The sequence below is a fragment of the Sander vitreus genome, chromosome 19, assembly GCF_031162955.1.
Source record: "Sander vitreus isolate 19-12246 chromosome 19, sanVit1, whole genome shotgun sequence".
In the NCBI taxonomy this organism is placed as follows: Eukaryota; Metazoa; Chordata; class Actinopteri; order Perciformes; family Percidae; genus Sander; species Sander vitreus.
Genome location: NC_135873.1, coordinates 4,774,424 through 4,846,512, shown reverse-complemented (window position 1 = coordinate 4,846,512; position 72,089 = coordinate 4,774,424). Strand labels below are relative to the sequence as shown.

The window sequence follows — 72,089 nt, the reverse complement described above, 5'->3', positions numbered from 1 at the left end:
GTGAACATTATTGAACAGTAATTGAACACATTTTTTTTTTTTTTAGCTTTTAACTAACTATCAATCTCCCTTTGTTATATTCTTATCTTTTACATGTTTTATTCTTCATACAGTACATGTTCTTGCTATTTCCTGCCTCTGTTGTTTGTTATTCATTTGATTGCTATCAGTAGTATTTCCACTTGTTTTAATTTGCCTTTTTTTATTTATTCTCTTGTTTCTTTACTTTATTGTAAAGCACATTTAGCTACACCCCCCTGTGTGAAAGGTTCTCTATAAATAAAGTTTTTTTTTAATCATAATTATTATTATTAAGCTATATGAGCATCTGCATTCATTATGTTTCTTTACTTATTTTGTATATTCAGGTTTTCCTTTAATTTGTGACTCCTGTGCATGTCACATGAGTCAAAATTAGGTTTGAAGGCTACAAGTTTTCTTTTCTTTATAAGCAAGTTGTTGAAACTGCTTTTAATTCAATAACAAAAAAAACACCTGATCTATAATGAAGTACCATCTTCCCATGATTAAAAAGACTAAAGTTGCATAGTCTGAGGCAGGAGTCAGTAATTCAGGCTCATGAATTGTCCTACACCAGTGATCTTGTTTGACTCACAAGAATACATTTGAGTCATCTGAAAATAAGAAAACACAATTTGTTACATCCCTGAAACCAAAATAAACTGTCTAAGTCATTGCTAACGAGAGAGACTCGGACTATTATTGCTCTGTGTAAGAGCAGCCATGACCACTTGTGGCTGCTGTTGACAGCATCTAGCTCAGACCTTTTTTTGTGGATTTGATAGACAACTTAAAGTCTCTTAAAGAATTTAGTTTTTTGTTATCTAAAGAAAAATCTACAATTTGACATGAGTTCTATCCTCGAGTCAAAACATCAATCAAACAAAATGAGTCTGAAAATTCTTTACAGTCTCACAGGTTGTTTTGTCTGTCACAGTTATAACTTTTTTGTCTGTTTTTAGTCCCTAAATATGCCAAATTTGACTCATCAAAATATCTGTTTACTGTTCTTCAACCTCAGGATTAAAAATATGATAATGAAAGTGGATACAGAGAATTGGCCTTTCACCTAGTAACACGCAGAAATGTACTCTTATTCTAATTTCACAGTAAAATATGGGTTAAATAAGTATTATTCATGATTTACCAAGTACAAAACTACTACTACATTTTGTCGACCCTTTTCCCTTGTATTCCTGTGAAATCTAAGTACTTATATAGGCCTATATCTGCTGTATTTTTTCACCAGCAAATTCTTTGGCTTATACTGTGCCTCTGGTGAGTCTGTCTGTGACTGATAACCACCAGATGGAGTCAGAGATTAATGTTGAACATGTCTACCATGCCTTTGTCAACATAACTATTTTGGTCTTCAATGAAACATCTTTAACACTAACAGCATAAAAACACAATATATTGGATATAGTGTGTCTCAATGCATGTCATCAAACAGTCATGCATGAAGTTCATGTTTGCCTCACTGATTTTTATTCTCGGAGAGCTTTTAAAGGCACAGGTTGCTGTTATTGATCGAAGAGGGCTCGGTAAACTCCTCTTCTTCTACGCTGGCCAAAGTGCTCACGCCAGACCTGCTTCTTCTTCAGCAGCTGCCCAACCCCCCCTCTGAATGACAGGAACAGTTACAGTTCGCAATAATATTGTTGTTTGTCTCTTTCTTTCTTTTTTCATTTCATGTTTACCTCTCTCTATCTGTTTAGTGTGGTTTTTGGGGTTTTGTTTGTTTGTAAGTTTATTTGATTAGGACAATGCACATTAATCAACATTTCTGTAAATGTGCCAGTGTTAGCCAGTCAGCTAATTTTCAACTGTAGTCCTAATTACCTAGCATGCACTTCTTGCTGTGAGGTAGAAGTGCTAACCACTGAGCCACCGCGCTTGCCTCAAGTACGGTACTTAAGTACAAATTTGAGGTACTTGTATTTACTTGAGTCTTTTCTTTTCATGTCACTTTCTACTTCTACTGCACTACATTTCAGAGAGAAATGTTGTACTTTTTACTCCACTACTTTAATCTGACTGCTTTAGTTACTAGTTACTTTACAAATTTAGATTGTTGGACACACAACACATTATAAAATACAATGTTTAATTATAAATTAAACTACCCAACAATATAACTTATAATATATAAGTACAGCTGAAATGATTAGCCAATTGAACACAGAACTGTTTCTAAAATGTGAGGATTTTACTGCATTGAGTACATTTACTTTTAATACTTTAAGTAAATTTTTTTGATGATACTTACATCATTTTACTTAAGTAACATTTTCATTGCAGAACTTTTACTTGTAACAGAGTATTTGTACAGTGTGGTATTAGTACTTTTACTTAAAGGATCTGAATACGTCTTACACCAGAAAGTAGGGGGGGGGGTAGTGAAGTTAAAGTGACAGAATAAAAGAAGAAACAAAGGGCGAGGGCAACATGTGATGGAAACACAAACCTTATCCTGGGCCAAGGAGGCACATGAACAAAGAAAGGGGTGGAAAAAAGGAAGATGGAGGTGAAAAAAGCCTTCCGACCGGTCCACATTACGGCATCATGTGCTACTTTCTTTCCTTCCTCCATACCTCCTCTTACAATGTCTCTCTGCTCCACAACATCTCCTGTCTGCTTCTTCTCTTTCTTCCTCTTTTTCTTTGTGTCCTCTTACAGTATATCTCATGCTCGCTTTCCTTTCCCCTCTTCCTCCTCCTCTCTTTTCTTGTTCTCCCTCCTCTCTTGACTCCCTCTCAGTGACCGCTGACCTCTGTGACATAGTTTTCCTAAAACTCGCCGGTCTGAAAACAGACGAGCAATGTGTTGGTTTGTGTTGGCTTTGCGAGGTCACATTCTTTCATACATGATGTGGGTTAAATATGATGCAGAGCAATATTGAGCCTTGATTTATACTGTACACTATTTATTGTTGCCATATTTGTTTTGGAATACATGAGGCTGGCCTATTTCATCAGATATTTGAAGCTTCTTTGGAAGGCAAAATATGGTTTAGTTGTTGCCCAATCAATGATGTGGTTGATTAGGTTAAACTTGGGTTAAAGTCACTGAGGTCCTTTGTATTGGAGGTAATGCGTATTTGGCAATGTGTTACTGTGTGTAACTTGCGTGTAACTTGATTGTAACAATTTTGTTAAAACAATAGAAGTAGAAATAGTCTTGTCCAGTCTTGATCGGTGACTACATCGACCTACTACAACTCCAGCATGTCAGAAGTTCTGGTTAACACAAGGAAACAAAACAGAACCGTTTTCTTTGGTGTAGTTGAACAAAAATGGTCACAAATGCCATATATGGTTAATAAAATGAAACAAATATGTTTAATATACTTTTTCAGGGTCCTGCTTTCCTTCACTTCCATGTGCACATTTTCTTTTGGTAACATTTACATAAAAAGTGTCTTCAGCCATGCTAGCGTTTTTGTGAGGCTTTGCTTACGTCAGCACGCTAACATGCTCACAATAACAATGCTAACATGCTGATGTTTAGCATTGTCACCATCCTAATTTAATGTGTTAGCATGCTAACATTTGTTATCGATCACTGAACACAAAGTGCAGCTGAGGCTAATGGGATTGTCATCAGTTTTGCAAGTATTTAGTCGTACACCAAAGTATTTGGTGAATTAAAATTGAGACCTGAAGCTGAAATTGCTAAAGGTAATGCTAATGGGAAACATACAGCCCCCATATACACTGCTAGACTCTGTTTGACTCCACCTGCAACGTTTGTTTCAAGAAATTAAGAGAAGACAATGATGAGGATAACAGTGCAACAACACAGCCATGATACAGCAGGTCAGTTCTGTTCTTGTAACTTGTTTATTGAAAAAGATGCAAAAGGTCGAATATGGTTAGTTGCAAAGGTTGTATGTTGTTTGACAGAGTAGGTTATTTCAGGTCATTATATAGACACAATAAGCACAGAACATTTCTCAAACAGTTTGTACAGCAATTTGCCAACTGCAAGAAATGTTCTTTAGCGTCTCTTTCTGTAACAGTCGCAATCATCTTGATGCATTTGCTTTCTTTCATCCCTCTATTCATCAGCTGCTTCATGACACCTTCAGGTGAAGCTCCCCACCCAGGAAGCCAAGGATGACCCCGACCTAAAAGGAGCCAAATCCTCATGAAATCTTCACCCAGAAGGTAAAGACACTCATATAATCTGGGCCCCTATGGATGCATGGCCCCATTGGATAAGTCCAGATAAGGGGAGCCCCAAACTCTGCAGGACAGGAGAGGCTGCTGAGGAGGAACAACACCCTCTGGCAGGTTGGAGGGGCCCCCGCAGATTGATGTGCGTGTGAAACCAGCCAAGTTGAATATTGCGCAGAGCCGGGTTTATTGTGCTGCAGATTCATGAAACTGTGCCTGCCTTGGGACTCTCATCTCAACATTCGGTAAATTTAACTCCCGTCAAAACAAAGTTAAAAGGCGAGCTTTAAAAGGGGGGCTGACAAGTTGCCCTTTTCACTTTCTTTAGAATAAGAAACTCTGTTAGGCAGCTCCTATAGTGACATACAATAACTCTATAGGGAGGAAGACCATATATACTATATACTGGTGTGTATTTACTATACTATACTTAAAGTACGTAACTGTAGCCTGTAATCAAATAGTCAATCTAGCCTTCTTTTCCACATTTTGACACAACGTGACTTAAAAACATTCATCTCAAACACACATTTGAATGCGTTCTTTTTAAAATTGGGGTGACTCCAATCGTAACACAGTAATCCCACTGAAACTCCTTTAAGATGTCTATATTAACCTCATTAAAAGTAGTACTGTGTAATAAAAGAACAGCAGTATTATCAGCAAAATGTATTCCAAGTATCAAAAAATGATTAATCAGAAGCAGAAGCACCTTTCAGATTAATACTTCTAAATATCACACTGTTGGATTGATATTATTGATGGAGGTGATGGTATGTATACCGTTGGGTTGGTTAATCTATAAAAATGCATCATATTTTATTTGGTGATCAAATGTTTTGCACAATAATCTGCAAAGTAATTAAGCTGTAAAACAAATGGAGTAAAACGTACAATATGGCAATATTATAGAATAGTATAGAATGGAAATTCTTAAGTAATGTACAAGAAATTAGCTACTTGAAAAAATTTATTTTTTCCCCACATCAGATGTGAAGGTAACACATTGCCACAGGGCCAGTGTTTCTTTATGATGCTTGTTACTTTGGTGAATTAATTCGTCCTGGTCATCCCGTGCAGGACCGTGTGTACTCGCCTATACACAGCCGTGTCCCCCTCCTTGCAGGCGGACATGGCACAGCCTCACAGAGATGCACCGACATTATCCATTCACTGCACACTGGCCAACGCAATACTGCAAGGAGCCAAGCGCTCAAGAAAAGTGCCCTGTTTTTTCCTCCCGTCTTTGATTTGTAAATACCTCCGTTTCAGTGCAACAACTTCCAGGCTTGTATCTTAGAACCATCAAACATTTACATGAGAAAGTTGACAAAGGCTGAAACAGCAGAGGAGGCCTTGCAACAAAGAGACCCATTTATAGAGTACAGTGAGGGAGAGACACGGAGAGGAAGGGTAGGAGGAGAAGCTGGGAGGAGAGTTGAATTCATGAATTAAAAATGTTGTGAAACAGCGGCTGTCTGAATACTTTTTGGGTTTATATACAGAGGCGTGCAGGGGGGTCCTGGAGGAGTGGACTTATTTAACTTCTCTCTGTCCGGACACACAGGGCTTCCTCTCAGCTTCACAAGCACGGAGAAAAGCAAACTGTGCTCATCTGATTACATAATGACCCAGTAACAGTGAGCCAGAACCGGTACTGCCAGTACCAGTGTGCCGGGAGACACTGACTGACCGCTGGTCAATCCTCACCAAGGCCTCTTTTTTTCTGATTTCATGCTATTTCCTAAGAGTTTTTTTCTTTTTATAAATATAGGATGGCAACGATGTAGAGGGAGACTGCAAAAGAAAACAAACAATGTGATGTGAAAGTCAGAGGTGATGTAAAACATGCTTGAGCTGTCAACAAGTGCGCGTCGTTCAAAACCGTAGCTTTCTCATCTTTTTTTCAAATTTTTTTTTTCCCTCTCCAAGACAGATTGTATGCTCTCTGTCTTCTTCACATGTCTGCTGGACAGTTAAATTAATTAAATCTTCAAGTTTCAAAGCTGAGGTCCAGAAAGGACAACAGAAAGGTAAGAGACACATACACATTTCAAAATCAGTCTTTAATCTTTGTATTTAGTAGCTTTTCTTCTTCTTCTTCTTACTAAAAGAATATGAAAACAATGTGTATATCTGACAGCTTATTTGACTTGTGCTTTAAAATGTACCTAACTGATAAATCCCTGTGATCTTCCTATAAGTACTACAGTACTAAGTGTGTCTGTCTTAGTAGACTTATTTAATCTTTTATGTTGTTATTTTTATAATCCTGAAATGTGACGTTCCTCTATTCACTTTCTTGAGTCCTTATCGCCTGTAAGTGTTATAATAATCAGAGGACACATGCTGTATATCCTTGAGCTGTTTGATGCAAGGCTTGAGATGAACATTCAAACAGGTGCTCAGTCTCACTGCATCTACTGTGTGTTGTGTTTACAGCGCGGAGGGATATTAGAAGTGTGTAACAATAGAGGATGGTCCTATCCACTATCAAATCTGTACCACAATGTCTGACTGCTACACATAATTATATGGGACTATATTATTACATTAGTATAATTAGTAGCAAAAAATCCATAAAATCCTACTAACATTTAATACTGTACTGGGTGCCTCAATGTTTTTCAGTCAAAGATAATTCAGTGTTAAATGAAACGTTTAGCTAACTCAGGTCTCCACATCCGGCACCTGTCCAGCAAGGATACCCATGATTAATAAATATGGTTTTATTAACAGTTTATGGTAACTATTTAGAAGCAAAACAGGGAAGAAAACATGTGGGCTTCTGCTGCACTTACGCGAAAAGTAGCTGTAATGCAATCGTAGATGCAGTAAAGTACTCATAGTAGCAGAAAATATTAGAGGGCTTGTACAAAACACAGTGGAAAGAACAGGTGTGATGGTGTTTTGGTTCCAAGTCTACAGAAAAGTCTTGGCTCGGAAACCTTCAGTCAAAATAAATCACATCTTCTCATTGAGGAATCCTCATCAGCTTCACAACAGTAGTAGACCAGTCAGATTTACAGCAGAGAGACAGCTCATTGGCTGCTACTGAGTCGGAAGAAGATGGTAAAAGTCAGTCCTTAATCACAGCCTACTGGCCCACGGCTGCTCTCCATTGTTTAATTGGTCACAATTCATTAACTGGTCACATTTACTTCATGTTGTTAAATTGCATGTTAAATAATGTTAACAGATGATGACAATACAAATGCACTGAATGTAGATGTAGCCTACATGAGAATTATGTATATAACGACTGTATTTTAGCAGAAATTATGGTTGCTTTGATTACAGTTTTTCTCTAAAATGGACTATAGGAGGAAGTTGAGATGTCGTACCCTTCATCCAAAGCGTTATCAGATGTTCAAATAGCATCTAAAACCCTTTGTCCTCATATAAACTGTGGTTTTTGGGCCACCAGGGGTCTTTACGGCAGCGTTTCTCAATTTCATTTTCAGCCAAGGACCCTATACAAAATAGAGAATACACCAAGGACCCCCCCTTGTGAATGTCTCTTGGAATAATTTCACGTAGCCTTTTTTTTTTTTACACTCAAGTCTTTTGTTAAAAAAAAAAAAAAAAGCAAACATTTGTGACTCTTCAAATTGAGTCATTTTGCATAAAGTGTTAATTTATGGGTCAAAAAAATTCTCCTACTTCTTAAAGGACAATTCCGGCGCAAAATGAACCTAGGGGTTAATAACATGTGTACCGAGTCGAACGTTGTCTGGGACATGTTTTCATGCTAATCGAATGCGTCTCAAACAAGCTACTGCAAATGGGTGGTTAGCTGCCGACGGTACCTTTCGGGGCAGATGGTAAATCACTATTTTCTACAACTAACAAGGCTCAAAATAGCATCACACTTCAACGGTAGCATAATGAGGGTCCCTACATGTAAACTGAAGCATTGAGAAATTTGTAAGTGTACAGACAGTTTATTAAAAAGATAGATTATAAAGACTGTAGTGTTCATGTTTACATGCGGGCGCCATCTTGGAAAACAGTCATGAGCAGTCGAACGACGAACGAACGTTTATCACGTTCGTGATAAAGTTAGAGACACATTCAATAACTATGAAAACATGTCCCAGAGAACGTTTGACTCGGTACACATATGTTATTAACCCGTAGGTTCATTTTGCGCCAGAATTGTCCTTTAAATTTAATAAACTATTTAAAAATTGGATTGGATTGGAACCTGGATTATCTGAAGAAAAAAAGATTGTCATAAAGCTGTAAAGAGGGCCATTTCTCTCAGCTTGTGAAAAATTGATGTTTTGGAGATACATGGATTTCACAAATTACACCAATTTTAGGTTTATGAAACCCTAGGCCTAACCAACACGTTCTCACTCCCATTGGTGCCTTTGGCGTTGTTATTGACGCAAAAGGTACACCTGACAGTGATGATCTATGTTTCTATATTGACCTTGACCAACAAGGAAGTGCTCCGATATCTGCTGCGTGTGATCAATATTATATAGTTGGGTAAAAAGTTGTATTTTCATTTATACTTATAAATCAGCTTCCAGACCAACAAAGCAAATGTCTATCGGTTTAGCGAATGTTTGCGGCAACTGCAAAATATGTTAATAACTTTAACAAAAAGTTATAACAATAATGCATAAAGATAAACATCAGTGTTCTTACCATACAAAAAATCAAGCTAATCTATTGTATAGCACGCTGTGTGAACCAATCAGGGCCGCAACTTTTTACTTGTATATAATAAAGACCGGGGGTGAAGAGACAAAACAGGAAAGGTCAACACAAAGCACTGCCAAAGAAGAGGCTCTCTCTTAATGAGACTGTCTGAAATCATTCCCTGTATATATAAAGACACATTGACACAATAGCAGCTCATTTGTATGGCGATGTGCAGTGCTTAGTTTGGCTCCAGTAAGCTTGTGGTTGGTAACGTCTTGTGTTGGCTGAGTAGATGCCTTCTTGGCATGGCCTGTGTTGATGTTAAGACAGTCCTTTCAGTCCGACGCAGAGGCTGCTGTGTTGTGGACAGTGGTCACAGCCATTCAACTTTGCTGCATTGAGTCTTTTCAGTGCAGTGTACTGGCTGCTTGGGGTTCTTTATGGCTGTGGACACTGGACAGGGGCACTGAGTGGAAGGGATTACTCTCTCCTCTGGAATACTAATGACCGTCTTTTGTCACCGATCTGTTTCCTCCACCTTCACTTCACATACCCCTTCTTCTCTCTCCATCACCATCCATTTCCCTCCCGCTTCCTCTTTCACTCCTTTTGTCACCCGATGCTCTCTCAATCCTCCCCTCAAAACCAATTATTCTCTCCCTTCTCCCCCCCCCCATCTCTGCCCCCTCACAATGTCAATGTCAAGCACTGCATACTCACACATGATCAAGCTCAGTCACAAGCACACACGCACGCGCACGCACACACACACACACACACACACACACACACACACACACACACACACACACACACACACACACACACACACACACACACACACACACACACACACACACACACACACACACACACACACACACACACACACACACACACGCACACACTTTAACCCTCCGTACCGTTCTCCTCTCCCCGCTTAACTTTCTCTCTCTTTCACTCACTCACTCACCCAGTCGTATTTTTCAATGGTGGCTTTTGTCCCTTTCATCTCCTTGAAAACAAAGGATTCTTGTGCACTCAGGACAGAGGGAAGGAGAGGGATGAAGAGCCGGACAGAGAGGAAGAGATCCCAACCTTAAGTGTGGAAAAAGTAATTTTACGTGAGAGGGAATCCATCATATTACTGTCAGTGAGACTGATACACTTCCCAATAACTTGCTATAACTTGCTTTGTACGTTTTAGACTAGTGACTGTAGATACTGTTAACGCATGATAAGAGTGGTGATATTCTGTATTTTTCTTTTCATCAAATAACCCCAGAAAAGACCAAAACCAACAATGAATTGAACCTTCTAACAAATATTGTCAGTCTCACTGTCTGTTACAGTAAAAACACATAAATGAAGCACACCCTTGCACTGGTTGACATGTTCCTTCATTACGATGAACCTACATTTCAAAATATGACTTCCTACGAAAAAAAGGGGTCTCTTGGCTTAACTTGCCCCCAGTAGTTAAGTTTAGCTGCTAAAGAGCCAGCTATTTCCCTCAGGAGCTAAACGGGAAGTGAATATTAGACTTCCATTCATCAGCTGGCCAGAAACACGACTCAATAAGAAATGCTAATGTTGCTCTGTGTCTGTTGGATGTGTCAATAGGCAACATGGTTGCCACAACAACATGATGAGGTGATAACATGTCAATGTTGTGTTTACACCTTGTTGTGCAGCCCCAAAGTGTCCAAAAAGATCAGTTAACACTACTTAACAGATTTATGTGCTACTGCTAGTTTCTATATTGTTGTGTGCATAGTCCGGACTTTGTAAACTAAACATTCCTTTGGACAATACAATGGTACTGTATTATGTTCTAACTGTTCAAAAGGTCTATATGTCCAACACACGAGTGTGTGTTTACTGTATGTGTAGGCAGGAGCTCCGCAGGGTTCAGAGTTCAGCTGGAGATAGACACGGCCAATCACATGTGCCTCCTCTTGACCCCGCCTCCCTCCCCTCTCTCCCCCTCCACATCTTAGTATTCAGAGCACAGACATCAACACAGATCTCTATTCATTCACTTAGTGTGAGCTCCAGCGTGGAGAGAGGAGAGAGAAGGGTCAGAAAGGACAGGAAAGGACAGAGCGTATCAGATCGTCGTATTTCTTAGGCTTTTGTTTGTGTTTTTTCTTCTTCTCGGTTTTGTTGTATTCGATACGGAAGGCAGAGGCAGTTTGAGACAAAAGGGCCATTTAGTGAACAGTGAGTGTGAGTGAGAGAGAAGGAAAGGAAAAGAAGGATGTGAAGGAACTGCAGCCCAGATGAGGGTAAAACTGTTAAGTGTGAACAGGGGACAACCTATACAGTCACAATAAGTGTCCATGGCACATAGGGTAGGGGTGGGGGATATCTCATTCTGTTAATAGAATGCTAACACTTTAAGACCCACAGACACTTGCTCTGTATAATATCTCATCCCATCACACCCACCATTGTCTGACATAGGCATTCACTTGAAACTTGTCAACAAGCATTTAACTTGCACTTAGCAGTCATAATTAGCATAAATATGTGGTCAGATATATTTGGACACCTGAACATAACATGCACGTTTCATTTATGAACATCTAATTCCAAAACCACATGCGTTAATATGCTGCAATGACATCCTCCACTTGTCAAGGAAGGTTTTTTACAAGATTTTGGAACTTGACTGCAAGGATTTGTTCCCATTCAGCCACAACATAGTCACTGAGGTCAGCCACTGATATTGGGTTATATGGCCAGTTCATCTCTGTTGGATGGGGGTTAACGTCAGGGCTCTGTGCACGCCAGTCAAGTTTTTACTCACTAAACTGGGAAAACAATTTCTTTATGAACCTTGCTTTGTGCACATATTATTGTATTATTGGGATTTCAATCTAAACTACACAAAAGTCAGCTTTTTGTACAGTTCTCCACAGCTGAACAACTCTCAAAACCTAGACCTGATTTTAACAATGCACATCTGCTTGTCACATCTGCTGCAAATGCTGCATGATTGAGTTCTTTATTCAAGTAAAAGCAGCCCAAAAAGTAAAGGTTAGAATATGAAAACAGCTTTCGGCAAAATAGAAGAGGGTGGCCCAGTAGAAGTCCTCAGTGTCCTTGATTCAAATTTAAAGACTCCTTGTCTTAATCTCTTTAATGTGGAATAACAGTCCCTATTAGTGTCTCCTCATCTTAATTCAGTAGCCGTCTTGTGCAACTGACACGTGAATGAGCCTCCACTATCACACTTTTAATGTGAAAGAGCAGCTGTGCCTTTATGTTGAAAGGAGGCTTTTATTTTGACAAGGCCAGCTGCCTCCATTGAAAGGAAAAAGGGGACTTGTCGTGGATAGCCACAACAGTGACCAGTTGAAAAATGTGCTTCAAATCCCCTTTTTATTCTTCTTATTCTCTCCATCGTCATCTCCCTCACCTCCCAAATGTTCCACCCTGCCATTTTTTTTAATTCATGTGGTTATTAAATGTCTTTTTTTCTCCTTTTTTCATACATCCTGCACCTGTTCATATGGACTCTCCTGCTGTTTGCTTGATCTTACTGCCCATACAAATATCCTTTTTTGCCCTTTTCATGTATACCCCCTTTACCTACTCTGCTTCTTCTCCTTACATCCTGTTGTCTCCAACCAACTGTAGTGCTCGCCATGACCTCAGCCACTCCACCCTCCTCTGAAGGCTCCTCCCCTCAGAAAGTATGCCACTCCCAGACGCAGACTGACATCACCAAGCCCCTGCTGGGCTCCCCAGCGGGGACCGGAGGTGCTGGTGCAGGTGGAGGAGGAGCACTAGCTGGAGGGCCCAATGCTCTGCGAAGGAGGCGCCGCGTCCTCTCCAAAGACGGGCGAAGCAATGTGCGCATTGAGCACATAAGTGGACGAGGGGCGCTCTACCTTCGCGACCTCTGGACCACTTTCCTGGACATGCAATGGCGCTACAAGTTCTTCCTTTTCTCTGCCACATTTGCTGGGACCTGGTTTGTGTTCGGAGTGTTTTGGTACCTGGTGGCATTGGTGCATGGAGATCTACTGGGTAAGGAGGAGGGATGTAGAATGGTGGAGATTCAGAGGAGAGAAGAAAGGAAACTAGGAGGATGAAGCCTAATGACTTTGGTGATCTCCTGACTTTTCCTTTTTTTCCCCTCCACTGTGTAGTTGACATTCATGGATTTAAAGGGGATATATCATGAAAAAGTCATTTTCGGTGCTTGTACACATACATTTGGGTAACTGTAGAGCCCAGGGCCGTCGGACTGGGGGTGGAAAATTGGTTTATATAGAGGGTTAATAAGCAAGTGATTCTCCAAGACTCTTTGTTCGTTCTCTCAGACTCTCAGGAAGAACTGAACCTTCTTTGCGCAAAGAATAAATACTTAAAAGACTTGCTTGAATGAAGTTTTATTTCAGATCTCACCTAGATATTAGAATTTCTACCACAGTACCCAGGGCCCTCATGTGAGGAGGGCCCAAAAAGATACTAGAATGAATAGCTGTGGATTGGGGAGGGGCCCATAGAGAATGCCTTTCTACAGGGCCCAGAATGTAGTGCTACGCCCCTGGTAGTGCCTACCAACCCACAAATTGTGAATAAGACAACCCAGTCAGCGGCCTAGATCAGAAAACGTTCATCAATCCATCCACTGAAGAACTACCTACTACTACTATCCCTCTCCTCTCTCTCTGTCACACGGGCAATAGACGCACAGAGCAGCCAATAGGAACGCCCCCTCTCTCTGAAATGACCTGTGATTGACCATCTAAAGCCTGACAACAGAGCCAAGAGGAGGTGCAGAAGTCTAGTTTTCCCTCAGACCACTTGAATTACAATATGCTGAAAGATTATTATGGAATTTTTTCACAACAAGGCCAAAAACAAAGTGCCTGCCACAGCTTTAAGTGAAACCTCAGGATAAATCATAGTTTGGTTATCCCTGATCCCTTTCATCCAGCGCCATTCATTCAGAGTGTTGACCAAACAGAGGAAAAATAGTAGGAGTTATTGGTATTGGCAACATCATCAGCCCTCCATACTGTATATATAAAAGTCATATAAACATCTTGCTTATTGTCCCTTTAACTGCGTACATCTGAATAAAATAAAAAGTCCATGTCCTCAGGCCTTCTGTGAAAAAATGACCTATGCAGTACAAATACAGTGCTTTTTTTGTGAATGTGTTAACAATGAAGAAAGACACACAGGCATACGGTTTTACATTGCAGAAAGGGCATGAGAAAGATCCGACAGAACATTAAGAGAGGGAACAAAATGTTCCTTGGTAATTTGTTTACACCCTCAAACCTAAGATCTTCTGTTCTTCTTCTCTTCCTCCAGAGTTTGACCCCCCCTCCAACCATACTCCATGTGTAATGGAGGTGAAGACCCTGACGGGAGCCTTCCTCTTCTCTCTGGAGTCTCAGACCACAATTGGCTATGGTTTCCGGTGCATCACCGAGGAGTGCCCTGCCGCCATTATCCTGCTCATCTTTCAGCTGGTCATCACCATGGTGATGGAGATTTTCATCACCGGCACTTTCCTTGCAAAGGTAGTCTGATGTAGTTTTTAGTTTGAAGTTTATTTCACCAAAGACATCTTATATGTTCTTCCTGTGATGTTGCAGTGCATGGCTGCTTCCTCAAACCCCCTCACCCTAATATGCCCTTCCTTTACCCCTTATATCAGTACAGCTGCCTATCAGTATTTGATTTAGCAATCAACTTATCAGTTATGCTTACAGATTGTCACCATGCCGAGTATTGCAACTCTTACCTGTCTTATCTAAAAGAAGGGTTATCTTTTCACTTACAGCCAAACAACCTTTCTTCTATTTATATGGCCCTGTAATTTCACTCTTCCATGTATTGTATATCTTACTGTATGTCAGGTTGTCTTAAACAGAGATATCAGAAGTCCTGTAGATGATTACTTAAGGTTATATGTGAAGAGTTTATAGTATGTATAAAAGGAATCATTATATATGATTTTTTTTCCAAGAATTTGACATGTTTTCCTGCTCTTTTAGGTCGCTCGTCCCAAGAAGAGAGGTGAGACAGTGAAGTTTAGTCAACATGCTGTTGTGGCAAATCATGAGGGCCGGCCCTGCCTCATGATCCGAGTGGCCAACATGCGCAAAAGCCTGCTGTTAGGATGCCAGGTATGCATGTTGCTTTTGTAAAAGTATTTACAAGCTAAAATACCTACAGTTTTTAATGCACCTGATGTTTGCTTTGTTATTGATTACACCTGCACAGCATTTGATTGGATGCAATGCCATGATAGATATATAAGCTTACCTGGAAGCCCATGAATTGAATAAAAAAAAAACTTTTATGACAACCATAAGCTCTAGTATAGTGCTTGCTCTATACTCTGACTGGTATGAAATGTAGTAAATTACACATTTAGTGACTGAGCACTTCATGCTCAAGGATAGATCACCTTTGATGAAGATATTGGCCGTTGCAGGTATTAAACCTGGGGCCTTTTGGTTACAGGATGCCTTCTGCAACCTCTTGGCTACATTTACTGACTCCATCTTGGCTCCCAGGTGACGGGGAAGTTGCTTCAGACGTCCCTGACAAAGGAGGGCGAGACTGTGAGGCTAGACCAGCGAAATGTGCCTTTCCAGGTGGACACGTCGAGCGACAGTCCCTTCCTCATCATCCCCCTGACTTTCTACCACATCATTGACGACAACAGCCCCCTAAGGGCCTGGGCAGTAAAAGGTAGGTCATGGCTCTAACGTCAAGTTATATGGCAGGTCTGATACACAAATATCAACAGGAAAACTACTTAAACTATTCCACTTACAGCCTACAGTATAACTGTTGTTTGACAGTTTAGTGTAACTCAGTTGAGGCTAAAGGACACTGTGTACATGGCATGGGCACTTACTTATTTTGGATTTTGCTTATATCATTTTTACAATTATAAGTCAACACAATGTACTTGGCTCAGAGGGGAGCTGTCCAAGAAAATTTCATAAGCATACAGTCATGTACTACCAGCAATCATTTAATTGCAAAAGGTGTAATGTGTTACATGAAATGGTTAATGTCTTTATTTGAAACCAAAGTATCATACGTCTCTTGAGAATAACTGTGTGTACATTCAGTATGTACGTATGTGTACAGTATGTAGGTGTATTGGTATTTACGGTCATGTGCTGCGTGCTTGGCTACCTCTTACAGTCCAGAGTGGGGCTGGTTTGGCACTGGAGGAGAGGGTTTCTCTGGCTGGAATGTGTGTGAGAGAGATCGGCAGAGACACCCCTCATTAGAGCACAATGCTGTACAGTCCGGGGTGCTGACACAAATCCCGCACAGATCCACTTACAGCAGCACAGACCTCTCAGCAATGGAAACAGTACTGACGGACTCTGATCACAGCTTTATTTACATTCACACTACTCATTTACTGTACATGGCTTATTTTCTTTGCCTCACTTGACACACTTGATTTTCTGATGTATTATTGTCCTTTCATTTCCTTATGTCCTGTAATTACTGCACCTTTATGCTTTGCCCTTTAACTTCAACTTTAATTTCTTTTAGTCATCATAACCTCCCCTTCATAATTTGTTCTAACTGTAGCCATATTTAAGGGATTGTGTTACAGCTTATATAATACTGTCCATACAGTAATACCTTTTCTAAGCACTGACTGTAACACAACTCTGTTGTTGTTGCTGTTATGTTTCATCTAGGTTGTTTCGTTGTTACATAAATCTGGACTAGCCAGACCCTCCTCTGGCAAAGCAAGACTACCCTTCCTCTAGTCTATATCCTTGACGTTCCACTTCTGGGATTGATACAGACAGCTAGCTAGACTATTTGTCCAATCTGAGTTTTCTGTAGCATGACTATAACAACTTTTAAACGTACACATGTTCCACCAAAACAAGTTCCTTCCGAGCCTATTTTGCAGCGGCACCGAGGCTTTTCTCCGGTGCTTAGCACCGCCCAAGACGATTGTAATTGGTTTAATGAAATGCCAATAAACCAGAGCATGTTTTGCTCCCATCCCTGAATACTATGTGCGCTTTGGAGGAGGGTCTGGCAAAGTAAGACTACCCTTCCTCTAACCCAGTTTGACCTGGGATAGGCTCCACAGCTCTCTGCGATGCTGGGCATGATAATTACATATACATCATGGATGGATGGATGTCCCTAATGGACATTTAAAAAAAGTTTGCACTTCTTACATTCATTATAACACTCATGACTGAGCATGCTTCTGTGCTCACTGGTTCTTTGAACAGAGCTTTAGAGCTGCTTGCAGAGCTTGCTTTATGTTCTCAGCATGTACTACATTTAAGCAGGGAACTGCTTTGATAGGAACATTGAAAAGTGGCTTCCAGTGCAACAGTGTGTGCCACTGTACCACACAAGGCTGATCAAGAAAATCTAAGTGTGTGCACACTGTTGCAAACTTCATCGTTGAAACTTTTTCATTTCCGAACTGAGAGATCTCTGTGTGGTTGATGATTAAAAAAAAATGCTTGTCGATTGAGAAAGGTGCAAAGGTGAGTCAGTTTAGCAGGTTTTTGGTCATAAACCACAGTACTGGAAAAAAAAAAAGTACCCGTTGGTGGCGCAACATGAAAAGTAAGACAGTCACCAAAGTTGTTACAATTCATCCCAAGGGGGAACGTGTATTTCCGTACCAAATTTCATGGCAACCCATGCAGCAGTAGCATCCCTGTTTATGATAACAAAGATGATTGGAAGTTCACCACATGAATGCAGATGGAGCCCTATGCACCGCCCACAATAAGCCAATATAAAGAATCCCTCAACCAAGTTTGTCGCAGTAAGTACAAGTGGTTGCGAAACCTGGTGTTTTTGCCTTGGTGGGGGCGGTACTGGGTCTGGGTTGGGGTAAGGACTGTTTAGACAGATGACAGAGTCTGCATTCTGAGTGAGGCCTGTTGATGCAGGTGTGTGCTTGTTTGAGTGCGTACGTCTTCTAATGTGTCCTTTGTGGGTTTGGGGTTGTGTGTTGGTGAATGACAAGTATATTCTGCATGTGTTTTTAAAATGTAATAAACATTTTTGATTGGAGATTTTTCCAACATGTGGCAGCTTTAAATTTGTTTGTTTGTTTAAAATTCAAAAATGAGTTCTGTGTGAGTCTGTGTGTTTGTGTGTGAGATCCGATGTTTTTGGAATCAGGCCGAGATTTTATGTTTTGGAAATTTCAGGATGTGCTAATGCGTGTGTGTGTGTGCGCGCATGTTTGTGTGAGTCTTTTACTGAATGAATACATGTGTAACCTATGGCTTGCATTCTTTTAAAGCAAGTGGGATTTGACCTCAAAATACAATGCAGGCTGAATGCGATAATTCAAACACATCATTGACAATGAGAAAATTAACAGAGCTCCATTGAGGCCAAATCAAATATGCCAAAACACTGCTACTTGATATTGCTGCTTAATGTATATTGACATTGTATCAAATAAATGTAATGTGTAATGTGAAAGGGTCAGTTGTAGGTACAACCCCCCGAAGAATTATCACCTGACTTTGCCACCCTCTGTGTGGCATTTCAGTTTATTTTAGCTCATTGTTATGGTTTTCTGAACCGCAAATGTGTTCTCATCAACCGTGTTTCCAGCTGTACCAGCCAGCTGTTATCAACGGAAAAGTTTAAACAAACCCAAACTACTAGCTGGTGAACTAAGTGGACCATGTAGCTGTTACATATACTTCCTTTAGGAGTTAGTGGAGACCAAAACAAACTAAAAGGAGTGGACTTAAATGTGTCAAGAGGGAGAACACAAGACTCAAAAGCAACTGTTACATGTTTGCCATAATACTTATAAGTTCATTATTCAGTATGAATTCCTCTTTCATTAAGTTATTTCTCCCTTTTTTGTCTCCTGTGATGGATAATCATCAGTTTTGTTTTTTCTGCAATACGTTTGTACTGTATTAAAACTGTATATATATTAGTATATTAAAACAACCCAATTCCCGCCTGGAAAGAAAGAAACTAATATAAGTACATATGGCTTGCTTTATAAAATTATTTTTTGTTTGTTTTGTTTGTTGTTTAACCGCCGGTCTCCTCTGTCCTCCAGGTGGTGGTTGGACAGACCCGGAGCTGGCTGACTTTGAGCTGCTGGTGATAATGAGCGCCACGGTTGAGCCGACCTCTGCTACCTGTCAGGTTCGAACATCCTACCTTCCGGACGAGATCCTCTGGGGCTACGAGTTTCCCCCCGTCGTCTCCCTGTCTCCCTCAGGGAAATATGTGGCCGATTTCGCCTTCTTCGACAAAGTGGCCAAAACCAAAACCCCGCCGCTCTTCAAGCAGGCCCTGCCACCGAGCCCGCCATCACAGGCATCCCGTCACCAAGGCGGCATGGAGGCCGGGACGGACCCAGAGAAGATGCAACTGGAGGAGAACTACAGGGGGGAACAGAAGGGGCGAGACAGGGGGCGCATCAGAGATAGCAGCCCACATAGTGTGCGTATTAGTAATGTCTGAGGGAAGAGAGAGATAGGAAGTGGTAATGGAAAGTTGATTTGAAACTGAGATCACATTGTCTGATAAAAACATCTCCTCCACAAAACACAGCGCCTACGCATAAACACCTTGAACAACGAGTCTGAAGATATCTGTGTCTGCAACCACCTTCAAAGGAAGCGAGTTACAAACCCAACATGTAGGCCTACAAATGTACAGCACAACATTAAGTCATCCATAGAGACATTTACTACTCTTATATTCATTTTTCTTTTCTTTTTTTGGAAAGGACTTGATTTACTGTAACTGGAGGATGCTTTAAACACTGCAAAATCCTTCATCTTATCAAGTCATTTCTGTTGATAATTTAGCACCGGACATAACTTTTGGGTTCATCAAAACAAATTTCACTTTCATTTTCTGCATTCTGGTGAATTTTTCTGCAACAATTTGTGCCTTTTCTGCATCAATTTATGGTGCAAATGCCTTCATTTGTATAAAGGAAATTATAGGTTTTAGGTTTGAGTTGCACTGGCCAGTTTTGATTATTGGGGGGTTGTAACTCTCTCATCCCCCTTATAAATTACGCCTATGAGTACCAGGGTTGTAGAATTTTTTTTATTAGATTTCAATAGAAATCAACTTATTTCAAGAATATTCTAGAAATGAGTATCTCTTCCTTGGACCAAGAAGGAATAGACCATTTCCCAGTTGTAAACATACAGTAAACATTCTAAATGTACACATGCTGATTTCCAGTTCCAGTGTATGTAATTGAAATCACAAGTTAAAGGTGCTCTAAGCGATGTCACACGTTTTTTTAGGCTACAATTTTTTTTTGTCACATACAGCAAACATTTCCTCTCTATCCGCAAGCTGACTGTCCCCTGAACACACTGTAAAAAAAACGCGGTCTCTGTAGACAGCCCAGGCTCCACAAACAAACAAAAACAAACTGCGCCAACCTGCACCACGAAACATAACAAACAAACAGTGTTCAGGATGAGGAGGAGGGAGGGGCGAGCTAGCCTCCGTTTTGTTTGAAAATACTTCGAACGTCAACAAGAAGTGACGTCACTCAACATCGCTTAGAGCACCTTTAACAAGGGTCCAAGCTGTTGCCTAGCAATGCAATTCCATTGAAAAGGTGAAACTTGATTTCAGAAACTAGAAAAAAGTGTATAATTCTATTTCTGTTATAAGAAATGAAGACCTCAACTACAGACAAATTGACTTGATTAGATGATTTTTGCAGGGTAGATAAACGTGTGATAAACGGTTGTTTATCACTGAATCACAGTACTGTTTTCCCTTTTTTAATTTAAAGTGCTCATAGTATGCTTTTTGGCTTTTTCCCCTTTCCTTTATTGTGTTATATATCTTTTTTTTGTGCATGTTATAGGTTTACAAAGTGAAAAAGCCCAAAGTCCACCCCAAAGGGACTTACCATCTCCAAAAGAAAACACTATTCACAAACTGCTCCAAACAGCTCTATTGTAGTCCAGCCTTTACTTCCATGACGAACGTGCGTCACTTTGTAATCCATGTTATAATGCTCGCCTAGCTACTAGCGTGGTACGCCCTCATACTCTGCTTCTGACTGGCTAGTAGTCCTTACCTAGCTACTGCGCATGTGCGACTCCCAACAAAGATGGAAGAGAAGTGTGATGCCTCACTCTGTAGCTAAAACAGAAAGCTCAACACACAGGGTGAAAAGAGGAGCTGCAGCAATGTGCAGTACAACAAAAATATGGTGTTTTTTGAAAATTAAACCATGTAAACCTATTCTGATATATCCTCTAAATACAATTATGAACCTGAAAATGAGCATAATATGAGCACTTTAACAAAATACCTGCAAAAAGGTGGCGAAAATACTGGAACCATATTATTTTTTTAACAAAGGATTTAAAGGAATGTATTATATTTTATGTACCCAATAGTTTCTAACAACATTGCTACTTGTTGCACCTGGAAATATTGTGTTTTTGATATAAATGTATTTTCTTGTTTATTGGGGTAAATATGTTTAGTAAAATTACTAAAAGCACTTTAACTTGAAAGAAAAGTGGCATTTCTAAGGGGAATAACTGAACTAATTGATACTTAATGCACTGTAATAAATAAATGGTTATGTTTGGGGTTTGTGAATGTGTTTTTATGCTTGAAAATGGGTAATTTTGTAAATGTATGAACCTTTCTTAAATGTCATGCACAGTATGTGTTTGTTAATTTACCTCTGTACAGTGTATACAAATATTTTTCATATCATTATGTCCTGACATTTGACACACAACTCTGCATTTTCAATATATTGTCAATGTTATTTCTGTAAATGCCATCTTTTATTCTACATTGAAATGGTGAAAGATGCATCAAAATGAAATCAAATTATGGTACTTGTTCAAGGGGACTAGTTGAATTCCTTGGTGACAAAATATGAGACATATCAGAAATGGTTTTACAAAAAGATAACGATTGCTAGGAACGTTTTCTATTCTTTTCGGCCAACTAAACATTAAATCAGTATAATATGATCTGTTTTAAATGTGTACTCTTGATAGAGATTCAAATCAAATCCTCTGCTGCTCCAGACAAGCCCAATGAAAAATACAACTGAAAATATTTTAATATCAGTGTCTGGTGAGAGGTTGTGCTTGTTTATACTGTAAAGCCTACTGTATACTGTATATGGGTGACTCACATTGGTCTAACTTTTTAAGTAAACACTTTTAAGTGTCTGTTTTAATAAATGTATTATTACAACATGTCTATACGTGTGTGCATAAAAACAAAAATGATTCCTGTTTGAATTGCCTCCATAGGCGATTATACATTATCAAAGATAAAAGGTCCAAAACATCACTAACATGTTTATTCATCATCATCACATTTTACATGTTGATGGTGACTTATAAATACTGGAGTATTTCATTGTATGAAGCTTTTTAATTGCATTAATTTCACTTGATTTTTTAAATTAAGATTTACTAATATTCAGAGGAGCAGTACTTCCAGCAGTTAGTACAACAAACACCCAGCCTACAAAGAAACTTGATTGGACAAACCTGTAAATCCCTGGCTCCTTTGACCAATTAAAGCATCAATACGCAGTGGTGACACATTATTTCAGGATGGTGGTATGAAAATGATTTTATAACATCACTTTACTACTGAATATCACTATATTAAAAAAGCTTGTTTTATCATAGCAATAAACTACATAAATTCCATCAATATTACTCTAAATTTGAGTTTTTAGCACTAGCTTAAGCTAAGGCACAAAACATTAGTTTAATGTTAGGTGAAAGCTATGTAGGCTAAGCTACTCGCTATTACTAGCTAACAGGTAAAATTACTAGCGTTATATTGCAGATAATGTATCACAGGGATTAATTGTAGCATATGAGAAATGTTTATGCCAGAATGTATTTCGAATCCTATTTTGTTAAAAGTTTATTGATATTTTGTATCAATATTATTTATTTTAAATGAGTATTGTGTCAGTTAGCCTATGTAAAAACTAAAAGAAGATCCAGCTATAAGTGAATGTGTCTGAATTTAATTTGTGCAGTAATGTTTGTTAGCAGTTATAATAGTTGTAATACTTTCACTTTTGTTAACTCTGTGGTTGCTACCATGAGTGACAAACGTAAAAGCCCCTATTATTCTAGTCTAAACTCAGTCCATGGCATCATAGACACGGCCTAGGGTGGTTGGGTGCAGAGTTTATTATTTATAAAAATACAAAGTAAGTACGTCATGGTCATTTGGTCACCCCCTTGCCATGGCATTGTAGTGACCAAGTTACTGTCCCTCATCTTATAGTATTACCATGGTGCATTTTTCTTTCAGGTTAAAAGTGTATCTGTAAATTCCATGAGTTCAACAAATGACACTCTTTTAGATTCAAGTAGATTGACCCACTTAATTTGAAAACCGGCTCCATTTCCTGCACATACCAAACAAAAACCCTACAGTTACGTTGTTTGTACAGTACAATGCTTTTAAAACCCAACCAAACCTACAGGTAATATGCTCACATCAACACACACACACACACACACACACACACACACACACACACACACACACACACACACACACACACACACACACACACACACACACACACACACACACACAGATAATTAATACAATTGTTAGGACAAATAGAAAACATCTCAGCTTCTTTGATCACAGTATAAGAGAGTGATGGTGAAATAGCAGGAGAAAGACTGAAGAAAAATCTTCAATCTGTAATGTTCAAATCCAGCTGTGCTGATCATTTAACCATGACACCAGACATCTGAGAAGTGATGCATGGAAGAGTTTTGGTTTCAACATCATACATGAATATTTGTGGCTGAAGGTAGGGTTGTATGCTGAGTTTGTAAAATAAGATAGGGTAACATTACTGCAACCAAAAAAATCTTTTTTTACCCAATATCTTGTATCTCAAATGAGGGATGGTGGATAAAGAGCAACGTTAATTTTACAGTGTACTTTGGGATTAGGCTATGTGGGTTGCATTCAAATTAAATTAAACAAATTATGTTTTAGTTTTCTCTCACTGGAACATGTTTTTTTAAAGGTGACAGCTGCACTTCCTGCCCTTTGAAGAATAGCTTATATCTACCCTACAAAACTGTTTCCTGTTTAACAATTTTACATGCGCTAAACATACATAGCAAAGCATTTTGAGCAGATTGAAAATGCTTCTTCTTCTGAGTTGTTGGATTATTGCAGGTAAGACAAATACAAATTGTATTGCCATTTTCATGTATATGTCCAAAACAGTTAATCTGTTTTTAAACTATTTTATAAGGTTTCATTAAGAAACAGGCTGTAACACTATATTTAATTCAGTGAAGTCCTTTGTTTTCTTAATGCAGTAGGTGTTTCTAATTTACTGCAGAAAATGTATTCATTTTGGAGTTTTGACGAAGTTACAAAGCTGCTTTTGGGTGTTTAAATGTATTAATTCAGCCTTTGTGCTCCTGGTTCTTGTACAGTATTACAAAAACATTTTTTTTTGCTTTCTAAGATCTTTTTTTTTTTTTTATTGACATTTTACTCCTAAAAGTGCTCACAAGAATACTGTAGGAGCCTTACAGTGTTCCCTACAACATAACCTTTAGCTGCATGACATACATTACACTTGGTTGATTATAATGTTAATAATTTAGCAGAAAATTTGCAGCATCTTTACTACAGCTTTATTACAGGTCAGTTTGCATTTGCCATTAGTTGGAAGAAGGCAAAACTGACCTAACATCATGCATGATGCATTTAACTTTTTTAAAGTAATATGCTGTAATGTAAGGCAAGCCAGCTTTATTTGTATAGCACATTTCAGCACAAGGCAATTCAAAGTGCTTTACATTAAACATTAAAGAGCAGTTAAAAACAGTAAAACAATATAAAACAGAAATAGAATAAGACAAGAATAAAAGTTACAGTGCAGTATAAGAAACAATTAGTTAACCCAAGCTGCATCAAAGAGAAAAGTCTTCAGCCTTGATTGAAAAAGAACAGAGAGTTGCAGCGGACCTGCAGTTTTCAGGGAGTTTGTTCTAGATATGTGGAACATAAAAAACGAAAAGGTCTGGATGGTTCATAGTGTAGTAGCAGATCAGAAATGTATTTTGACCCTAAACCATTCAGTGCTTCATAAACCAACATAATTATTTTGAAAGCAATTCTTTGAGGGACAGGAATTCAGAGTAAAGACTTCAGAACTGGAGTCTACTTTCTTGAGGACTCGAGCAGCAGCCTTCTGAATCAGCTGCAGCTGTCTGATTGATTTTAGGAAGACCTGTAAAGACACTGTTACAGTAGTCTAATCTACTGAAGATAAAAACATGGACAAGTTTTTCCAAATCCTGCTGAGACATACTGTAAGTCCTTTAACTCTTGATATATTCTCAAGGTGATAGTATGCTGACTTTGTATTTGTCTTAATGTGGCTGTTGAAATTCAGGTCTGAGTCCATGACTACACAAAGATTTCTGGCTTTGTCTGTTGTTTTTAACATTGCCAATTGAAGCTGAGCGCTGACTTTTAACCCTTTGGCTCCAAAAACAACCACCTCAGTTTTGTCTTCATTTAATTTAAGACAGTTCTGGCACATCCACTTGTTGATTCGTTCAATGCAGTGTTTCTATTAGACCATAGTCCCCTGGTGATATGTTCATGTGAATGTGTGTGTCTGCAGCATAACTATAGTAATTCATTTTGTTGTTTTATATAATCTGTATAATCTCTAATGTATTTTAAAACAATTTATTTATTTCCTGTCAGGGATTACAGCAGAGGACCCACCAATGAGGCACTACAGAGTGAAAAATGGCTCCTTATGTTTAAAAGTTGGAGGATCGCCACCATTTCAAGACGTCAAGTGGAGTTTTAATAATAAACTAATTGTTTTCAAAGAAAACGTCACGCCTAATTACAAAGGCAAAGTGGATTATAATTCAAGTGACCACTCCTTGTGTATCAACAAACTCACTGAGACAGACAGTGGCGACTATAAAATGTCATATGTCATTTTAGGCTCTGATTCTCATGTTGTAGAATCAGGTGAAATTCACAGACTAATTGTTGAAGGTAAGTTCTAAATACTACTTTGTCTTTAGCCAGTGTATGGGTCTTATTTGTTTGCAGATTTCTTCATCCAAGATTAGTATGGAAGTCCTAACGATGTGTATAGTTCTGAGATTTCCTCAAACCTTTCAAGACATCAACAAAATTATAAATGCAACACTTTTGTTTTTGCCCCCATTTTTTATGAGCTGAACTCAAAGATCTAAGACTTTTTCTATGTACACAAAAGAACTATTTCTCTCAAATATTGTTCACAAATCTGTCTAAATCTGTGTTAGTGAGCACTTCTCCTTTGCCGAGAAAATCCATCCACCTCACAGGTGTGCAGTGTTGGGCAAGTTACTTTTAAAAAGTAATTAGTTACAGTTACTTCTTCCAAAAAGTAACTAAATTAGTTATTCAGTTACAAATTATGAAAGTAACTAGTTACTTCAGAAAGTAACTATTGCGTTACTTTCAAGTACATTTTTAAATGCTCAAATGTGACCCCACCTCCACCCCTCTTTAATGGAACTTAAAATACATGTGCATGTTCAATTATTTATGATAAATCTTAATATTATAATGAAATGGACACTTAATACAATACATTATTAACAGAAACAATGTACACAAATCTAAACTATTTTAATGTTGCTGTGGGACAAAGTGAGACTAGCCTCCAATCAAATGCCATGTATGTAGATATTATATTTATATAGTGGATCGATACAAATAACAACACAACACCTCAACAGGCCACAACTGGGCAAAATTAAATTATGCTTGTTAAGCACTATCCCAAAAATAAATAACAAATATATACACTCATTATTGTGCAAAGTGGCCTAATCTTTATACTTGTGCGCTGGTGTGTGTGTCAAGCCGGTGTGTGTGTGTGTGTGTGTGTGTGTGTGTGTGTGTGTGTGTGTGTGTGTGTGTGTGAGTGAGTGTGTGGGGAGTAGGTGATAGAGCAAGGGATAAGTGAGAGAGTGACGGCGATTAGCTTTCGAGTGGCGACTCTGGAGTCATATAGTGAGAGAAACAAAGTGTCTCCCCTGTTCTTTCTGACCACGGTGGACAATCTGTAGCAGGAAAAGTTAACCCTCTCCTTGATTTCGCCATACCTGTCTCTCTCTCGTTGACTGACTCGCTTGTGTTGTTCGTTGTGTGTCTGACTATGCGTGCTTTCGAACACCCGCCCAACTCTACCTCTGATTGGCTCACCATGACATTTTACTCAACCTCAGCCAATCGTCAGCATTTATGCGCTTGCGTCATGCACTGCCCACTAACCAAGGAAGAACAGTAAAAAAAAAAGTATTTGCCTCTCGACTCGGCGATCTAGTTGGTCTGATGAAAAAAACAGCTTCAAATATAGTAACGCCGCATTTTTTGGCAGTAACGGTAACAACGTTATTAAGATGGGAAGAGTAATTAATTTGATTACTTGATACTGAAAAAAGTAACGCCGTTATTTATAACGCCGTTATTCCCATCACTGCAGGTGTGGCATATCAAGATGCTGATTAGACAGCATGATTATTGCACAGGTGTGCCTTAGGCTGGCCACAATAAAAGGCCACTCTAAAATGTGCAGTTTTACTGTATTGGGGAGGTCCGGGGGGGTCTGAAAACCAGTCAGTGTAAAAAAAAAAAAAAAAAGTTGCTGGATATTGGCAGGACCTGGAACACGCTGTTGTATACGCCGATCTAGAGCATCCCAAACATGCTCAAAGGGTGACATGTCCGGTGAGTATGCTGGCCATGCAAGAACTGGGATGTTTTCAGCTTCCAGGAATTGTGTACAGATCCTTGCAACATGGGGCCGTGCATTATCATGCTGCAACAAGAGGTGATGGTCGTGGATGAATGGCATAGCAATGGGCCTCAGGATCTCGTCATGGTATCTCTGCATTCAAAATGCCATCAATAAAATGCACCTGTGTTCGTTGTCCATAACATAACATACGCCTGCCCATACCACAACCCCACCACCACCATGGGTCACTCGATCCACAACGTTGACATCAGCAAACCTCTCACCCACATGAAGCCATACACGCTGTCTGCCATCTGCCCTGTACAGTGTAAACCGGGATTCATCCGTGAAGAGAACACCTCTCCAAAGTGCCAGACGCCATCGACTGTGAGCATTTGCCCACTCAAGTCGGTTACGACGACGAACAGTCAGGTCGAGACCCCGATGAGGACGACGAGCATGCAGATGAGCTTCCCTGAGATGGTTTCAGACAGTTTGTGCAGAAATTCTTTTGGTTATGCAAACCGATTGATGCAGCAGCTGTCCGGGTGGCTGGTCTCAGACGATCTTGGAGGTGAAGATGCTGGATGTTGAGGTCCTGGGCTGGTATGGTTACATGTGGTCTGCGGTTGTGAGGCCAGTTGGATGTACTGCCAAATTCTCTGAAACTCCTTTGGAGACGGCTTATGGTAGAGAAATGAACATTCAATTCACGGGCAATAGCTCTGGTGGACATTCCTGCAGTCAGCATGCCAATTGCACGCTCCCTCAAAACTTGCGACATCTGTGGCATTCTGCTGTGTGATAAAACTGCACATTTTAGAGAGGCCTGCAACTTTTTTTTTTTTTTTTACTGACTGGTTTTCAGACCCCCCCCGGACACCCCCAATACAGTAAAGTAGAAGTGGAAGTAGAAGTAGAATGGCCTTTTATTGTGGCCAGCCTAAGGCACACCTGTGCAATAATCATGCTGTCTAAACAGCATCTTGATATGCCACACCTGTGAGGTGGATGGATTTTCTCGGCAAAGGAGAAGTGCTCACTAACAGATTTAGACACATTTCTGAACAATATTTGAGAGAAATAGTTCTTTTGTGTACATAGAAAAAGTCTTAGATCTTTGAGTTCAGCTCATAAAAAATGGGGGCAAAAACAAAAGTGTTGCGTTTATAATTTTGTTGAGTGTATGTATCAACCACCTCTTTAAACGCATATACTTCTTTTCATTGTGACTTCAAAAAAAGTCTACTGTCTAGTTTACCAATAAGAATCACATGAAGATCCAAGTAAAATACACTGTAAGGATTTAAGATTGTTGGCCTCCTGTAGCCTTTGTACATCCCTGTTTATTGTCATATTAGTATTTCATACAATATGTGAAAAGTTGTTATTTAAGCTCTTATAGTTTCCTCTGATCTCAGTTTTGAGGGTTTTGTGGAGCATGCTGTGTAAAGAGCATGTGGCCCCAACAATACATTTGGTGTCATCAGCGCTGATGTAGTATAGGCAAATACTGAGGTACTTTAAGGGGAAAACCGTGGACAGTAAGTAAATTATTATGAAAAAAACTCCCAATGCAGTTATACATGCAAATATAGTGGATGCAAATGTGCAATTCCTGTGTGAAATAAGTTGTGATTCTTACTAGTTGCCGATAGAGTGTGCCAACAAATAACCTACACTAATGCCCTTATTTAATCTGCTTGGGCGGGTTTTGCAGATACTATTCTCAGACCTGTCATGAGGATGTCAGGACTGCACTCCAACCTGTCTGCTGGATTATGCAACATCACAGTCAACTGCTCCATCCAGGATGACTGGGCATCGTCTGTCTGTGATGAAAACAGTTGCAGAACTGAACAGAATCAGAGATCATTATTTAGGAAGGTCAACATCACCATCTTCACTGACAACACATCTATTATCTGCAGTGGCAACAACCACGTCAGCACAAACAATGTTTCTAAAAGCATAGAGGCAATGTGTAAGTGTTATGTGATTTATTTATATATTGGTCACTCAGTTACAGTTACTTTAAATTCAGTAATATTCATTTTTTTTCTTTCGTGGTCATTTTTAGGCCACCACCTCATCATTTTAATAATTAAGTTGTTCCGGGTTCTATCTGCTAAAATGTGTTTCCATGTCTTTCCAGGCTTTAGAGTATCTAACCCTGAGTATGAAGAGGCACCAGAACAACCCGCTATGATTGTAATAGTAGTTATTGTGTGTCTATCCCTCTGTGCATTTGCCGTGTGTGTCACTAAGGGCATTTTTTCAACAGAATATAATCATCAGGTAAGCTGGATTTACAAAGCAATATTTTAAATTGATCTTTGTGATACCACTGAGGATTTAAAATAAGAAAATTTTGACAAGATGGTGTATTCCTTATTTAATGAAATGTTTCAGGTGATTACAACTATAACAAGTCTACAACATGTGAAATTGAATTTTACTTTAATGCTAGGTGTCTTGTCATAGACTGTGACTTCCTTTTTAAAAAAAAGACCGAAAACATATTTTACTGCATTATTTGTAGACGGAGACATCTACTGCTCCGATAATACAAAGCCAGCAAGTGGAGGCACAATCTGTGCCTAGAGTCTCTACCTCTTCTTCCAGTCAAGCTGAGGCCAGTTATGAAAATGTGGATGCCACACAGCCCTGCCAGACCAGCAGCCCAACCATCAGCCCAAGAGATGAGTTGGGGCCCAAGCAAAGTCAGAAAGTAGATACTGTCTACAGCTTTCTACAGGTACCAAACGTGACTTCCTCTCTAGGCAAGAGTGACAGTAGTAAAGGACCCATGAAGGTACAAGAGGCATCGACTTCACAGGATGAGGCACAGCACTCATCACTCACAGCGCAAATTGACACAGTCTACAGTGTGTTGCAAAAGCCAAAAAATCTAAAGTCACAGCACCACCAATAGGTCAAACAAGATATTCAGAAGCCAGAGAGATGACATAATGAGAAAGAAGCCTGTTAGACTCTGTAAAAGCCAGGATGATCATATGGACATTCATGCAGTATTAACTTGAAACTGGAGGACACATCTTTATGGATTATGCATGTAATTATTATTATTTTTTTTTTTACAGTGTTTTTGTATTGTGATATTAGTTTTCTTTCAGAAGAGTGTATTTTCAAAAACGTGGCAATTATCTGTATTTTCTTAAATGATACAATTTATTCACTTTCTGCTATTTATGTGCTGTGTTTATCGCAAGCAGATTAACCAAATCAACTTAAAAAAAAAATTGAAAAATAATGGAATTTCTATCATGCTTGCAGTTAGCAACTGAACTAAATTGAACTTGTCCACCCACCACTATAACAACATGTACAGTACTGTCGTCAATTGCAGCAGCAGTAAGCTGCATACTGTCAGATGAACAATGAGAAGTTTGTCACAAATATTTCAAACTCAACCAGGATTTAATGAAAATATTTCACATTAGTAGTATCATTACTGGCTGCTTGCAGTGCAAACCAAGCATTAAAGTCTGGTTATGAAAGCAGAACATGTCCTTGTATTTCAAATAAATATTCCAATATGGCATTCATACAAAGCAGTGAACCAGAGCTTAATGGGTCATTAAAATCTAAAATTGGTCACTCTTTCCTTAAAACCAATTTGAACTTGGTGAAGTGTCTGTAGAGACTAGTGATCAGTGTAATATGCTTCTTTGAATGGTGGATCTCTAAAGGGCTTAAGTTGAATGTACAGTACAGGATTTCTATATTGTTCATGGGTCGACACATACACAGCAATAAAGGTGGATGAGGAGACAAGAATTGCACTCACTACAGATATCTTAAGTGTGTTTGATTTGTAGATGAGGATGTTTAATTGAGAATGTTTTATTGTTTGACTTGTTAGACCCCAGTCATGGTGCAGAAAAAATAGAAATGTCCATAAATGACCACAAGGTGGTGTCAAACTACCCTAATTTATACCTACACAACACAAGTACTCTTTCAGTCTGGGACTACGGCCACTGCAGTTGTGTCCCAGAGTGCCATATAAAGGTGACTCATGAGCCACATTGTCTAAAAGCTTTAGTTCTTCATAACTTTTTTAACTTTTGAATTCCTCATATTTTTAGGCTTTTTTGACAGATAAAAATATTATCCTGTTTTGCTCAATTGCTGGTGTTCAGTTCCTGGTTCATTTTCTTTTTCTTGTTATCACAGCAACACATGGTTTATGTGTTAAGAGGAACTGGAAAGTTTTTTTCCACCCATGTTGAGAACTATTGGCATTGCTTGTTCCTTCTCAGGCTCTAGTTTCAAAGTCATCTTTATAGCACAATTGAACATGCAGCGTTATATTTCAGTTTTTTGTTCATTTGATTTCCCCTTTTTGCACTTAGTATCTGAAGTTTTTGTAGCAACAAACTACAGTGCAAATTGTGCCTGTTTGGAACAGGCCAATAGCTTGGTCTGTGGTCCTGCTGCTCTTAACTTTCTCCAGAACCATTGTACCCCAAAATGACTTACAGAAGGACCTTAAAGCACTTCATATGCAAAACCACACAGACGAAAAGGTGGAAGGCAATGCAAATAAATTGAGTTTTTGTTGAACTTCATTTTAGTGTTGTCTTTTTCGTCAACGATACATGTTGATATCGCCACAGTCAGTGTTTAATGCCGGCGGTGCTGTCTCGTCTCGTCATTATTATTGTTAACAAATTTAACATTTCAGCAGAGGTGTTTATTTCCAAACAGGCTTAGTGGCTTGAAGGTTAATTTGAAAGTATGGATTTGATTTGCGGGGGTATTTTGCCGACAGTATTCTTATTAGTGTTATAAGTTAGCAGCACAGTTAAACAAGTGGTGAATTAACAGCTCACAGCAACTTAATAAGATATAGTGTCTGGCTTTCGTTTGTGTGGTGTCTACTGCAGGGTGTCTGCTGCCTGTTCTGCCAATCGCTGCCTTTCCATTTGGTAAATGGATATATACTCTAAACACACATTGTATGGCAACTGTGTAGTTTGTTTTTGAGGCCAGTTTAAAAGTAGAAACATATTGAAATCACTGTAGAGCACTTGCTGCTGTAAGAAATAAATTGTGTGTTGCACTTTATTTCTATCTTCCTAGCCCTTGTCACATGACCAATTAATATTTCCACATATCCAATATTTTGCATATAGAAAATGTGTATTTTATTTGGATATACAATTTGCTGAAAAATAAAAGTTAAATTAATAATGAATGTGATGTGTTTTATTTAGCATTGTGTGTTGTTGTTTTTTTTGGGCATTTTTAGGCCTTTATTAATATAGGACAGCTGAAGACATGAAAGAGGAGAGAGAGGGGGAATGACAGCAAAGGGCCGTGAGATATTTCAAAGACAGACAGACACACACACACACACACACACACACACACACACACACACACACACACACACACACACACACACACACACAGATATTCCGATTTATTAGAGATGTTAACTCCATTTTACAGTTTTGCAGCCCACAGGCCACATAAAGTCTTAAGAAATGAAAACAGAAAAAATGCTAAACTTATTAAAATTGAAGTTGTTTGTTGTGATTTTGTTTTAGATCCATAACGAGTGGTAGATGACAACATTTAAAACTACACAACTACTATTGTGTTCAGATATTGTTATCATTTTTAATCACCTAATTTTCAATATTGCAATAACTATGCTGATTTATTTTGCGCCAAGATAAAAAATTAAGTAAGGCAAAGAAAAAATACAATGCTTACTTCTCACTTGCTTTTGTGAGTCCAATCATGCAGACAGTTTGTCATTTCCTGTGTCTGGGGTTGCAACCAAACTTTAAACAAGGTGACAACATCTACATATTCTATACTGAGGTTATGGGATGCGTTTCACTGGTACTGCAGCTTCATTTTGTAATGTGAATTGGGAACATGGGGCATATTTTCTTACAAAAAAGAAAATGCTCCCTTAGCTTGGGGCTAAGTTTAGTGTGAAAAGCGCTTATATTACACTGGATCTACTATATCTACTATATATATTTTCATTTCCACGAGTGCTCTCTTGTATTCTAAGCTACTATAACATCACCACAATTGTTGTTGCTCTATTAAGTAATCAGAATGTAAATGGCCTGTAGTTTTTATAGCGCTTTTCTAGTCTCAACGACTACTCAAAGCGCTTTTACATAGTACAGGTACCATTCACCATTCACACACACATTTATACACTAGTGGCTGAGGCTGCCGTACAAGGTGCCACCTGCTCATCAGACAATAAACATTCATGCATATTCACACACCGATGGCGCAGCATCAGTAGAAATTTGGGGTTCAGTGTCAAAACCTACACAATATAATCATACATGTGTAAATATATATACACACACAACACAAACCTCATCACAGTACTGTCAGTCTATGCACAACATACACTAAATTAACACACAATAAAATGTTAGCTATGTATATGGTGATATGATTAAATTAAATGGTCTCATATTTAATGGATGTGCAATAATTACTTGTTTATACCAATTTCTATTGAACATGTTTTAGGTACCAGGCACAAACTTTTGCACAAGAGTTTAGGCTAATATGTATTTGCAGTGGACAGGAAGTATAACTATGTCAAAGTATTCTGTGGTCAAAACTGCTGTAGCTGCTTGAGCTTTGTGTGAAAGGGAAGTATTATTATTATTACTTTCTGTTGCATTACTATACAAGGTAGCAGAGCAGCAGAGCGACGGTGTTGGTGCTGGATGTGAACATGAGACACACTGTGCTCTGTGTGCTGGGGTTATTCTGTGAGTACATCAGTGACTTTCTCTGTTTAAATAATAGTCACCATTGATAACACTTGTTAAATACCTGAGGTTATCATGTATTTGATAGTTTCTGTCACTTTGATGTCTGATGAGATTTCAAACTTAATTTTAGCGCTCCTCTACTGTGGACATGCTCAAGGTAATTGTATAATTTTATTTCTTTTTATATATTCACTCATGACAAATCACCAACTGCATCACTTTTCACCATATCCTCTTTCTGTGTTCTGTTTTGTAAGTGTATGATAAATACATTGAATAAAAAGAAAATACTTTTTACTTTGTATCTTGTGTTGGTTTCTAGATGCTGTGTTGACCATTGAACCAAACTGGTCCACTTTATTTACCGGAGAGTCTGTTACCTTCATATGTGACATGAGGGAAGGAGAAGACACCGACTGGTATTACTCAATCTTGATGGATGGTCGAGTATTCCTCTCCTTCAACTCAAATAAGAGACATACTTTACAACCACTAGTTACAGGTGACAGTGGTGTATACCAGTGCATTGGTGATCACATCTGGTCACGTTTTAGAAAAGAAAGTAATAAAGTCTCTCTAACTGTATCAGGTAAGTTTTACCACTATGACTAACTTCACGACTTATTTATTAAGAGCCTTGTTGATATGATCACCCTGTTTGGCAAAGTGATAATATATAATGTATGCATGTTGTTAATCTAGTGTAAAAACTAACAGACCTCAAAGTTTGACCACTGATGCTGTGTATGAAGCTGTGTAACTGTAATCCTGTACTTTGTGTAAATGACCAATGATCATAATCATGAGAACTAAAATAAGAAGAAAGATGGGCAGGGTTCAGCTGCTCACATCATGTAATGATAATGATGATATCAAATCAAAATATATTGAAAACATTAATCGCTGATACTTTTTAAACATTTGTTTACTATAGGTTAATTTAATTGAGCTCATTTAGTAAAACAAGGTATGACCTTTGTTACAGACAAAGATGTGATCCTGGAAACTCCTGCATCCACTTTGTTTGAAGGAGAATCAGTGACTCTGCGCTGTAGACATCGTACTCAGACAGAGGAGAAGAATGCTGTCTTCTACAAAGACGGATCTCCTATTCAAATAGACACAAACCATCAGTCACTGATAATATCAAAAAACACAGTTCAAGTAAAATCAGATGGGAGCTCTTACACGTGTAAATTTGAAGACGAAGAATCTGAACCAATAAAACTGAAAATGGAACATAAGTAGTTTTTTATACTAAGGCAGGCATTCCAAGAGTGAAGCAAAGTGATGATTTCTCTGCATTATCGTAGAGACACTGAAAACTTAACAAAGAGAAAAAAGAGAAGGCTGAGTTTAAATTATCATTAAAAGTGTCTTGGTTCTGACTTGTTTCCATGTTAGGTTAATTTTACCAACAACTTCAGTGGTTAATAAGTGTGATAACCTAGTTGTTATTGATATCCATCAGTTTACTATACCACACAAGTGATTAAATATTTTCTGTATTATTTCCTACAATTAGTTGTAGCACCACCAAGGATGCTGGATGAAAATGTATTATTCATTTGAATTATCTTTCAAACTGGACTAGATCACAGGGACAATAATTACTACTTTTTATGTCTTTGTTCTAAATGAAACAGCCCAACCAAAGGCCCAACTGAGCAAAGTTTTCAGCAGGGGGCAGTGTGACCCTGACCTGCTCTGTGAACCCATCATCATCATCATCATCATCATCATCATCATCATCTGGTTGGAAATACTTCTTGTACAGAGGAGAGAAAACCTCTGAACCCCTGACCTCACAAGATGCTGTTCTTCTCTCAAATGAAACAATCAGTGTCTCAGTAGGAGGAGTCTACTGGTGCAGAGGAGGAAGAGGAGAGCCTGTTTACTACACAGACTACAGCAATCCCATTAATGTCATCAAAAAAACGTGAGTTTGGCATCAGTCTTTTTAACTGAATAAAAAAAAATTGTATTCATAATTATTAGATTGATTACAATAAATAGTGTTTTGATTTAGATTTAATGTTTTGTCATTTTTTTATCCTTACTGGAAATCCATGACCACAAACAGTTCCAAACAAGGCTGTTGTGACTCTGCAACCAAACTGGTCTGAAATATACAGAGGAGAGAAGATCACTCTCAGATGTGACATTGAGGATAGAGGAGACACTGAGTGGACATATGAATGGACAACACCCAGCTCAAACAGATTTCTAACAGACAACACATACATTATTGTCAGTGCTACTGAGTCCCACAGTGGACAATACCGTTGTATGGGTAGAAGAGACACCTATACCTCAACAGAGTGGAGTGAAGCCATCACATTGAAAGTCTTGTGTAAGTTGGACCATCTTTCATACACCTTAAAAATGTTTTCCAACACCTTTTTCTTCAACTTTATTATTATATTATTTATAACAATTATGTATCTCCACGCAGTAAGACATTCTAATTATTTTTTTTTATTAGCAGAGATATGTACAGGAATGAAGAAAGAAAATCAAGTAACTAACAGGGTGTAATGATGGTGCAGTTTAACACTGCTCCAGCACAGGAAGAAAGTTCTGGGTGTGAACCTAGTTAACTTGCAGGTTAATTGGTAGTTAGGTAAATTAAGATTAGTCACCTAACTGGCTGGTCTACATTGCCTGTTGGTGTGAATAGTAGTCTGTGTTATGTGTTAACCCTGTGATAGACTGGCTCCCTGTCCAGGGTCTACCCTGCTCTCCTCCAATATGAGCTAGGATCAGCTTCAGCTCCATGTGACCCTGCAAAGGATAAGTAGGTACAGATGATAGACAACACCCAGCTCAAACAAACATTTAAAGCTAAATGAACACCATATTACATTTGCTGATGCCTCCCACAGTGGGACCTACAGGTGTAAGGGTAGAATGAAAAGTGCACAGCAGTCTTCAACAGAGTGGAGTGATCCCATTACATTGACAGTATCAAACAGTAAGTGACATCACATTTATTTAAAAGTGAATATTAAATAATTCATGTTCAGGTTGTTTGTTTGTTGTTTTGATGTTTTTCGTAAATATTTAAGTTTGTATTTACCAATTTCAAAGGATGCTTTTGATCCACTTTCATAACATGTTTTCATTCTGTTAAATCTCTTACCAACAGATAAACCTCAGCCTGTCCTCACTGTGTCTCCATCATGGCTGAGTCCTGGAGCCTCAGTAACTCTGAACTGCAGTGTTAAAGATCCATCTGCAGGATGGAGGTTCTACTGGTATAAGGCTGTTCCTGATCTGTCAGACATCTCCTACAGCTATGATCTGCTACCTGGCAGCACCAATGGGACTGAATAAAACATCACATTTTATAATCACTGTGTAAAATATACAAGCGTTACAAATAGAAAAACAAAGTGTGATCCATTCTCATCATTCTACATCCACTCATCCTGAAGTTGTGCAGCAGCTGATCTCTGACTGAAAACTCATATTCTTGTGTTTTACAGATGAAGATATTATCCTGGTGAGCCCCGTCCGTCCTGTGACTGAGGGAGATTTTGTTACTCTTAGCTGCAAATCGAGAAGACAAATTATTTCCTCGAATGTTTTATTCTATCGAAATGGTGAAGTCATTCAAAATGACACCAGAAGGGAGCTAACATCTCTGCAGTGTCAAAGTCAGATGAAGGTCTCTACAAGTGTCGACACTCAGGAACAGTGTCCACACAGAGCTGGATGTCAGTTAAAGGTGAGTTAGAAAACAAATGCTGCTTTTCTTTCATGTAAACCATGTTTCTCTTTTTCGTCATGTGTATACGTTCATGTTTATACCTCTGGATTTGTATGTGTATGTCGTGTTTGTTTAAAAGTCTATTAACAGTTATTATTTATTATAGCACTGTCCAGGCCTGAAAGCTCTTCATTTCCTGTGCTGTTGATTATTGGGCTGGTTTGTGGAATCATACTTGTTATTCTTCTGCTTCTATTGTGTCGCCTCAGACTGTCCAAAGGTGAGACATTTTTTCTTCTATTAGATGTTTTAAGCTTTAATTATTCAAATTCACAGATGTATTCTGATCTCATGACATAGAATGTCTGTATAACAATTTACAATACAAAACCATGTAACGACAAATGTCTTTTTCACAGATTCATGCTTTAACAGGTTGGTACAACACCTTCTCATTTTGAACATGGCAGCAAATACATTCCATGTTCCTTTTTTAAATGTGTTTGCTACATGTTGTAGGCCCATCCAGACTGAGAGCACCAATCGGGGCTCCGCCACTAGTGACGTGGTCAACCAGAATGAGGATCAACGTAATGTATATTCCACTCTTCTCCATGGTAAGCACACATTTTGACACCTTTAAAGATACATTTAAATAATCAAAGGACGTTTAAAGAGTACCATGTGATTCAAATGGTTAACTTGACCTTGACTTGATTTTCACGGCTCTGTAGGTGATGCTTGTCTCTATGAAACAATCAAATGCTCTGAAGACAATACAAATGGTACAGTATATGCAATTTTACTATGCAAAAATGCCCTATCCTTTCTTTAACATAAGTCAGGATGTCCAGCTACCACAAGTCTTCAAACTTCATATTGTTCTATTCTTGTTTTCCTTGACAAACATGCAACATCTGCATGATTTAAGAGGACTGATTAAGAGTGATTTATATAAAATCCTGTAACTAAAGAATATGTATATTTCAGGTTCAGCTGAATCCCAGGATGTCACCTTGTCTTTGATTGAACTTAAAAGCATTGGAATGAGCGGTGAGTACTTCAAATACATGCAACAAATACATATTAACAGTTAAGAGATGTTTTGACCTGAAAAAGCTTCAAAAAAGGTATTGATTTATTCATGTCCTTTTTATCTGATCATCTTAACAGGGAAGCAACATGAACCAAAGGAGAGCTCTATTTACTCTGATGTGAAGTTATAAACTGCAAGTAGAGTTAACATTAACAACAGTCAAGCTTAAAGTTTGTATTCAAATGTGTCATATCATTACACCATAAGTAATTATGAGTCAGCACTTCAATTAATCTCAATTAGTCACCTTGGGTAGCTACTACATATTATTTACCACTGAGCATCACCAGAGTTGCAAATTGTCAAATCCCTCACCAATGTAGGGCCTTTCAGACTTTTTGTGTATTTATTCCGCTTGTGGGTAGGGCCTATATTAGTGTTTTTCATATACAGTATGTGATTGTTATATTGTTATTGTATGTTGTGCCTTGTTTATATATATTTAAATCTCACATATTCAGATTTAAATGTATATATATCTATATCTATATATATATATACACATACATACATACATACATATGATGTAGTCTCACATTTTTTTTACTCTAGTCATGCTGTTGCATACCGTACATAGAAATCCCCTTTCCATTTTCTCCATTTTGTATAACACAACAGAGGTGGTACCATTATAAATAGTTGAACATTTGTATTATATATATATATAAAAAAAATTCTGCCAATTTGTCCCTTATCTGAAAGTATAGTTCCATATAAAGACGTCTGTCTGTTTATATTACACAGTATGATATACAATGTTTCATTAACAATTAACTGTAACTGAATCACAGAATCCACAGATTCTGGCCCAGACCAAACTCTCAAAAAAAGACAAGACAAAAGGTTTTCTTTCAGATCTATAAAGAGAACTTTATCGACAAAGAAAAGTGGTTAACAGCATTTCATTAAGTTATTGTTATTATGTTATTGTGTGCACCTCTGCTGTCCTATTATTAAACATGCTTGGAATTTTTGTACAGTTAATTTATGATATAAAGGAATAGCATACGATATACAAGACTATTGAGGCATATTCCTACTTAGTTTTTCATACACTGCATTATTATTATTTCAATTATTTTAAATTCAGTCAGTTTGTCATTTGTATTTGTAGTAATTTGTAGAAAACAGCAACAGTTTGATACAGTACATTTAAGCTTTAGCAACCAGAGTCTGCATCTTTTTTCAATGTCACTTGAGAAAGATCCAGCATGATCAACAATTAACTTAATATGTGTAATGATCTGCTGTTAAACCACATATCCTATGGCATGTACACGTTTTCCTCTGTCTAAAAAAATGTATTGATAGCTACTGTATTTCATTTTCACCTAAAAGGATTTAAATCTTTTGTGTTCTTAAAATCTTTATTTTTAGCATTTTTGCATCAATAAACTTTTTTTTCAGCAGTAAGACGTCAGCTGTGTTTTTTACTTTCTTGACTGGACAGCTAAACTGGATAAACACATCCCTCAGTATTCTCTCTGATACGACCAAGTTTGGCAGAAGTGAACTGAGACCTTTGCTCTGGAAAGACATGTTGCTGTTGTATTCCATTCATTCAAACTTCATTGATCGCTATTGTATTGGTAGTAAAGGGAGATGTCAGAAACAGAACAAGCACAAACAAAATCTGAGGAGATCAAGACAAAATCTGACATTGCCAGACCTATCTCCACAGTGCTGTGTCAGCACTGGAGTGTAGTCTGGCTACACCGCTTATCTATTCTGGGATAGGTGGAAAAAAGCTCTGGCTTGTTGGTAGTTCTTTAAGCGATAAGCCCTGGATGCGGTGACACTGGTTTGCTGCACCCAGCAAACAGGAAACAAAGTGTTGTATGGGTTTAATAGTTTCATAAACGTTGATATTAAATTATGAAAAATTATTTTGAGTAGATTAAAAATGCTTCTTGTTCTTTTTTGCGATATTGCAGATTTGATGCATACAAATTGTAATAGCATTTGAAAATGAAACTATTTACACAAGGTTTGATAAAAACAGGCTGTAATCATGTCATCTTCCATATGAAGTAGGTGTTTTTAAGTTAGGAAACGTATAGATTTTTGAGTTGTTATCAAGTTATGAAGCTGATTTTAGGTGATTAAATGTATTAATTCAGCATTTGTGCTCCTGGTTCTCATGAACTATTATCTAAGATCATTTCATTTCTTCTACTGACATTTTACTCCTAATTTAGCCTTACAGTGTTCCCTACAACATAACCTTTAGCAGGGCCGGATTGGGACTCATTTTCAGCCCTGGAGTTTCATGCCTTAGACCGGCCCACTTTAGTTCACGACTGACTATATTAAAATAATGTAATTAAAACCTCAGAATATAAGTCTGCAATAGGCGCACTGTTCTCTACAGCCTTGTAATTCATTGTATTTTTTGAAAAATATCATCATTTCCAATTCAGTGCAAAAACAGTAGCCTAAGTTTTGCTTCACAGTGAAGATTTATTAGAACAGTAAATAACAGGACAGTATCAGAATCTATTTTTCTTTAAGAATTAGTATTCATAAATATCTAAACATTGAAATGAAGAAAAAAAATCTAACAAAAAAACAAATATATAAAACAAAATAAAAAAATAAAGATTAAAATAAAATGAAAATTTCCAAATGGAAAAATATGCAGGCTTAATTCATATTACTTTTATCCTATTCCCTTTCAATCGTGGGCTTTGTATATTCACTATCGTTTGATTAAAAACATAATGGGTCACTAGTAACACTTGGGCATAGAAAGTTGTTATATTGTAACTAATGTGATCACTTACTTAGTATTTTTGTCTCGTTTCCAGTCCAAATATCTAAAAAAAAAATCTTACATCAAGATGCATTTACTAAACAAGTATGAAAAAACACCTCAAAATTAAGTGATGTTTTGCTTAAAACAAGCTACATTATCTGCCAATGGGGTAAGAAAAATAATTGTTTTAGATTTAGCTTGTATTAAGCAACAACAAAAAAACAAAATCACTTAATTTTTAGTTTTTTTTTTCAGAAAACAAGACATAATTTCTTATGCCATTTCACTTGTCTACTAAATGTATCTTGAATGAAGAATATTTTGATATTTGAACTGGAAACAAGTAAGATACTAAGTAAGAAAAGCATTTTTTTTCAGTGATAATGTTTGCTTATTCACACACTATGGTACAACAGCAGCTTACCTGTGTCTTTCACAGTGAGAGCATTAGGCTCTGTTTCTGACACTAAATGACATTTTTTACATTTATTTCTCACCACAAATATACCCTTTTTTACAAAACTTTCAAATCAAGTCAAGTCTGTTTCATTAATGTATTGCTGAATCATCAGGTATCATTAATCATCTCAGGGCATTTTTCATTGAGCAGGGCTCTTCATTACTATTAGTTCTTCTGAATGACAATCCTACCTGACCCATTCTGGTGTGTTGGGCTCATGAGTGGAGCTTGGTAACGTTACTGGGCCTTGCTCTTCACTGTTAGCAGCAAACCGGACTAGAGGCGGCTGCTGCTGAAGAGGTACAAGAAAAGGTTTGATACATGAACGGTGGTTTGCAGACAACGTTGTTTTGCATGGTCGCTAGCATCTTGCACTGCTCCTAACTACCTTAACGTTATATAGCTTACTTAACGGCCTCGTCGTCTTCATAAATGTGCTCAGCTTAGAACAGTTTGGCCGCGTCAGTTTCCAAAAGCTTTCTTCTTTTTTTTATTCTGGCCTTTTCAGCGCCGCCTTTGCGCTTCCTGTCATCCATTTTTATCTGACTTTTTTTTATTTTGAGCAACTTGCAAGGTGCCGTGTCGGGGGCGGGGCCAAGGGAGTCAAACGATAATCACGTCATCATTAACCTGCAGGCTGCACTCTGCGAGAAAATATTAAATAAAAAAAGAGTGGGGCTGCGGTAAAATAATAAATAAAAAGAGTGGGACTGCGGTAAAATAATAAATAAAAAGAGTGGGACTGCGGTAAAATAATAAATAAAAAAGATGGGATTGCGGTAAAATAATAAATAAAAAGTGGGGCTGCTGTGAGTGCAGGCAGCCTAGGGACAGCATCCATATTTCAACCCAGTGCCATGACAACAACGGCCCTCGCGGCCAAAAAAAACAGACCGGCCCACCGGGAATTTTCCCAGTGCTCCCGATTAGCCAATCCGGGCCTGACCTTTAGCTACAAGACATACATTACAATGAATGGTAGATTAAAAATGTTGATCATTTAGAACTTTTTAGTAAAGTACTAGTGTTTTATTACAGGTCAGTTAGCATTTGCCATTAGTTGGAAGAAGGCAAATCTGACCTAACATCATGCATGATTCATTTAACTTTTTTTAAGGTATAATAAGCTGTAATGTATTTGAAGACGATTTCTTTAATGATATGTGTTTCAACAGACTGGCGTGATCCCATTGAATTGACAGTATCGAACAGTGAGTGGCATCACATGTATTTAAAAGTGAATATTAAATAGTTTGTTTTAGTTCATATGTTAATAAACATTCATGTTTTCATTCACCAGTTTCACAGGATGCTTTTCATCCACTATCATAACATGTTTTCATTCTGTGAAATCACTTTCCAACAGATAAACCTCAGCCTGTCCTCACTGTGGCTACGTTTACACGTGGCCGACTATTTTCATAAAAGGACATTTCAACCACTACGCTTTTCAAAAATAACATTGTGCGCAGCTGTCAGTTTTCAGAAAAGTGTTCGCTTTACACGTACTCCATGTATATGCCGCCAAGAGCATGCCAAACTGTAGGTGGCAGTGTAACGAGAAGCTCAAGCCCCCACGTTAGCCAATCAGAATCAACAACAGCGAATCACTTCCTCTCTCTTCTCTTCCTCACTTCCTCGGCTGCTTAACCCTCCGTTTGTCTCAGTTTACATGCAACGCGCAAACGAAGATTTCTCCACTCTGGCAGGAATTCTCCGTTTGCGTGTAAACGAAGGGCACAAACGAAGGGAAATGTCTCCGTTTTTCAAAATAACCACGTACGTGTAAACAGGGCCCTGTGTCTCCATCATGGCTGAGTCCTGGAGCCTCAGTAACTCTGAGCTGCAGTGTTAAAGATCCATCTGCAGGATGGAGGTTCTACTGGTATAAGGCTGTTCCTGATCTGTCAGACATCTCCTACAGCTATGATCTGCTACCTGGCAGCACCAACGGGACTGAACAGGATTCCTACATCGTTGATGGACAGACACACACAGCAGGATATACACATGTCAGGGATTACAGTTTACAGGTCTTCTTGGTCTGCAGATTTCTTTATCCAAGATTAGTATGGGAGTCCTAAAGATGTGTATGGTTCTTCATCTTGCAGTATTTATCTTAAGACCGGCTCTGAGATTTCCTCAAACCTTTCATGACATCAACATGATATATTTATCAACCACCTCTTTAAATGCATATACTTCTTTTTCATTGTGACTTCAAAAAAGTCTTCTGTCTAGTTTACCAATAAAAATGACATGAAGATCCAAGTAAAATACACTGTAGGGATTTAAGATTGTTGGCCTCCTGTAGCCTTTGTACATCCCTGTTTATTGTCATATTAGTATTTCATACAATATGTGAAAAAGTTGTTATTTAAGATCTTATAGTTTCCTCTGATCTCAGTTTTGAGAGTTTTGTGGCTTATCTGTTAAATGTCTAATTAAGAGCATGTGGCCCCATTTCCTTATGTCACCATCTGTCGTTTTCAAAACATTCTGTTATAGAAATTGTGCTTTTATTGCTCTAATCTATTATGGATCCTTGGCACTTGACTAAATTTCTACCACTTATTAATATTAATGTATATATCCTGTACACAGGAAATTTTCTCTCTTTTCTGTTTATGAACACATCCGCGCTCTGGCGTGAATGTGGTGATGACATTTTCATTTTTCTTGTTATCACAGCAACACATGGTTTATGTGTTAAGAGGAACTGGAAAGTTTTTTTCGACCCATGCTGAGAACTATTGGCATTGCTTGTTCCTTCTCAGGCTCTAGTTTCAAAGTCATCTTTATAGCACAATTGAACATGCAGCGTTATATTTCAGTTTTTCTGTTCATTTGATTTCCCCTTTTTGCACTTAGTATCTGAAGTTTTTGTAGCAACAAACTACAGTGCAAATTGTGCCTGTTTGGAACAGGCCAATAGCTTGGTCTGTGGTCCTGCTGCTCTTAACTTTCTCCAGAACCATTGTACCCCAAAATGACTTACAGAAGGACCTTAAAGCACTTCATATGCAAAAACCACACAGACGAAAAGGTGGAAGGCAATGCAAATAAATTGAGTTTTTTGTTGAACTTCATTTTAGTGTTGTCTTTTTTCGTCAACGATACATGTTGATATCGCCACAGTCAGTGTTTAATGCCGGCGGTGCTGTCTCGTCTCGTCATTATTATTGTTAACAAATTTAACATTTCAGCAGAGGTGTTTATTTCCAAACAGGCTTAGTGGCTTGAAGGTTAATTTGAAAGTATGGATTTGATTTGCGGGGGGTATTTTGCCGACAGTATTCTTATTAGTGTTATAAGTTAGCAGCACAGTTAAACAAGTGGTGAATTAACAGCTACAGCAACTTAATAAGATATAGTGTCTGGCTTTCGTTTGTGTGGTGTCTACTGCAGGGTGTCTGCTGCCTGTTCTGCCAATCGCTGCCTTTCCATTTGGTAAATGGATATATACTCTAAACACACATTGTATGGCAACTGTGTAGTTTGTTTTTGAGGCCAGTTTAAAAGTAGAAACATATTGAAATCACTGTAGAGCACTTGCTGCTGTAAGAAATAAATTGTGTGTTGCACTTTATTTCTATCTTCCTAGCCCTTGTCACATGACCAATTAATATTTCCACATATCCAATATTTTGCATATAGAAAATGTGTATTTTATTTGGATATACAATTTGCTGAAAAATAAAAGTTAAATTAATAATGAATGTGATGTGTTTTATTTAGCATTGTGTGTTGTTTTTTTTGGGCATTTTTAGGCCTTTATTAATATAGGACAGCTGAAGACATGAAAGAGGAGAGAGAGGGGGAATGACAGCAAAGGGCCGTGAGATATTTCAAAGACAGACAGACACGCACACACACACACACACACACACACACACACACACACACACACACACACACACACACACACAGATATTCCGATTTATTAGAGATGTTAACTCCATTTTACAGTTTTGCAGCCCACAGGCCACATAAAGTCTTAAGAAATGAAAACAGAAAAAATGCTAAACTTATTAAAATTGAAGTTGTTTGTTGTGATTTTATTTTTAGATCCATAACGAGTGGTAGATGACAACATTTAAAACTACACAACTACTATTGTGTTCAGATATTGTTATCATTTTTAATCACCTAATTTTCAATATTGCAATAACTATGCTGATTTATTTTGCGCCAAGATAAAAAACTTAAGTAAGGCAAAGAAAAAAATACAATGCTTACTTCTCGCTTGCTTTTGTGAGTCCAATCATGCAGACAGTTTGTCATTTCCTGTGTCTGGGGTTGCAACCAAACTTTAAACAAGGTGACAACATCTACATATTCTATACTGAGGTTATGGGATGCGTTTCACTGGTACTGCAGCTTCATTTTGTAATGTGAATTGGGAACATGGGGCATATTTTCTTACAAAAAAGAAAATGCTCCCTTAGCTTGGGGCTAAGTTTAGTGTGAAAAAGCGCTTATATTACACTGGATCTACTATATCTACTATATATATTTTCATTTCCACGAGTGCTCTCTTGTATTCTAAGCTACTATAACATCACCACAATTGTTGTTGCTCTATTAAGTAATCAGAATGTAAATGGCCTGTATTTTTATAGCGCTTTTCTAGTCTCAACGACTACTCAAAGCGCTTTTACATAGTACAGGTACCATTCACCATTCACACACACATTTATACACTAGTGGCTGAGGCTGCCGTACAAGGTGCCACCTGCTCATCAGACAATAAACATTCATGCATATTCACACACCGATGGCGCAGCATCAGTAGAAATTTGGGGTTCAGTGTCAAAACCTACACAATATAATCATACATGTGTAAATATATATACACACACAACACAAACCTCATCACAGTACTGTCAGTCTATGCACAACATACACTAAATTAACACACAATAAAATGTTAGCTATGTATATGGTGATATGATTAAATTAAATGGTCTCATATTTAATGGATGTGCAATAATTACTTGTTTATACCAATTTCTATTGAACATGTTTTAGGTACCAGGCACAAACTTTTGCACAAGAGTTTAGGTTAATATGTATTTGCAGTGGACAGGAAGTATAACTATGTCAAAGTATTCTGTGGTCAAAACTGCTGTAGCTGCCTGAGCTTTGTGTGAAAGGGAAGTATTATTAGACAGGCTTTACTGAGTATGAAATATAACTTCTCTCTTTCTGTTGCATTACTATACAAGGTAGCAGAGCAGCAGAGCGACGGTGTCGGTGCTGGATGTGAACATGAGACACACTGTGCTCTGTGTGCTGGGGTTATTCTGTGAGTACATCAGTGACTTTCTCTGTTTAAATCATAGTCACCATTGATAACACTTGTTAAATACCTGAGGTTATTATGTATTTGATAGTTTCTGTCAGTTTGATGTCTGATGAGATTTCAAACTTAATTTTAGCGCTCCTCTACTGTGGACATGCTCAAGGTAATTGTATAATTTCATTTCTTTTTATATATTCACTCATGACAAATCACCAACTGCATCACTTTTCACCACATCCTCTTTCTGTGTTCTGTTTTGTCAGTGTATGATAAATACATTGAATAAAAAGAAAATACTTTTTACTCTGTATCTTGTGTTGGTTTCTAGATGCTGTGTTGACCATTGAACCAAACTGGTCCACTTTATTTACCGGAGAGTCTGTTACCTTCATATGTGACATGAGGGAAGGAGAAGACACCGACTGGTATTACTCAATCTTGATGGATGGTCGAGTATTCCTCTCCTTCAACTCAAATAAGAGACATACTTTACAACCACTAGTTACAGGTGACAGTGGTGTATACCAGTGCATTGGTGATCACATCTGGTCACGTTTTAGAAAAAGAAAGTAATAAAGTCTCTCTAACTGTATCAGGTAAGTTTTACCACTATGACTAACTTCACGACTTATTTATTAAGAGCCTTGTTGATATGATCACCCTGTTTGGCAAAGTGATAATATATAATGTATACATGTTGTTAATCTAGTGTAAAAACTAAGAGACCTCAAAGTTTGACCACTGATGCTGTGTATGAAGCTGTGTAACTGTAATCCTGTACTTTTGTGTAAATGACCAATGATCACATAATCATGAGAACTAAAATAAGAAGAAAAGATGGGCAGGGTTCAGCTGCTCACATCATGTAATGATAATGATGATATCAAATCAAAATATATTGAAAACATTAATCGCTGATACTTTTTTTAAACATTTGTTTACTATAGGTTAATTTAATTGAGCTCATTTAGTAAAACAAGGTATGACCTTTGTTACAGACAAAGATGTGATCCTGGAAACTCCTGCATCCACTTTGTTTGAAGGAGAATCAGTGACTCTGCGCTGTAGACATCGTACTCAGACAGAGGAGAAGAATGCTGTCTTCTACAAAGACGGATCTCCTATTCAAATAGACACAAAACCATCAGTCACTGATAATATCAAAAAAACACAGTTCAAGTAAAATCAGATGGGAGCTCTTACACGTGTAAATTTGAAGACGAAGAATCTGAACCAATAAAACTGAAAATGGAACGTAAGTAGTTTTTATACTAAGGCAGGCATTCCAAGAGTGAAGCAAAGTGATGATTTCTCTGCATTATCGTAGAGACACTGAAAACTTAACAAAGAGAAAAAGAGAAGGCTGAGTTTAAATTATCATTAAAAGTGTCTTGGTTCTGACTTGTTTCCATGTTAGGTTAATTTTACCAACAACTTCAGTGGTTAATAAGTGTGATAACCTAGTTGTTATTGATATCCATCAGTTTACTATACCACACAAGTGATTAAATATTTTCTGTATTATTTCCTACAATTAGTTGTAGCACCACCAAGGATGCTGGATGAAAATGTATTATTCATTTGAATTATCTTTCAAACTGGACTAGATCACAGGGACAATAATTACTACTTTTTATGTCTTTGTTCTAAATGAAACAGCCCAACCAAAGGCCCAACTGAGCAAAGTTTCAGCAGGGGGCAGTGTGACCCTGACCTGCTCTGTGAACCCGTTATCATCATCATCATCATCATCATCATCATCATCATCTGGTTGGAAATACTTCTGGTACAGAGGAGAGAAAACCTCTGAACCCCTGACCTCACAAGATGCTGTTCTTCTCTCAAATGAAACAATCAGTGTCTCAGTAGGAGGAGTCTACTGGTGCAGAGGAGGAAGAGGAGAGCCTGTTTACTACACAGAGTACAGCGATCCCATTAATGTCATCAAAAAACGTGAGTTTGGCATCAGTCTTTTTAACTGAATAAAAAAAACAATTTTGCATTCATAATTATTAGATTGATTACAATAAATAGTGTTTTGATTTAGATTTAATGTTTTGTCATTTTTTTATCCTTACTGGAAATTCATGACCACAAACAGTTCCAAACAAGGCTGTTGTGACTCTGCAACCAAACTGGTCTGAAATATACAGAGGAGAGAAGATCACTCTCAGATGTGACATTGAGGATAGAGGAGACACTGAGTGGACATATGAATGGAGAACACCCAGCTCAAACAGATTTCCAACAGGCAACGCATACATTATTATCAGTGCTACTGAGTCCCACAGTGGACAATACCGTTGTATGGGTAGAAGAGACACCTATACCTCAACAGAGTGGAGTGAAGCCATCACATTGAAAGTCTTGTGTAAGTTGGACCATCTTTCATACACCTTAAAAATGTTTTCCAACACCTTTTTCTTCAAGTTTATTATTATATTATTTATAACAATTATGTATCTCCACGCAGTAAGACATTGTAATTTTTTTTTTTTTATTAGCAGAGATATGTACAGGAATGAAGAAAGAAAATCAAGTAACTAACAGGGTGTAATGATGGTGCAGTTTAACACTGCTCCAGCACAGGAAGAAAGTTCTGGGTGTGAACCTAGTTAACTTGCAGGTTAATTGGTAGTTAGGTAAATTAAGATTAGTCACCTAATTGGCTGGTCTACATTGCCTGTTGGTGTGAATAGTAGTCTGTGTTATGTGTTAACCCTGTGATAGACTGGCTCCCTGTCCAGGGTCTACCCTTGCTCTCCTCCAATATGAGCTAGGATCAGCTTCAGCTCCATGTGACCCTGCAAAGGATAAGTAGGTACAGATGATAGATACATAGATACTATGGTATTAATGTTATAGTTGTCTTCCAAAAAAAGGAAAAACCACAGTGAAACTGTTCACTATGATACAGCTCAAGAGGAGCAACCAATAAATGCACAGTAGCACTCGAAATGTACTTCTTTATTGATTAAAATAAAAAATTAAGGAGTTAACTAATATTTTCTTTGGCCTTGCTTTAGTTAGTATTTCACCTCCAAGAATGGGTGAAATTCATCATTTATTCTTAATAATTTATTTATTGCCATCAAGGTATTTTGATTGGGTTTATTCACAGGAAAAGTAAAGAACTTATTTTGTCTTTGTTCTAAACTGAACGGCACATAATCCAAGAGCTAAAAAGGGACAATAATAACCATTTTTATTTCTTTGTTTCAATTTATAACAGCATACAAACCCCGGGCCAAACTGACTGCTGTTAACACAGACATTCCAGTAGGGGGCAGTGTGACCCTGACCTGCTCTCTGAACAGAGCATCATTATCATCATCATCATCATCATCGTCTTCATCTGGTTGGAAATACTTCTGGTACAGAGGAGAGAAAACCTCTAAACCCCTGACCATACAAGATGCTGTCTTCCCCCCAAATAAACGGATCAGTGTCTCAGTAGGAGGAGTCTACTGGTGCAGAGGAGGAAGAGGTAGCCCTGTCTACTACACAGACTACAGTGATTCAATCTCTGTCAACAAAAAACGTGAGTTTGGCATCAGTCTTTTTAACTGAATAAAAAAAACAATTTTGTATTCATAATTATTAGATTGATTACAATAAATAGTGTTTTGGTTTAGATTTAATGTTTTGTCATTTTTTTATCCTTACTGGAAATTCATGACCACGAACAGTTCCAAACAAGGCTGTTGTGACTCTGCAACCAAACTGGTCTGAAATATACAGAGGAGAGAAGATCACTCTCAGATGTGATATTGAGGATAGAGGAGACACTGAGTGGACATATGAATGGACAACAACCAGCTCAAACAGATTTCTAACAGACAACGCATACATTATTATCAGTGCTACTGAGTCCCACAGTGGACAATACCATTGTATGGGTAAAAGAGACACCTATATCTCAACAGAGTGGAGTAAAGCCATCACATTGAAAGTCTTGTGTAAGTTGGACTATCTTTCATACACCTTAAAAATGTTTTCCAACACCTTTTTCTTCAAGTTTATTATTATATTATTTATAACAATTATGTATCTCCACGCAGTAAGACATTGTAATTTATTTATTTTTTATTAGCAGAGATATGTACAGGAATGAAGAAAGAAAATCACGTAACTAACAGGGTGTAATGATGGTGCAGTTTAACACTGCTCCAGCACAGGAAGAAAGTTCTGGGTGTGAACCTAGTTAACTTGCAGGTTAATTGGTAGTTAGGTAAATTAAGATTAGTCACCTAATTGGCTGGTCTACATTGCCTGTTGGTGTGAATAGTAGTCTGTGTTATGTGTTAACCCTGTGATAGACTGGCTCCATGTCCAGGGTCTACCCTTGCTCTCCTCCAATATGAGCTAGGATCAGCTTCAGCTCCATGTGACCCTGCAAAGGATAAGTAGGTACAGATGATAGATACATAGATACATAGATACTACGGTATTAATGTTATAGTTGTCTTCCAAAAAAAGGAAAAACCACAGTGAAACTGTTCACTATGATACAGCTCAAGAGGAGCGACCAATAAATGCACAGTAGCACTCGAAATGTACTTCTTTATTGATTAAAATAAAAAATTAAGGAGTTAACTAATATTTTCTTTGGCCTTGCTTTAGTTAGTATTTCACCTCCAAGAATGGGTGAAATTCATCATTTATTCTTAATAATTTATTTATTGCCATCAAGGTATTTTGATTGGGTTTATTCACAGGAAAAGTAAAGAACTTATTTTGTCTTTGTTCTAAACTGAACGGCACATAATCCAAGAGCTAAAAAGGGACAATAATAACCATTTTTATTTCTTTGTTTCAATTTATAACAGCATACAAACCCCGGGCCAAACTGACTGCTGTTAACACAGACATTCCAGTAGGGGGCAGTGTGACCCTGACCTGCTCTCTGAACAGAGCATCATCATCATCATCATCATCATCATCGTCTTCATCTGGTTGGAAATACTTCTGGTACAGAGAAGAGAAAACCTCTAAACCCCTGACCTCACAAGATGTTGTCTTCCCCCCAAATAAACGGATCAGTGTCTCAGTAGGAGGAGTCTACTGGTGCAGAGGAGGAAGAGGTAGCCCTGTCTACTACACAGACTACAGCAATCCCATTAATGTCAACAAAAAACGTGAGTTTGGCATCAGTCTTTTTAACTCAATAAAAAAAACTATTTTGTATTTATAATTATTGATTGATTACAATAAATAGTGTTTTGATTTAGATTTAATGTTTTGTCATTTTTTTATCCTTACTGGAAATTCATGACCACAAACAGTTCCAAACAAGGCTGTTGTGACTCTGCAACCAAACTGGTCTGAAATATACAGAGGAGAGAAGATCACTCTCAGATGTGACATTGAGGATAGAGGAGACACTGAGTGGACATATGAATGGACAACAACCAGCTCAAACAGATTTCTAACAGACAACGCATACATTATTATCAGTGCTACTGAGTCCCACAGTGGACAATACCGTTGTATGGGTAAAAGAGACACCTATATCTCAACAGAGTGGAGTAAAGCCATCACATTGAAAGTCTTGTGTAAGTTGGACTATCTTTCATACACCTTAAAAATGTTTTCCAACACCTTTTTCTTCAAGTTTATTATTATATTATTTATAACAATTATGTATCTCCACGCAGTAAGACATTGTAATATTAGCAGAGATATGTACAGGAATGAAGAAAGAAAATCAAGTAACTAACAGGGTGTAATGATGGTGCAGTTTAACACTGCTCCAGCACAGGAAGAAAGTTCTGGGTGTGAATCTAGTTAACTTGCAGGTTATTTGGTAATTAGGTAAATTAAGCTTAGTCACCTAATTGGCTGGTCTACATTGCCTGTTGGTGTGAATAGTAGTCTGTGTTATGTGTTAACCCTGTGATAGACTGGCTCCCTGTCCAGGGTCTACCCTTGCTCTCCTCCAATATGAGCTAGGATCAGCTTCAGCTCCATGTGACCCTGCAAAGGATAAGTAGGTACAGATGATAGACAACACCCAGCTCAAACAAACATTTAAAGCTAAATGAACACCATATTACATTTGCTGATGCCTCCCACAGTGGGACCTACAGGTGTAAGGGTAGAATGAAAAGTGCACAGCAGTCTTCAACAGAGTGGAGTGATCCCATTACATTGACAGTATCAAACAGTAAGTGACATCACATTTATTTAAAAGTGAATATTAAATAATTCATGTTCAGGTTGTTTGTTTGTTGTTTTGATGTTTTTCGTAAATATTTAAGTTTGTATTTACCAATTTCAAAGGATGCTTTTGATCCACTATCATAACATGTTTTCATTCTGTTAAATCTCTTACCAACAGACAGGCCTGTCCTCACTGTGTCTCCATCATGGCTGAGTCCTGGAGCCTCAGTAACTCTGAACTGCAGTGTTAAAGATCCATCTGCAGGATGGAGGTTCTACTGGTATAAGGCTGTTCCTGATCTGTCAGACATCTCCTACAGCTATGATCTGCTACCTGGCAGCACCAATGGGACTGAACAGGATTCCTACATCGTTGATGGACAGACACACACAGCAGGATATGTGTGCAGAGCTGCAAGAGGAGATCCAGTGTTTCACACTTATTACAGTGAACCGAAGTTTGTCTGGTCTGGAGGTAGGTTTGTTTCTGTCTGTTCTTCTCACCTTGGTTCATAAATGTTTCTACAGTATCTTGAAAAGTAATGCCTATGTTATAAAAATAATTAGTTGTGTATATCCATGCTCCCCCAATTGAAGACATTAATTACCTGTGGTGACCTTATGAGCCTTATGATAGTGGTTACCTCACACAACAGCCAGGACATCAATAATTAGAAGACACCTGGTCAGAGGTCAGGTAGGTGTACAGACAGACACAGTTTTCAAATTCAGGCAAAGGAAACCACTGAGAGAGACAATGCAGCACATTTGAATATGAAATACTTGGAAAGACCCTGCTCCTCCTTCCCACTCACATTGGATTAGAGACATTATGTCCTGTATGAATTTAGAGAAAATACGTTACACTACCCAGGGATCTGAGGATACATTTACAAAATATGTCGCCCCTTCTTGTCATTTTTTGAGAAACCAACTACAACAATTTCAGAGTAGCTATTCCCTTCACCCCTCTTTTTTCTCTCTTTAATTTTATTTTTATTTATTTATTTTTTCTTTATTTTTATTTTTTTATTATGATTTTAAGGTGTGTGTTTCATTTTTTTGGTCATTCTGTACCTTCTCAACCTTTATGTTTTATGTATTATAATTTAGACTGTGTTTTAAATTATCTCTTGTAGTAATCCTTAATACAGGTTTGTTTGTAATTGGGTGGGAGGGTGGGATATGGGGGGTATGTTCTGGTTGAAAAGGGGAAAATAATGTATATCCCATTGCGCAGTAATTGTTTTTTGCAATTTTGTCATTCAATAAAAAAACCTTGAAAGAGAATATGAAATACTCACTCCCTGTATCTTTGTAGAGTAAAAACTACCGACCTTTACTTTCCATCTTTGAGCCAGCAGCTCCTGTATTCACTTGGTTATCTACAGTATCATTCACTCAAATGGTAAAACATTTTCAAGATAGATATCATGGTTTTACTAAAACACTGCACCTTGTTGCAATGTTAGCATGAATCCTCTGCAAAAACAATTAGAGCAAATGAATATTTGCATTGTGGCTTTTTTCATCTTAAAATCACTTTGCCTGTTTTGTTTTTCAGAATTTGATTTGTCAGCATCTCTCACAGTGAGTCCTGACAGAGTGCAACACTTCACCTCTGACTCTGTGTCACTGAGCTGTGAGGGAAACTCTACTAAGTGGAGAGTGAAGAGGCTTCCTAAGAACAGTTACTGGTCATACTGCTCCAACTGGGGGACAATGACCAGATCTACATGCACCATACACCGTAACAGACCCAGTGCTGCGGTGTTCTGGTGTGAGTCTGGATCAGGAGAGTTCAGCAACGCAGTCAACATCACTATACAGAGTATGGGTTCATTACATTTTCTTTGTTCTTTTATGAATAATATAAAAGAAAATGCCATATATATATAATAAAATTGCCATTATGTGTTTCAACATACAGTATATTTTTTACAATTATGTTGTATACAACATAGAAGAGTACGGTACACATACATTTAGTGTGGCCCATTACTCTGCTACATGGTATCTTAAGTAACTGTAGATGACTAACATTAACCAAAATATTTTTTTCTATGGTTTGTAGATTTTAAAGTATGTATGGTTTAGCCTACTTTATTATAATTCAATGCTAGTCTCGACCATTAGTAAGTACCATCAACATTTAGCAGCACCTTTGTAAACATCAACACATTTGACAAAAATGAAATATCACAAATATAAATTATTTTGTTATGTTATGTTTTCTTTAACCATCCACTCAAAAAGCTCAATATTAGTGTCATTATATTGTAGTTACACAATACTACAATATTATGCAACCAGTTAGGGAATCAGATGCTCTGCACAACAGTAAACTTCAATCCACCTATCTCCCTTGTTTAGGCTGAACAACATTCCATCACCTTATTATGATGATGATGATGATGATGATGATGATGATGATGATGATGATGATGATGTAGTATACAGTATTTTTGTGTAGGTTTATGGGTGATCTGTACTTAGTTTTTATGCCAATGATCCCCATAAAAGTACTGTGTAGTTGATAGTATCTTGTAGACACCTGTTGTTAATTTGGTAAAAGGTTAACTGTTACTATTACACATAAGTTGTATGTACATGAGATAAAATGTCACATTTTATAATCACTGTGTAAAATACACAAGCGTTACAAATAGAAAAACAAAGTGTGATCCATTCTCATCATTCTACATCCACTCATCCTGAAGTTGTGCAGCAGCTGATCTCTGACTGAAAACTCATATTCTTGTGTTTTACAGATGAAGATATTATCCTGGTGAGCCCCGTCCGTCCTGTGACTGAGGGAGATTTTGTTACTCTTAGCTGCAAATCGAGAAGACAAATTATTTCCTCGAATGTTTTATTCTATCGAAATGGTGAAGTCGTTCAAAATGACACCAGAAGGGAGCTAAATATCTCTGCAGTGTCAAAGTCAGATGAAGGTCTCTACAAGTGTCGACACTCAGGAACAGTGTCCACACAGAGCTGGATGTCAGTTAAAGGTGAGTTAGAAAACAAATGCTGCTTTTCTTTCATGTAAACCATGTTTCTCTCTTTTCGTCATGTGTATACGTTCATGTTTATACCTCTGGATTTGTATGTGTATGTCGTGTTTGTTTAAAAGTCTATTAACAGTTATTATTTATTATAGCACTGTCCAGGCCTGAAAGCTCTTCATTTCCTGTGCTGTTGATTATTGGGCTGGTTTGTGGAATCATACTTGTTATTCTTCTGCTTCTATTGTGTCGCTTCAGACTGTCCAAAGGTGAGACATTTTTCTTCTATTAGATGTTTTAAGCTTTAATTATTCAAATTCACAGATGTATTCTGATCTCATGACATAGAATGGCTGTATAACAATTTACAATACAAAACCATGTAACGACAAATGTCTTTTTCACAGGTTCATGCTTTAACAGGTTGGTACAACACCCTCTCATTTTGAACATGGCAGCAAATACATTCCATGTTCCTTTTTTAAATGTGTTTGCTACATGTTGTAGGCCCATCCAGACTGAGAGCACCAATTGGGGCTCCGCCACTAGTGACGTGGTCAACCAGAATGAGGATCAACGTAATGAACATTCCTCTCATCCCCATGGTGAGCACACATCTTGATTTTACTGTGTGTATACACCACACTGCCGGCTACAGCCAGATGGCTGGGAGGACTACTGTTTGAAGGGTCTTTCATGCTTTTAGGTTGAAGGACGTCCTCTTTACAAATAGATGCTATTTTCTATGAAGGGTTTCTATAGTGAGTCATGTTTTGTACATGGAGAACAAACGGTTTACAATGGTTCAACCAGACTAACAAGGGCAGAAAGAGACAAAGATCCCTCTGAGCAACAGTTAAGTAAGAATAGAAGAAATCAGTAGTCATTAGTAAAAGAAACTGGAAGCGTAGCATCAAAATGTGTGCAGATTTATATAGGAACCGGAACCTATAGGTCCCTGTTTCAGTGTCGAGTGTGCAACAACGTCTATAACAAGTTGGATTTAACAGGCAACATGTTGCTTTAGAAAAACAATTTTTCAAACTTTACAATATAAATAGAAAATTAGTCTGGGGTTAGCACTAATGGAATAACAGATGAACAAACTATGAACTGACATATCACAGTTAAACCTCTTCAATCTACCACTGAGTAGAATGCATAGGGCCATAAGGTAAATAGGTTCCCAAAAATATTTAGAGCCCAATTGCACCGTTGTGGTTGAATGATTGAGAGTCACATACGCTTTTTCTGGACTGGAAAACAAGTATAATATCCAAGTTCCAACCGTATTCTCCCCCTGACATGCAACAATGTGCGGACATCCACTTATAGAAGTTTGAATCATTCAATTCTTATTCTTTTGGGACAAAATCTATTTCAAATGTGCTTATGCTTATCAATGAATCAATCAAAGACTGAAGATTCATGCACTGCAAAAAAGCCCTGTCCAATTTTAGTTTTATTTGCTTGAAACAGTGGCAAATTTGGCCGCCAGTGCATAATCAAATGAATAAGATGTGTGCTACTATTGTTTCTAGATGTGAAAATGTCACCTTAAATAAGATAAACTGTTAATTGAGACGTGGCAAGTGACACTTACTTGATTTAAGTCAAACAGCCTTGTATAGTCGGCACTAGATAATCCAAAACAAGTCGGATTTGAAATTTAAATGTAAGATTATTTCACTTATTTGGAAATAGAGTATTTGCGGTGGTAGTTAGAAATGAAAAAAACTGCATGTTAAGGGCACTTCAGGATGTAAGGAGGAGTGATTTATATAAAATCCTGTAACTAAAGAATATGTATATTTCAGGTACAGCTGAATCCCAGGATGTCACGTATTCTTTGCTTGAATTAAAAAACAATGGAAAGAAGGGTGAGTACTTCAAATGCATACAATGGATACAAAACAGTTAAGCAATGTTTAGGCCTGAAGTGTTTTTAAATAATTTTATGGATTCTTCTGATCTTCTTAACAGGGAAGCAACATAACCCAGAGGAGAACTGTGTGTACTCTGATGTGAATATAGGAACTGCAGGTACAGTCATGCTCAAAGTTTGTATTGAAATGTGTCGTATCATTACACCATGATGTAGGTAATGATGGGTCAGCAGTTACATACTACCACTAGGCATCACCAGAGTTTTAAATTGTCAAATACAACATCTTACACATCTAGGGCCTTTTTAGACTTTTGGTATTTCTTAGTTTGTGTTTTTCATATATAGTATGGGATTGTTATATCTGTTGTGTCATTTCTTCATAATATGTTTCTATCCCACAGACATGGTATGAACTGTATTGTTCTTTTTTTATTGTTTTACTCTCTAAACATTCTGATGCATATTAAATAGATTGTATGTGGAACCATCCCTCCACCCTCTCCATTTTGTCTTACACAAATGAAATGACACCATTATAGGTAGTTATATTCAAAAACAGTCTCATCACTGACATGATTATTTCGTCTTTGAATATGTGTTGTAAAATATTTGCTGCCAATTTGTCCCTTCTCTAAAATGATGGTTGCACATTTAGTTTATTTGTATCGCACAATATTACATTGTTTCATCGCGCTTTACTGAATAACGGCATCAAAGGATTCTGACCCAAACCGAACTCTTAAAGAACAAACAAAAGGCACATTAGCTGAAATGTTAGTGTGGTGACGACAACAAATTGGTGTGCATTATGATTTCACTTTTTATATCTGATGCTACTACACAGTTAGGGTTAACACAGACATCCCACATTTCTTTTATTTTCATTCTACCTGTCACTCTGTTCATGGATGGATGACATCCAGCTGTACAGTACAGTATATTTATTGTTATTTATTTATATATATATATATATATATATATATATATATATATATATATATATATATATATACATATATATTCTGCTGAGCAATACATCCTGAGATCTGGTTTCTGTTTTTAGATGACAATCGATGTACGCCCTAAATCGACTACCGCAATGAAGCTAAAGTCAAGAAGAAGAAAGGTAAGTAGAGTTTGCATTCACCTGCAGTTGTTATTGTCCAACATGTTGGTCTAGTAATTTGCATTATGTAATGTGTTCAATATTTTTAAAATCATAGTCGTTTAGAATGTTTTGTTTTTATTCTTTGCTTAAGTGTCTTTTTTAGTAATGCATGTTTATTTTACTTTTGTATTTCTCACGAACAGTTTGCATACATTATTACATTGTGTAAAAGCTATATAATTATCTATGTGGCCAGTTTGAGTACTGCATTACATTCATTCTTGGTATTAGTGGAGACGTTGTACCTGACAGTTCAGTATATTATCATTTTTTATTATTAAATTTTTTTGCAATTGTTTTAAACTGAACACCTCTCCATTTATAGGGAAATCAACTTCTTCAGCAACTGATGAAACAGTTTATTCTGAAGTTAAACCACAAACAGCTCTTGGTAATAATGCGGCCATATGATGTGCATACTTCAAGGATTATTTATTAGCATCCTTACATCTTGAATAACAATATATCTTTGTTTGTGTTTTTGTTTGCCTCCAGGTCTGTAAGGAGAGGTGTATCGACAAACAGTTGACAGCTTCTTTTATAAAATGATTGTGTGCACCCCTGCTATCCAAATATCAGACATGCTCATGTACAGTTAACTTGATCGTAGATCATACGAAAGAATTCTATAATGTGGATTTAATATCTCTCAGCACATGACTACTCAGGCATATTTTCATTTAATATTAATGCACTGCATTAATATCTTTCATTTTTACAGTCATTTTGTATTTAGTTTTTTAAGGTCTTTGTAGGAAAGCTATTCCAAAAAACAGCTCCAACAGAATAGATTGATTCAGTATATTTGAGCTTTAGTAACCAGCTGCTTTAAAGTTTGCATCTTTTCAGTGTTAAGAAAGATCCAGGATGGTCATCTACCATTACTGTAAAGGTGCTCTAAGCGATGTTGGGTGATGGCACTTCTTGTTGACGTTCGAAGTATTTTCATATATCTCATCCCGTCCCCTCTCCCTCCCTTCCGTGCTTCCGCGCACTAACCCCCAAACCCCCACCCCCAAATCCTTCTTGTCAGTTATTGGATGGAACGCTGGAAGACTGTTATGTTTCGTGGTGCAGGTTGGCACAGTTTATTTTTGTTGGCATTTATGGAGCCTGGGCTGTCTACAGAGACCGCGTTTTTTTACAGTGTGATCAGGGGACAGGCAGCTACCGGATAGAGAGGAGATGTTTGCTGTATGTGACAAAAAATGTAGCCTAAAAAACATGTGACATCACTTAGAGCACCTTTAATAGATGTAATATAACCTGCTGTTACTTGTATATATTTCCTCTGCCTAAATAATGTATTGATAGTTACTCTATGTATTTAACTTTACCCAAAGTTAAAATCCTTTTTTTAGCATTTGTATGCATCAATAAACTTAGTTATGCAGTAATGTGTCAGTTGTGTTTTTAATTGCTTGTTTGAGTGGACAGCCAAACTGGTGAAGCAAATCCCACAGTATTCTTCTGACACTACCAAGCTTGGCAAAAGCCCTGAAGTGGACATGATATTGATTTTCAGAAAATATTTCTTTTCTTATTGTATCTGCTCTGTAAATCACTTGTATTTCTCATAGAGGGTTTCTTTAATTTAGTCTTTTTTGAAAGGTTAGAGCATGTTCCTGTGGGTTTCTGTATTTATGTAAAACTAAATGTTAATCTGCTAGAGTACTGGAGAGTTGAATTGGAATCCGTTATCTTAACCCAGATAACACACTTCTTGTTTTTTTTCACATTCACACTGTTGAAACACATTGAAAGCTAAAAAACATTATTTTCTCTATGACAACCCCCATTGTGTCACAGCCAATGTAACAGTGTCTAAATGGCAGAGGGGGCAGGGCTGTTAATGAGGGTATTTCTGTTTTGCTCAACACTTCCTGTGTTTAAAGTCATGACAATACTTACAACTTGAATTTCATCATAACGTGAGGACATGTAAACTTTCTGTGCTGGAGTGATACTTCTCTCTATACAGTGGAACTGCAGTTAAACATATTCCCCAACTGATTGAGAAAGCCTATGAATTACTGAATGAGTATGACAGCTGCAGTTTTTTTTCTGTTCCTTTAAAACTGCATGCTGGTGGGCCGTTTATTTATTCTAGAAGAAAACTCTTGACTTTAACATTTTATGCAGCAGCAGTTGCCTACAGGATGATACTAGCTATATCAGGAAGGAAATTAAAATCTTATCTCTCCATTATGAGATGATATCAATTCAATAATCTTATGTCTTGTATATGCACAAAAAAATATCAAATCAGTCTAGCTGTGCGATCTTTGTTTGAAAGGGAAGGAAGTACAGAAGAGTAAACTCAGAAGAAGAAGTTAGAGAACACTTCCGATCCAACATTCAAATGTAATGCATATTCTGATTTTCCACAGTTCCTGATTTCTCTTCGTATGCTACAGTTTCCAGCTTTCTCTTTACACAAAGCAGAGGCAGAGTAACAGAATGTCGGTGCTGGATGTGAACATGAGACACACTGTGCTCTGTGTGCTGGGGGTTTTCTGTGAGTACATCAGTGATTTTCTCTGTTTAAGTCATAGTTATTGATAAAACATTTTAAATACCTGAGGTTATTATGTATTTGATAGTTTCTGTCAGTTTGATGTCTGATGAGATTTCAAACTTTATTTTAGCGCTCCTCTACTGTGGACATGCTCAAGGTAATTGTATAATTTTATTTATTTTTATTTATTCACTCATGACAAATCACCAACTGCATCACTTTTCACCACATCCTCTTTCTGTGTTCTGTTTTGTCAGTGTATGATAAATACATTGAATAAAAAGAAAACACTTTTTACTCTGTATCTTGTGTTGGTTTCTAGATGCTGTGTTGACCATTGAACCAAACTGGTCCACTTTATTTACCAGAGAGTCTGTTACCTTCATATGTGACATGAGGGAAGGAGAAGACACCGACTGGTATTACTCATTCTTGGTGGATGGTCGAGTATTTCTCTCCTTCAACTCAAATAAGAGATATACTTTACAACCACTAGTTACAGGCTACAGTGGTGTATACCAGTGCATTGGTGAACACATCTCGCCACGTTCTAGAAAAGAAAGTAATAAAGTCTCTCTAACTGTATCAGGTAAGTTTATGACCAACTTTACGACTTATTTATTAAGAGCCTTGTTGATATGATCACCCTGTTTGGCAAAGTGCTAATATATAATGTATACATGTTGTTAATCTAGTGTAAAAACTAAGAGACCTCAAAGTTTGACCACTGATGCTGTGTATGAAGCTGTGTAACTGTAATCCTGTACTTTGTGTAAATGACCAATGATCATAATCATAAGAACTAAAATAAGAAGAAAGATGGGCAGGGTTCAGCTGCTCACATCATGTAATGATAATGATGATATCAAATCAAAATATATTGAAAACATTAATCGCTGATACTTTTTAAACATTTGTTTACTATAGGTTAATTTAATTGAGCTCATTTAGTAAAACAAGGTATGACCTTTGTTACAGACAAAGATGTGATCCTGGAAACTCCTGCATCCACTTTGTTTGAAGGAGAATCAGTGACTCTGCGCTGTAGACATCGTACTCAGACAGAGGAGAAGAATGCTGTCTTCTACAAAGACGGATCTCCTATTCAAATAGACACAAACCATCAGTCACTGATAATATCAAAAAACACAGTTCAAGTAAAATCAGATGGGAGCTCTTACACGTGTAAATTTGAGGACAAAGAATCCGAACCAATAAAACTGAAAATGGAACGTAAGTAGTTTTTATACTAAGGCAGGCATTCCAAGAGTGAAGCAAAGTGATGATTTCTCTGCATTATCGTAGAGACACTGAAAACTTAACAAAGAGAAAAAGAGAAGGCTGAGTTTAAATTATCATTAAAAGTGTCTTGGTTCTGACTTGTTTCCATGTTAGGTTAATTTTACCAACAACTTCAGTGGTTAATAAGTGTGATAACCTAGTTGTTATTGATTTCCATCAGTTTACTATACCACACAAGTGATTAAATATTTTCTGTATTATTTCCTACAATTAGTTGTAGCACCACCAAGGATGCTGGATGAAAATGTATTATTCATTTGAATTATCTTTCAAACTGGACTAGATCACAGGGACAATAATTACTACTTTTTATGTCTTTGGTCTAAATGAAACAGCCCAACCAAAGGCCCAACTGAGCAAAGTTTCAGCAGGGGGCAGTGTGACCCTGACCTGCTCTGTGAACCCATCATCATCATCATCATCATCATCATCATCTGGTTGGAAATACCTCTGGTACAGAGGAGAGAAAACCTCTGAACCCCTGACCACACCAGATGCTGTTCTTCTCTCAAATGAAACAATCAGTGTCTCAGTAGTAGGAGTCTACTGGTGCAGAGGAGGAAGAGGAGAGCCTGTTTACTACACAGAGTACAGCGATCCAGTCGGTAAAGAAAATAGTTGGTAATATGATATGGACTACAAAATGCAGAATAACTGCATTGTATATTTATGAATACGAATTAAGACTAACACTAAGAATGTTTCGCTTGATGTTTAACCTTTTCTAATTTTTGTATTTGGGGCCTGTTGATCATGAACAGTCACATACAGGGCTGTTGTGACTCTGCAACCCAACTGGCCTGAGATATACTCTGGAGAGACGATCAGTCTTACATGCGATATTGAGGAAGGAGGAGACACTCAGTGGGAGTATGAATGGCTACAATCCAGCTTCACTCAAAAACAAAAGGAATACATGATTAAATATGCTCTGTCATCACACAGTGGAGACTACAGGTGTTTGGGCAGACTGAAAGGTGAACAGTCTTCAACGGAGTGGAGTGATGCATTCACATTGAGAGTATCTTACAGTAAGTCATCAGCCATATTTTTTGTTTTGCTGAATGTAAAGAAATTAGGAGATAGGGAAAATATGTAGGATACAAGCAGTGCATGTAATCCACCAACAATACATCATAACATGTTTTCATTCTGTTAAATCTCTTACCAACAGATAAACCTCAGCCTGTCCTCACTGTGTCTCCATCATGGCTGAGTCCTGGAGCCTCAGTAACTCTGAACTGCAGTGTTAAAGATCCATCTGCAGGATGGAGGTTCTACTGGTATAAGGCTGTTCCCAGACTGTCAGACATCTCCTACAGCTATGATCTGCTACCTGGCAGCACCAATGGGACTGAACAGGATTCCTACATCGTTGATGGACAGACACACACAGCAGGATATGTGTGCAGAGCTGCAAGAGGAGATCCAGTGTTTCACACTCATTACAGTGAACCGAAGTTTGTCTGGTCTGGAGGTTAGTTTGAACTTTTCTATTCTTGCATAATTAAAGAAATGTACTTATTATGGTGACTTTTTCCTTCCCTCCAGCATCAGGTCAAATGTCTGTAAAACAGAATGTTGTTGTCTGATTCTTCTGCTGAACTGAATTTTAACGAGTGAATCTCCTGACCCCCTTTTCATCCTGACACATAGTTTGTTGTGCATGTTCATTAAAACCCTCTGACTTTGGAAATCCATGACCTCATCTTGTAAGGCTAATACATTACATTATTAATTAGATACCACAAGTGTTCATGATGATAGTTTATATTTTGAAGACGCGTTTAATTTAAAGACGTGCCAACAATGCCCAAATCTGGAAAATAAACAAATACATTACCTAAATATGCAGTGTAGAGTAAGGTTGAGATACTTTCTATTTTTTTCCCTTATTTCCATCCATCCATCCCTTCCTTCCTTCATTTTTACTTTCCTAATTTGTCTTTTCTTAGTTCCTTCTTTTCACATTTGCTTGTTTCCTTCTCTCTTTCCCCCAAACCCTACAGTACAAAGTACAGGTCATTTAGTTGTAATGGGACATTTGTCTATTTTGGTATTACTACTTTACATAAAGGTACCCTGTAGTGCATTCACTGTGTCACAATGTTGAACAATTAAGAAACTTTTAAGCTTCAACAATGAAAAAGATTAAATCCAAAGTAAACCTAAAAGTTTTCATTGTGGTCTTTTTAATTGAAAATATACCTGTGCTGATGTGATCCTTTGATTTTATTCACCAACAACTTAAATGATTCTACACAATAAAACCAAATGACTGTTTTCATTATGGTCTTCTTAATCTTACTTTTATACATTGCTTTTCCCTACATGATGTGTTTTTCAGATGTTCATCCAGCAGTGTCTCTCACAGTGAGTCCTGACAGATCGCAGCACTTTAACAAAGAGTCTCTGTCACTGAGCTGTGAAGGAAACTCCACTGAGTGGAGAGTGAAGATGTTTACTGAACCTAGCACTGTGCATCACTGTTCTTCCTTTGGGAAAACGAATGGATTCACATGCAACATAGACCGTTCCTGGATTAGTGGAGTGTACTGGTGTGAGTCTGAAACAGGACAGATCAGCAATGCAGTCAACATCACTCAACAGTGTGAGTTTGAATTCATTTAAAATATTTGTGTTAAAAGTATTTAATAATATAGTTTTGAAATTTGTAGGTGACTAACAAACTTCTTTTCAAAATGATTTAAACTTAACTATTTCTCTTTTAACAAACCATTAAACAAGCTCAACAATCTTTTATTCATTCAAGCGTCATTTCTCAATATTATCCAAGAAAATGTCATTTGGATTGTATATCTCGCTGACATCTTTATGACAGTAGCAATCTGGCTCTAGCAGGGCTCCTACGCTACACCTGCAGTCAGAATGAACACTTTTGTTCCCTCAGTAGACCGTTCTGTAGTACACTGACAAAATTCACGTTGGCTGCCAATAAAAAAAAATTGGTAATGTGTGAACACATTCAATAACCAATATAGCTGTAATTTTTAACTATGTAAATGACCAAAGTGTCACCGTCTCCATCATTCAAATAGCGTGAAATATTGCTCAGTATCTGTATGCAGCTGTAGAATTTTTTATTTATCCTCATCGTGCACCAGCTGATCTCTCTGACCTAAACCTCTTACTCCTTGATCTTTTTACAGATGGTGGCATTATCCTGGTGAGCCCTGTCCTTCCTGTGGCTGAGGGACATTCTGTCACTCTTGGCTGCAAGTTGAAGACAGAAAATGTTGTTTATAATGTGGATTTCTATAAAAATGACAAACTCATCCAAAATAATACCAGAGGGGAGCTGACTATCTCTGCAGTGTCAAAGTCAGATGAAGGCTTTTATAAATGTGAAGTAAACAAGTCACCAGGTTGGAGGAGTCAGACGTCAAAAGAGAGTTGGATGTCAGTAAAATGTGAGTATGATTAAAGTTTCTTTTTTGTAAGCTGTGTCACAGTCTGAGATAGAAACGTTATAACTGAATTAGAAGTTGGCATAGTTCCTGCTGATTTAAACTATTAGTTTGAGAAATTGTTTTATACTTTTGGATATTCAGTAATGAAACACAAACATACAAACGTGATTAGAAGTGAAAGGTATGGCATGTGATCAGGGGTTTATGCAAGTGTATTTGAGTGTAGGTTATCTTTTATTTGTGCATTTATTATGTGTAAGTATGTTTGTATTTGTGTGTATACTTAAATGAGAGTCATCATTTCTTATTCTTACGGTTGATGTGACCTTGCCTCTGTTTGAAATCTATTTGAGAAACATTTTAAATTATATATTATGAATTATTAATATAATATTCATCTTAGCAGCGTCCAGGCCTGAAGAAATCTCTCCATTTCCTGTGCTGTTGATTGTTGGGCTGGTTGGTGGAGTTTTACTGATTCTTCTCCTGCTGTTTTTTCTGTATCGCTACAGAAAGTCAAACGGTGAGATCGTTTCCTTCAGACGTTAGATTGATTTACCTGTCCTGTAGTAACAATAGAACGTTATGCAATACAAAACAATGTAACAGCAAATGTCTTTTTTTACAGATTCATGCTTCAGCAGGTTAGTACAACACTCTCTTCTCTCATTCTGAACATAACAGCAGCACATTACATGTTCCTTATTAAATCCACTGGATTGACTTCCATGTTTCTGGCCCACCAGGTTTCCAAGCACCAATCAGAGCCCTGCAACAGACCACATGATCAACCAGGAAGAAACTCAACACAAGGAATATGCTTCTGTTGTCCATGGTCAGCCTTAATCCTCATCCTAATTTTGTGATTTATCATTAACTCTAAGACAATCATTTACATTTCTGGTGATCTGTTGTTTAGATTATGGAATTCATGTAATGGGATTAAAGTTATTAATAGGCTGAGGCTATTTGCACCCCTGGTACAATTAGCAGTGTATGATATTCGTACCCTGGTGCAATTAGAAATGAATGCTATTCGTACCCCGCCGGTGCACACAGCAATGTGTTCTATTAATACCCCGTCTGGTACAAATATCAATGTATGCTATTTGCACCCCTGTGCATTTACAGTACCTTGGCATATATTTACACACAGTTATCCATACTACTCATGTATTACACCTTTTTGGAATATTATCGTTGCAGTGTCCAATATTTCGCACACTTCAGAGAGACGCTGATACATACACTTGCGTGGGCCGCGATATTTTTTTTTACCAGGTGGTAGGGGAAGATTAATGAATGTTCATTAGGGATCTCATCACTGATTGGCTCGCCCTGACATTCTTACCCTAACCATAACCAATCCCACTCGTCTTGCCTAAACCTAACCAACCCAACCAGAGGAGGCAACGAGTACTAGCCATTCAGGGATGAGTTCCCTAATGAATATTCATGAGTCTTCCCCTACCACCCTGCAAAAAGAATTTTGCGAATCGCGGGTCCTGACTTGCGCAATGGCATGCAAATTATCCAATCCAAACAAGATTGTGAACTGTTGTACAACTGTTTACCACTTGGTGTCTTCAAGGCTCGGTTGCTAGGTAACCATACTGTATACAAAAAAATAGGTACTAACTGACAAACTAACGGTTGTATGCTTTCACTGAAGACAGAAACTGTAGTATCCATTTAGAAATTCAATTGTTATGAACTTTAGAGACAAAACTTTCTTAATATGCCAGTTTCTGCTGTCAAGGAAGATGAACGTCTGCCATGATTTCGGTGCACGCGAACAACGTGTTTTTGTTGTTACGTCACAGGGTGTGAATAGCTCAGCTGTGTGGCCGAGGCTATTCGTACCAGGGGTGCAAATAGACACTCCGTTATTAATATGACCGTAGCTTGATTTTCACTGCTCTGTAGGTGATGCTTGTCTCTATGAAACAATCAAAGGCCCTGAAGAACCTGAACATGGTACAGTAAATACTTTGTTTAACACGGAGGAGTTACAAATTCAACTGTAGAATAAGATGATTGCATAATTGATTGACAATCCCTTACATAAAAAAACCCATCTACATTTCAGATGAATCCAAGGATGTCACATATTCTGTGGTCGAGCTTAAAAACATTGCTAAAAAGGGTGAGTACTCTATTTTATGTATTGAGAATTACATGTAAGAGTTAAAGTGCTCATATTATGATTTTTTGGCTTTTCCCCTTTCCTTTATTGTGTTATATATCTTTTTTGTGCACGTTATAGGTTTACAAAGTGAAAAAGCCCAAAGTCCACCCCAAAGAGACTTACCATCTCCAACAGAAAACACTTTTCACAAACTGCTCCAAACTGCTCTGTTGTAATCCAGCCTTTACTTCCGTGACATATGTGCGTCACTTTGTAAAACACGTTATAATGCTCGCCTAGCTGCTACACTGGAACGCCCTCATACTCTGCTTCTCACTGGTTTGTAGTGCTTATCTAGCTACTGCACATGTGCGAAGCCTCACTCGGTAGCTAAAACAGAGAGCTCAATACACAAAAGAGGAGCTGCAGCAATGTGCAGTACAACAAAAATATGGTGTTTCTTTCAAATTAAACCATGTAAACCTATTCTGGTACAACCTCTAAATACAATTATGAACCTGAAAATGAGCATAATATGAACACTTTAAGATGCTTTTGTAGGCCAGCAGTGCCGATTGTCTTTTAATACCTTCATGTGATCTTCTAACAGGGAGGAATAATGAGCCAAAAGAGAGCACTGTTTACTCTACTGTGAAGATGGCATCAGCTGCAGGTACAGTCAAGTACAACAGACTCACCTGAAGTTTTTATTGGGTGCTGCCTGCCACAGTGTAATCTTTTCATACAACCACTAGTCAGCAATTATCAAATCCTACACATAAAGTGCATAAAAGCTTTGAGACTTTTTGTAAAAAAAAAATTCCATTTATGCATTTTAATGTCTGAACCTACTGCAGGCAGTCCTGAAATATACATGAGGGCATGACGCATTTACCTTACCTTCATTCTGCCTATCAATCTATCCATTCATATACTGTATAACTGTTGTACAAATAAAACCCAAAATGTGGCTTCTACACTCCCACACTCAAGCCAAGAAAGATACAGGTAAGTAAAGCCTAAATTCACTGGCAACTGTTATTGTCCAGCAGGTTTGTCTTGGACACAGTGTAATGTGTGTCCATCCAAGACAAGTTGGTATATCTGTAAAATGGTATCTGTTTGTAATTTCCTATAATTTGTATTTTTTTTTATATCTATTCTTAAATTGTTTCTTGCAACAACTATCATTATAACCTATTGTGCCCTATTATTGCAACCTGTTGTAGCCTGTAACATGTTTTCTCATGTGCTTTTCTTTTCTACACCACGTTTACTTTCTGCATTTCTGAAGAAAACAGTATACGTATATCAGTACATAATCATTATAAACTGGGGCGTTACTGACAAACATAAGAAACAAACATCTCTCCATTTCTCAGGTCCTGCAGCAGCAGATGAAACTGTTTATTCTGAAGTCAAACCAGGAACAGCTCTCGGTAATAATGCCACCTAACATAATGTGCATATTGGGATTATTAGTCACAGTAATTATTTATTTTGCGTTGAAATGTGTTATACATTGGAATAAAATGTCATAAAGCATCCTTAATTTTTAAATAACCCTAAATCTCTATTTCCTTTGGTTTTCTTCCAGGTCAATAAAGACATCCGTCTGGACAAAATCAATGGAATGGATAACAACTTGAAAAACTACATCATTGTTTAAATAATATTTACAGCTTTTATGTAATCATTGTGTGCACCTTGTTGTCTGAACATCAGGCATTATTTTGTACAGTTAATCTAATAATAGTTAATTTACAATAAATACATCATATGTCTTTAATCTTCTTTTAAATGTTTGGTTGATTGTTGTATGCTTAAATAATCGTTTGCTTTATCAGTACGCTGTCAGCAGTGTTTTTAATTGATCTTACATGATTTTCTTTAAACAGCCAGTTTAATATGTTTTATAATCTTTTTTTTCAATTAATCTAATAAAACTATCTAAAAACATGAATTGTAAAATTGTAAACAAAGCCATCTTCAGAATCAGAACCACCTTTATAGGCCAAGTATGTGTACACATACAAGAAATTTGACTCCGGTGTTTTACATTGCTCTTAGTGAAAGAGCGAGGACAACAAAGCTGAATAAAAAAGGTTTAAAAAATGACCATACCTAGAGATTGGCATGATTTTATTTCAGTTAGCCTAATAGCTGGTTTGATTTGCATTGAGAGATGATTTTATGGAAAGTACCCCATGCCAATCTCTAGGTATGGTGAAGGGAATGTGATGATGTGGGACTATTTTAATTCCAAAGGCCAAGGGAACTTTATCAGGATGCATAGTATCCTGGATCCATGAAATAACTGGCCTTTAAAAATAAAAATCTGCCTGGCTCTATGGGAATTTAACATAGGGGTGTACTTACTTATGCCCCCTGTATTTTAAGGAAGAACATTTATTTATTTACGATACATTATTCATTCACAAAGAAAATTGGTGTCCTTAAAGGTTGGATTTTTCCTCATTTTTTTTAATTAAGGCATTAAGATCAATTTCCAAATGATCCCTTTCCTTTCCTCTTTTTAGTCAACTTTAGAATGGGAGTATTCACTTATGCTTAGCACTGTGTATATATATATATATATATATATATATATATATATATGAATATATATATGTATGTATATATATGATAAGCAATGTTTCACATGATGGACAGCAGAAATAGGACGC

General features: G+C 37.6%; 4 protein-coding genes across 6 annotated transcripts; all 4 read left to right on the top strand.

Moving 5' to 3' along the window:
- Nucleotides 1-12,508: 12,508 nt before the first annotated feature.
- On the top strand, nucleotides 12,509-22,103 carry kcnj10a (potassium inwardly rectifying channel subfamily J member 10a). Its single transcript, XM_078276388.1, has 5 exons — nucleotides 12,509-12,893; nucleotides 14,193-14,404; nucleotides 14,882-15,013; nucleotides 15,407-15,584; nucleotides 18,943-22,103. The coding sequence occupies exons 1-5, from the start codon at nucleotides 12,509-12,511 to the stop codon at nucleotides 19,350-19,352; spliced, it is 1,317 nt and encodes a 438-aa protein (XP_078132514.1). The 3' UTR covers nucleotides 19,353-22,103.
- A 1,578-nt stretch (nucleotides 22,104-23,681) lies between these two features.
- Nucleotides 23,682-32,273, top strand: LOC144534284 (uncharacterized). The gene is made up of 5 exons (XM_078276124.1): nucleotides 23,682-24,080; nucleotides 25,635-25,940; nucleotides 29,399-29,662; nucleotides 29,834-29,976; nucleotides 30,221-32,273. The coding sequence occupies exons 1-5, from the start codon at nucleotides 24,047-24,049 to the stop codon at nucleotides 30,611-30,613; spliced, it is 1,140 nt and encodes a 379-aa protein (XP_078132250.1). The 5' UTR covers nucleotides 23,682-24,046; the 3' UTR covers nucleotides 30,614-32,273.
- A 2,103-nt stretch (nucleotides 32,274-34,376) lies between these two features.
- On the top strand, nucleotides 34,377-61,420 carry LOC144534605 (Fc receptor-like protein 5). Its single transcript, XM_078276611.1, is given in 31 exon segments — nucleotides 34,377-34,466; nucleotides 34,600-34,626; nucleotides 36,553-36,822; nucleotides 37,958-38,104; nucleotides 38,107-38,199; nucleotides 38,348-38,461; nucleotides 38,601-38,616; nucleotides 38,701-38,798; nucleotides 38,916-38,966; nucleotides 39,172-39,234; nucleotides 39,355-39,395; nucleotides 44,286-44,504; nucleotides 48,959-49,052; nucleotides 49,457-49,750; nucleotides 49,899-50,168; nucleotides 51,030-51,338; nucleotides 51,487-51,756; nucleotides 52,627-52,935; nucleotides 53,083-53,352; nucleotides 53,700-53,710; nucleotides 53,804-53,963; nucleotides 54,138-54,434; nucleotides 55,524-55,790; nucleotides 56,731-56,973; nucleotides 57,123-57,236; nucleotides 57,375-57,390; nucleotides 57,475-57,572; nucleotides 58,785-58,847; nucleotides 58,951-59,010; nucleotides 60,349-60,414; nucleotides 60,519-61,420. Coding segments are annotated over 31 exon segments (4,395 nt in total). The 5' UTR covers nucleotides 34,377-34,429; the 3' UTR covers nucleotides 60,527-61,420.
- A 909-nt stretch (nucleotides 61,421-62,329) lies between these two features.
- Nucleotides 62,330-71,196, top strand: LOC144534452 (Fc receptor-like protein 5). Of its 3 annotated transcripts, none has more exons than XM_078276382.1 (17): nucleotides 62,331-62,541; nucleotides 62,672-62,698; nucleotides 62,864-63,130; nucleotides 63,520-63,774; nucleotides 64,179-64,448; nucleotides 64,605-64,874; nucleotides 65,018-65,320; nucleotides 66,191-66,454; nucleotides 67,014-67,274; nucleotides 67,678-67,797; nucleotides 67,903-67,918; nucleotides 68,021-68,109; nucleotides 69,201-69,251; nucleotides 69,364-69,420; nucleotides 70,013-70,075; nucleotides 70,785-70,841; nucleotides 71,000-71,196. In XM_078276382.1, exons 1-17 carry the CDS (start codon nucleotides 62,484-62,486, stop codon nucleotides 71,005-71,007), a joined length of 2,436 nt encoding a protein of 811 aa, XP_078132508.1. In that variant the 5' UTR covers nucleotides 62,331-62,483; the 3' UTR covers nucleotides 71,008-71,196. The 3 variants fall into 3 exon arrangements, with proteins under 3 accessions (XP_078132510.1, XP_078132508.1, XP_078132509.1); XM_078276383.1 differs by having other exon boundaries at nucleotides 62,333-62,541; nucleotides 67,681-67,797; XM_078276384.1 differs by lacking the exon at nucleotides 62,672-62,698 and having other exon boundaries at nucleotides 62,330-62,541; nucleotides 62,910-63,130.
- The last annotated feature ends 893 nt before the right edge of the window (nucleotides 71,197-72,089 follow it).

Excerpts from the sequence above, each read along its gene's own strand:
- LOC144534452 (XM_078276382.1), top strand. The coding sequence starts at position 62,484 with ATGTCGGTGCTGGATGTGAACATGAGACACACTGTGCTCTGTGTGCTG. Across the intron at positions 62,699-62,863 it reads CTACTGTGGACATGCTCAAG|ATGCTGTGTTGACCATTGAA; the intron begins GTAATTGTATAA and ends GTTGGTTTCTAG. Across the intron at positions 63,775-64,178 it reads AATAAAACTGAAAATGGAAC|CCCAACCAAAGGCCCAACTG; the intron begins GTAAGTAGTTTT and ends TAAATGAAACAG.
- LOC144534284 (XM_078276124.1), top strand. The coding sequence starts at position 24,047 with ATGCTTCTTCTTCTGAGTTGTTGGATTATTGCAG. Across the intron at positions 29,663-29,833 it reads TAAAAGCATAGAGGCAATGT|GCTTTAGAGTATCTAACCCT; the intron begins GTAAGTGTTATG and ends ATGTCTTTCCAG. Across the intron at positions 29,977-30,220 it reads CAACAGAATATAATCATCAG|ACGGAGACATCTACTGCTCC; the intron begins GTAAGCTGGATT and ends CATTATTTGTAG.
- kcnj10a (XM_078276388.1), top strand. The coding sequence starts at position 12,509 with ATGACCTCAGCCACTCCACCCTCCTCTGAAGGCTCCTCCCCTCAGAAA. Across the intron at positions 14,405-14,881 it reads CCGGCACTTTCCTTGCAAAG|GTCGCTCGTCCCAAGAAGAG; the intron begins GTAGTCTGATGT and ends CTGCTCTTTTAG. Across the intron at positions 15,585-18,942 it reads AAGGGCCTGGGCAGTAAAAG|GTGGTGGTTGGACAGACCCG; the intron begins GTAGGTCATGGC and ends TCTGTCCTCCAG.